The sequence below is a fragment of the Oncorhynchus tshawytscha genome, linkage group LG20 (assembly GCF_018296145.1).
Source record: "Oncorhynchus tshawytscha isolate Ot180627B linkage group LG20, Otsh_v2.0, whole genome shotgun sequence".
Taxonomy (NCBI): Eukaryota; Metazoa; Chordata; class Actinopteri; order Salmoniformes; family Salmonidae; genus Oncorhynchus; species Oncorhynchus tshawytscha.
In genome coordinates this window covers 41,215,756-41,286,888 of record NC_056448.1, presented here as the reverse complement: position 1 = coordinate 41,286,888, position 71,133 = coordinate 41,215,756, and the positions used below count along the sequence as shown (strand labels likewise).

Sequence of the window (71,133 nt, the reverse complement as noted above, 5' to 3'; positions counted from 1 at the left end):
AGGACTAGAGGCGTTGCCATCCTTCTCAGACGCTTGGCAGATAAGAATGGCATGTCATGTCTTTCAAGCAATAAAATTCCCTCTCCAGTAAGTGGCGAAACAATATCACTACAGCTAAACTGAGTCGTATTTATAAGCAACGGGTTTAATAGCACAAACGGTTATTAATGCCGCACCTACAACTAGGAAACATCATGACGTCTCATCTAGCAAAAGGTCAGTTGGTTGACTTCAGATTTATTTTCCATTCGGAGTGCGTTTATTCGGAGTTCAGTTGTTTAAAAAGCACCGAAGTCAGATTTCCGAGTGGCCTAATTGTTTTAAACCGCGGCTACTGGTTAAGTTTGAAACGTTAAATTCGGTACTCCATTATAAACATATACTCAGATGTCCTGTGGGAAGTTAGGGGTTGTGAATTGAAGGCACGACGACCAAGAAAAAGGACTGGATGGGTGTGTTGGCCATTGCACAATGGCAAGTTTAACAGGAAATGAGGAAACAGGATGAATGCCTGGGGACCGAATTTAAGCGCTCAGCTAGATTTTACAAGTGAAACATAACGCAAAGGTTTAATCGCCAATAGCGGAAACAGAATAAAAAGCCAGACAAATTATCCAAGACATTCATTATTTTGAATAAAATGGGACTTCAACCATATTTCAAATGTCTGCATGAATTAATCATGTAAATCAAATGTATTGACTAATTTTGCCTGGCACAAAATGCCATGAATATTTTATACAACATACGCACTCTTGTACATCAGTTACAACAAGCGATCCAAAACGTGGGTCAACTCAGACTGGTTAAACAAAACCACAGTTAGGTCTAAACGCAGAATCCTTACAGAAATACAACGCTTTACAGGTATTATTTGGGGACATGAGTTACTCAATAGTTCAGTTCAAAACACACTAGGGTGTAAATGGCACATTTTCAACGAGGTAAAACATTTGGGTGAAAAAGGAAAATAAGTTCAAGTGATGCGTCACAATTCAAACCACAAGAACCAGTAGCACTAATAATAGCTAGAACATGCATTTGTGAAGTTTCACCTCAAGCACACAGATTTTAACCAGTGGTTGACATTAATGGGTTTTCCCATATCCAGGACCACACACATTTCCAGAAATATCAAGCAGTGCAAAATTATTTTCTTTAAACAAAATAGCACTAAAAGAAAAGTTAAATCGAACCAAAACATGACTTGAAAACAAAAACTAAAAGAAATGTAGATGTGCATCATCACTCCCATTCGTCGTCGTCTGCGCCACTGCTCAGGGCAGCAGCTAGATGACTTGCCCCATCTCTCTGGAAAGAGCCACCCTGTGGTCAAGAGATGAACCATGTGTCAATGAGAACACTAAACATGTAGCCACTAAACGTGTTCAATGGAAAATAACAGCACTCAACCTATTCCAGAGCCATACCTTCCTGCTATCAGTAGAGGCAAAGGTTCTGCCACCTGGGTTGAACCCTGTGGTGCCATGAGCACTGAAGGCAGCTTCCTCCAGCCATTTGGGCACCTCCTGCTGGGCCTGTGAAAAGTAATTGCAGTGAGAATACATTTTTATTTTAGTTCAAAGTCAGCTTTGACTTACTTGCTAGCAAGCCTTAAAGCTGGAATCCTTAAATGGTGAAACTTCCCGTCCGTTTAGGATTTTACAACAAAGTAACTGCAAACACATTATCCCCTCTCGGACAACATTGCACGCACACTAGAACAGCAGAATATATACTTCATTTTTTCTAAAACACTTTCATCCACAAAACAATAACAAAGGTGTTGGGACGGACAGTGGCGCTGATCTATCTTTAAAGGTTGCTTTTGACCAGAGTGTGTGAAATCACTTACCCCAGACAGGACTTTGACCAGGGATCGTGCCAGGTTGCAGTCGGCCTCCGGGTCAAAGAAACACACAGCTCTCCCGGTGTTCCCACAGCGACCTGTTCTCCCGATGCGGTGGACATACTCATCAATGTTGTTGGGGAGGTCAAAGTTGACTATGTGTTGGACATCCTTGATGTCCAGTCCACGGGCAGCAACAGAGGTGGCCACCAGGACAGGACACCTTCCTGAGCGGAAGTCGCCGAGCGCCTGTTCACGCTCCCTCTGCTCACGGTCACTGATATCACAATAAATACCAAATAACACGTCATACAACTAGACAAAGACTAACAAGACATAAGGTAATCTGGGGCCCAACTAGCAATGACTATGGGGTAAATCACTTGAAGACAGTCCCTTACCCATGAATACTAGTAGTATTAACCTTCTCCTGACACAGGAACGTTGCTATAAAGTCAGCCTGCCTCTTGGTTTCCACAAAGACCATTGTGCGTTCAGACCCTGTGAAGGCAGAATATGCCCTTCAACATGAAAAGACAATTTGATGTACTGGAAAGTGGTTGAAGCATTTGCATGAGAGGTGCCGACAGTCATAACGAGGTGCTGATGGATACCTGTAGTCTTCAGGACCTCCAGTAGTTGGTCTCTTTTGGAGAACTTGGTTACCTGAACCACGACCTGCTCCACATCACTGCAGGCTCCGCCCACTACGCCCACAGCAAGGAACAGATAGTCCTTCTTCAGGAAGTCAGCAGCCAGTCTTAACACCACAGGACAACAAGGCATTAGGGGCCCACCCATCTCATTTAAAAACACACAACTACCATTTAGAAATCATGCCATGACTGGTTTCTACAGCAATTTCCTTTACATTAGCTGCACAAATATTTGAACATTAATTTTAAAAATCATTGTTTGTCTCAGTTATCTGTGGCGGAGTGTGGGAGACAGACTTTTGGATGTCCTCGGGGTAGGTAGCGCTGAACATAAGGGTCTGGCGGTGCTCTTTAGCTGGCATGCCTGGGGACCCCACCAGCTTGCGCATCGCAGGCTCAAAGCCCATGTCCAGCATCCTGTCAGCCTCGTCCAGCACCAGGTAACGCAGCTTGCTCAAGCCAATCTGGGGAAGTAGACAGAAGAGGCCGTATATCCATTTGCTAAAAAGGACTATGTTAACAGATGGCTTCACCCGGCTGTCAACTACAAGGTTTGATTAAAAAAAGTGTTTTGTTATTGAAGCACCAATTACCTTTCCTCTTCCAATAATGTCCATCAGTCTTCCTGGAGTCCCACAGAGCACATTGCAACCCTTCAGTATCTCGCGAATGGTGTGACCGGTGCTTATGCCACCGTAAACCACCACTGGACGCACACAAGTTCTACAAAAGACAGTGGGGAAAAAGTATCCAGAATCAGTGTCCATTGGATTTTCCCCCCCCTAACAATTTACCTTATAATTTGTTCTTATTATGGCAAAAGTTAATTGCATCTAGCGCCATTTCCACTATTACTATTGAAAAGTGCAGGTGGGGTGAAAGGGGTTGAACATACTGCCTTTCGAATATGCAGTGAACATAACTTCATACCCATGGGCAAACTTCCTGGCTTCCATGTAGATCTGGTTGATCAGCTCCCTGGTTGGGGCCACTATAATAACCTCTGGCTCCTGGATCTCGCTGAACTGACTAGCTGCCACGCCGTCCACCATCAGCTGCTGCAGGATGGGCAGTAGGAATGCAGCCTGGGGGACGACAACAAATGTTAAAATACTTAGTCTACCCACAGGCTTACCAGACCTGCCAACCCTGTCCAACTTTTTAGAGTACCAGACACGCACAGCAAATTGGAGATTGGCATTTTTAGAAGCATTGCCTCTATTGCTAATAACAGACATTCATTCTTCATCGCGCAGTCTTCTAAACTCCGACTCCATTTAACTTATTTGGGACTGGGGGCAGTATTGAGTAGCTTGGATAGAAAGGTGCCCAGAGTAAACTACCTGCTACTCAGGCCCAAAAGCTAGAATACGCATATAATTAGTAGATTTGGATATAAAACTCTGAAGTTTCTAAATCTGTTTGAATAATGTCCGAGTATAACGGAACTCATGGCAGGCAAAAACATCCAACCAGGAAGTGGGAAATCTGAGGTTTGTAGTTTCAAGTCATTGCCTATCAAATATAAGGTGTCTAAGGGGTCATACTGCACTTCCCAAGGCTTCCACTAGATGTCAACAGTCTTTAGAACCTTGTTTCAGACTTCGACTGTGAAGGGGGAGAGAAAGAGCCCCGTTTCAACCAGGTGTCTGGCAGAGTGCCATGAGCTGATCATGCGCGCTCCCGTGAGAGGTAGCTGCGTTCCATTGCATTTCTAAAGACAAAGGAATTCTCCGGTTGGAACATTGAAGATGTTAATAACATCCTAAATATTGACTCTATACATAGTTTGACATGTTTCTACGAACTGTAATAGAACTTTTGACATTGTCTGAACAAGTGATTGCGATTTATGCATTTGGATTACTGGGCTAAACACGAACAAAAAGGAGGTATTTGGACATAAATGGACTTTAACGAACAAAAACATTTATTGTAGAACTGGGATTCCTGGGAGTGCATTCAGATCAAGATCAAAAGGTAAGTGAATATTTATAAATGGTATTTCTGACACCTCTCCTTTGGAAAATGGCTGGATGTTGTGCGTTTTCACCGTAAGGCCATTTTGAAATCTGACACAGCGGTTGCATTAAGAAGTTTCTATATTTCCATGTTTAACACTTGTATCTTTTATCAATATTTATTATGAGTATTTCTGTAATTTGATGTGGCTCTCCACACGGTCACCAGATGTTTGTTTGAGACAACGCATTTCTGATCATAACACACCAATTTCATGCAAGGTTTTTGGACATAGATTAACCTTATCGAACACATTTGTGTAACATGAAGTCCTGTGAGTGTCATCTGATGAATATCAAAGGTTAGTGATTCATTTAATAGCTATTTCTGATTGCGAACTCTCCTTGGCTGGAAAATGGCTGTATGGTTTTCTGTGACTAGGTGCTGACCTAACAATCGTTTGATGTGCTTTCGCCGTAAAGCCTATTTGAAATCGTACACTGTGGCTGGATTTACAAGACATTTCTTTAAAAATGGTGTAAAATAATTGGAGGAATTTTAATTATGGGATTTCTGTTTTGAATTTGGTGCCCTGCAATTTCACTGGCTGTTGTCGAGGTGGGACGCTACCGTCCCACATATCCCAGAGAAGTTAATGCCAAAACGTTTATATTTAATTATACTTTGGTAATGCTCAGGTTGCGTGATCCTCGTAACATTAAGTGTAAAATAAAACTAATGGGACGCAGAATTAAATGTGTATCACATTCACAAAAAAATAACTGGTCGCATTTGTGCATTTAATTTCTTTCACTAGCAAATCTGAGTGAACTGCTGGCACTTTAGAGCCCACTGAATGGCCATCTTATGTTGGCTTGAAACAATTGTTTACCTTTCCACAACAGTCAAAGGGATTTGTTCATGTTTTTACATACAGCTGACAGTCGGCAAACTCAGCATCACAACAAACAGGAGGCGCAGACACGATGCAGCTACGTCGAATAATGATGTATTTATCTCCTTGTCCGTTGACACAAACTCTGTACATGTCTGTTGCAGCTCGAGAGTCAGGATGTTAGATATACTAAGTAGATTTGTTTATTATTATTTTATTTATTTATTCAGGCCCTATTAACTTCTGCGTAATTTTAACTCTGATCTCGTACATGGACATAGAACTGCGTAGTTGGTACACAAAATGCGTGCATGCTGGCAGGTCTGGCTTACACATGGCGGCCAACACAAGCGCTATAGATTTATACCAGAGTAGGTTAACCTGGGTGACGGAGCTCTGGTCGTATGCCCTCTCCATTTCACATGAGAGTATTTGAACTACAAGAAAAAGGCGCTTAAGACTGCTCGCTAAATAGGGAATTTCAGTTCTACAGGGGCAACTTACCGTTTTCCCAGATCCAGTCTGGGCACAGGCCATGAGGTCCCGGCCAGCAGCGATTATGGGAATGCCATGCTTCTGTACTGGGGTGGGCTTCTTATAGCCAGACTTACTGACGTTCCTGTTCAGAGATTCACACAGGGCAGCCTCTTCAAAACCCTGATGATAATAGGTTAGTCAGTCTCAAAATCACAGCAACGTTGCCATTTACCAATACAACAACCAGTATACAACAATCCATCTGTTTATTTATTTGACAATCCAGCATTTATGTTTCAAGTGCAACTCTGGGGCCATCCCAACATCTTAACCGTTTCCTTGTTCTTCCCAACAAAGCAACCAATATTGTGGAAGTCCATTCAGTTGTGAAGGTAAGGAGATTAATAAAATAACCCATTAACACTAAGAACACAGCCACCAGTAAGGCACTCACCATGATTGCCTTTGGCGGATTGCTGCCGCTGACATCGACCAAGATGTCATCGTACTTATCAAAGTTGATGCCCGACTCATAATGAGCAAAAATAGACGACTCCTTCTCACAGAGGGCTTCGGGCACATAGGTCACCTTTGGGGGACCTGGTGGTAGAGTGAGGTTATGAGAACGTGATAACCTTCTGAAGTATTTAACTAAAGAATCCACTGAAAGAACATCTCAGATGCAACTTTCTACAACTGAATGTTGTCAAAAGAAGAGCAGCAGCCTTCTTGTCGTCAATGTTGAAACGAAACCCAAGTAGTTGTAGCACCACTGAGGATGTTTAATTACATTAATAAGTTACATGGAACAAAAACAATGGTTCCCTTTAAGTATTGTTTAGAAAAACATGTAAGTTTTATTAGTCTTCTGTAAGGGATACATCAGGGTTCCCCAAATGGGGGCGCAGGCCTGGTTTTATTGCCCCCCCCCAGCTGAATCTAGTTGATGATCACTGGTATACATAGTCAAACAAAACACTTGTATAACATACAAACCTGGATTGCCACCATCTCCACCACCATCCATGGTTGAGCCTAAATAGGCGAAAATCTCACATAAGACATTTTCAAATGTAAAAATATTCAACATCAAGTCAAGGAAATTAATTAGTAACAAATGAAAACATGGAACCTTTAGAGAAAACTTCTTCATCTCGTCCACGATAACCTGGAATGATAAGACATGGGAAGTTTCACAATAAGGCTAGCTGTGACTCAATCTCGTAAATGCAAGGCCAATTACTATGGCTTTATAAAAAATCAACGCAAAAATAACACTGATGGAATAACAGAATCCAGACCAAAACAGAATGCAACAATATGAAACAAAGCAATGAACTTAATGTAATTAACTATACCAAACAAAAATAAACACAACATGTAATGTGTTGGCCCCATGTTTCATGAGCTGAAAATAAATTCAGAAATGTTCCATACACAAAATAATTTCTCTCAAATTATGCACAAACTGGTTTACATCCCTTTGCGAGCATTTCTCCCTCTGCCAAAATATGCCACACCTGTCAGATGGATGATCAACCGGCTGATTAAACAGCATAATCATTACACAGGTGCATACTGTGCTGGGGACAATAAAAAGCCACTAAAATGTGTTGTCACAACACAATGCCACAGATGTCTCAAGTTGAGGGAGTGTGCAATTGGCATACTGACTGCAGTTATGTCCACCAGAACTGTTGACAAATAATGAAATGTTCATTTCTCCACCATATGCCATCTCCATCATTTTAGAGAATTTGGCAGTAGGTCCAACCAGCCTCACAACCGCAGACCAAGTGTAACCATGTCAGCCCAGGACCTCCACATCACCATGCGGACTGTGATGTCATTTTTTTCTGTAATGAAGCCCTTAGGTAGACTAACTAATTCTGATTGCTGGGCCTGGCACCCCAGTGGCTTGTTCTGGGTCCCAAGTGGGTGGGCCGATGCCCTATGCGAAATCCATAGGTTAGGCCCAAATTAATTTCCTTAAGAAATCTAAAAATCATTGAAATTGTTTCATGTTACATAATATTTTTGGTTCAGTATAAATTTATTAAAAATGTGTTTGCTAAAGTTAGAGGAAATGAACAGAATGAGTCAGTGATTTGCATTTCCTGCAACTTTCTGAAGAAGCAACAAGAATTCCCCGTCTGTGCGGTGCACACATCTATCACCGTGTAGCCGTTAGCGATGATGCTAAAAATTATTATTATTAATTAGTCATTTGTATTGATGCTAATGAAGTCTTCTGGTAGATGGAAAGGCTTTCTTAACTACAAAGTAGCCTATGCTTACCTGGCATATGATTTTAATCAAGCCAGTGAGTTTTTATTTTGCAAACTCCATATGTGCATTACAAAAACAGTGCCTGTTGCTCGGTGCACACTGAAAAATAATCAAATTTGTCCTAGACATCCTGAAGTGGTTTAGGCATTATGGACTTAAATCAAATTTAGTAGTTTTTATATTGAAAGTGATAGAGTAAGAAAACCTGAAGAGGAAAACAGAATTTGGGGAAAATATAAATTGTATAGGGCCCTAAAATTACCTCCTCCGCCAAATCCTCCTCCATCACCACCACCTGAAACAAACCATAGTTAGCAACAACTTTCCATCAAGCCTTTCAACTGATTTAAAGTATGAAGAACAGACATGACAACCATGAATATTTTTGGAGTGCCATGTCAGCAACACCCCCACACTGCTCAAATCATAGGCAAATACACTTTTTGCCTAATGTTGGTAAAAGGCTGCCTCAGAAGGAATGGTAGGCAATACAGTTAACTTGGCTGCTCTTCAGTACCTAACTAGAAACAAGTTTAAATGTACAAACAAGGGATACGGTTGGGTAGGAGGGGAATTCCAGAGTAATCTTCTTTCTCAGGAAGTTGAAGCCGTTTTTCCCCCTGCAGCTGCCATTTCCTGAAACCGAGTCTACAATAATATCAAACAATGCAGCCAACAAATTAATCTGGTTTGATCCTAAATTAAATTGGTCAAAATCCTACAATGTACCAACTAGAAGCCCATTATATGGCTGTTTCTCACACCAGCATACTTGCACCTCAAATTGCGTGCATGGTATGCAAAATGCACACAGGTTGGCAGGTCTGAAAATATTTTTGCATTGCCATCAACTAGGCATGTTTGAATGATACTCACTGGTAAAAGACTGAGGATAGATTTCAAATCATATTTTAGAATTTCCGTAAGTGAGGTGCTGAGTTACCTGACCGGAAGCCTCCCCTGCCACCTCTGCCTCCCTGGCTACCTCCAAACCCTGAAAAGTGAAAGATTTGAGCAAAAAAGAGCCATAAAAAAACAGCATGATACATTTCATTAGCGTACCACCATTTCAATAATGAGAACTAAAACTTAGTCTAGACAACCATCCACAAAAATGTTAACATTACATATTTTAGCAGACACGTATTCAGAGCAATTAGGTTTTAAGTGCATTGCTCAAGGGTACATACATTAATTTTTTTATCCGGTCGGCTCTGGGATTTGAACCAGCAACCTTTAATTGGCCCAACGCTCTTAACTGATAATCTACCTGACCTTTTTAATCACTAATATTGGACAAGAGCATGTTCAATTTATTTGAATGCAAAAAGACATGCAGAAACACTTGGGAGGACAACGAGAACGTTCAAACTAAGCCAACCATCTAGAATAACTACATTTTCTTGCATTTAGAGAATATGAAAACCAACATACCGCCATCATTGCCATCATCCCCTGTCAAAAAGTAGATTTCACAAAACCCACGTGTAAAACATTACATCCAATAGCTAGACGGATAAGACAATATTCAAGAAACACTTCAAAATCAGGGGCATAATGTTTATTAAGACTCTGCTCATCAAGAAAAATTACAATGTGGGACATGTGAACTAGAGGATAAGAATAGCTTTTACCATTTCGGATGCCTCCTCCCCTTGATCCTCTGCCACCCCCTGTTGAGACAACAATATGAAGCATTTGGGAGACAAAAATCACAATTAAGAGTCATGCAATTACCCATCGTTCCAGAAAGTTCATTGTCCAGAAAATATTATTTTTTCTAATTTGTTTATTTCAGAAGGAACCACAAGTCTCACCTCTGCCTCTTCCCCTGAAGCCTCCATCACTGTTCCATGAGCTGTCTTTATCTGTACAGAAGTTCCAATTCAAAGAACAGCAATGTTAATACAATTCGAGGCATGATTTAATAATAAGTCATGCCGAAGACATTTGAAGACCCTCAAAATGCCAGCGGCACCAGCATAATACATTTTGGGACTGAAACGTTTCAAATACCTTGAACAGTATTATGCCTCTATTCTATTTTAGTGCCATCCCCATGAATTGATCGCAGTGACAATTTGCTCAACTGCAGTCTTGAGCTGCAATATAAGTTTTAGTCAGTCACTTACCTTCATTCCCATTCTCACCAGCTCCTGTTGACAGAGGGCAATATACTTAAAAAATTATTACCTGTAAAATAATTATTTCCAAGATGCCTTAGGCATACATCTTGAGTAAATACTCAATTTTAGACAGCAATAATTACATCAAACATAAAGTATTTTAAATAATTCTGAGACTATGCACCTGAAGAGAAACTCTTGAAGTCTCCACCACCTCCCCTGGACCCTCGGCCTGTAAGTAAAAAAAATTGCAAGAATTTCAAGTTAGTAGAGTAATAACTCAGACCAGTGATATATCCCCCCCCCCAATAACAATTTATTTTAAACAACTTGCCTCTGCCGCCACCGAAGCCACCACCTCCACTGTTCCAGGAGCTGACTTTATCAAAAGAGATCACAAATCTTAACATTGTTTCAATTCTTGTAAGTTACCTAATGGATATAAAAGGCACAATCCTACCAGTCGGTCTCCCAAAACTGGAACTTTGGCCACCACTGGTCCACGAGCTCATTCCACTTTCTACAAAAACACATTCAAGCTCAGTCATTAATCATTTGTTACATCCTGTGATTATTTTGTTTAAAGGCTTTCCCAACACCCATGAAAAATCAAGTTGCATCCAAGTGACAGGATGCACCCTGGCTATTACACAAAACATGTCCATTTTTGCCAAGGGAATCCAGCTAGTCCATATACAAATTACATGAACCTACCATTACTTGTGGTAACCTGCAAAAAATTTTTTTTATTATTATTATATGAAAATGTTGCATTCACATATGCTGATTTAAGCCAATATTACACATATTGTCACTAGCTTTGGTTCACAAATGACTCCACTAATATGTAAATGCATAACAGCTCAAATTATTGGTTTAGATTCATTTACCTCATCCCAGTTGTCCATGATCTACAAATGTGGTTCTGAAATCAAGAAAAGCCAAAAGTCAATTAACTGCACCTGGTTATTACCTAGCTTGCTACATTTTAGGATGCGTTGGTAAATTAAATTTCACAGAACTCCGAGTGTGCATAATAACTAATGAATTCACAACACCAGTTAAATATAACCGTGTGACTATCAGCAACGTTCTGGATGACATGAAAACAGCCTGCCCAGCTCTGCTAGGGTGAGTAAAATGGTCAGAGTGAAGTGTTCTCTCACTTGTGTCTGGAACTTTAGCCAGTTAACTTGGTTTCTTGACTGCAGTTGTGAGGTCAGAACGCTCGGATCAACCCCTCATCCAGAGCGTCCAGTGTGCGCTCTGAACAGTCGCTCTGAACGGTCCGAGAGCGAATCGCTCTGAACGGTCCGAGAGCGAATCGCTCTGAACGGTCCGAGAGCGAATCGCTCTGAACGGTCCGAGAGCGAATCGCTCTGAACGGTCCGAGAGCGAATCGCTCTGAACGGTCCTAGAGCGAATCGCTCTGAACGGTCCTAGAGCGAATCGCTCTGAACGGTCCTAGAGCGAATCGCTCTGAACGGTCCTAGAGCGAATCGCTCTGAACGGTCCTAGAGCGAATAGCTCTGAACGGTCCGAGAGCGAATCGCTCTGAACGGTCCGAGAGCGAATCGCTCTGAACGGTCCTAGAGCGAATCGCTCTGAACGGTCCTAGAGCGAATCGCTCTGAACGCCAAACCTCTGAACCGTCGCTCTGAACGCTCCGGGAGCCAAACCTCTGAATTTACAGACGCCCAGAGCGCACTCAGACACTCAATGTATAATTTAAACACATCTTTAGTAGTCAATGTTTCAGAACGCGTCTAGGAGGTTCTCTAGCTACTGGAGTATTTTCAATTAAAACAAGTGTGACCACTGACTGACTAGCTAACGTTAGTGTACTTTGTTGGGAAAGTAGAATCAAAGCACAGAATGACATTGCAAGAAATTAGCTAGCTAGGTTGTTACACAGCCACCAGAAAGTACTTATTTTTTTCCAATACTGTACAATGACAAAATGAGCCTCGGAAGATGAATAGTCAGTGATATCAGTAAATCAGCTCCCATCTAGGCCGCAATGAAGTAACGCTAGTTAATAACTACTTTTCATGCCATTTGTCTGCGGTCAAACTCACCAAGTTTACCCAACACGTGCAGCCATTGATTTCGAAATGTAAAGACAACATTAACTAGCTAGATAAGCATTTCTAACAAAGTTCAGTAATGTCGAGAGCTAGATAACATTTAAAGTTAATTATCCAAATAACTGACTATTTAGTTATTTTTTTTAAATGCCAGTCATGTACAATATGTAGCTAGTTGGCAAGCTAATGTTACACTAGTTAATAACTGGCTGAACAAGCAAATTAGTCTCATGCTCGCCATGTTGACTAGGTAATGTTAGCTAGATATTATTTATAAAATCTACATAATGCTATGTAAAATGTCCCAAATGGCACCAAAAATTACAATATGAATGGTTATATGTAACAAGTTGATAACTTTAACTGAAATGTTTAGTTAACACCAAAGTGGCTTCCTATGGCGCTAATTACCTAGCCAACACGAACCTAGCGGTCTTCTAGCTAACCCATAAAGATTACTAGTTAAACAGCTAATTAACTTAGAGATACGTTTTCCTTGCAATCATTACAAACATAAAAGCATTTTTATGCACTGAGGAAAAAGTAATATTTAAACCTCCGTACATTGTCGAAACGCTTTCCCGCAGCGTCTTGATGTTCTTCCACGTGGCAGAAGGTTGTGGATCGTCAAAAAGAGAGCGCGCTTGTTGGGGACGCGATAAAAACCCAGCTGGACTGCGGGAGGGAGAAGAGGATGAAAGGGGGTGTTACTTTTTATTAAAACATTTTATAAAACCACTGCTCGGGATTTATTTACTTATCATTGAAAGGTCATATCAAAATGAAATGTTGATTTACAAATATATATATTTTTAAATATAAAACTATAAAGCTTTCTATGGCAGAGTAAGTGCGGAGTTACTATTTAATGTGACCTCCCATCTTTCTCATTTACATGTGGCTCATCCATATTAGTAATTATTTCTCCCTGGTATTTTTTTATTGAAACGGAGGGACTGTGAAAATATCTTTGTTTCAACAACTCAGACAAAATGTGTAAACAAGAAGCGCTATAAAATCGATGTCATCCATGTTGTGATTGGCAATTAGGGTAATTGCTCCGGTCACGTTGTGTGTTAGGTCATGTCAATCACCTGGAGGAATGTTTTGGAACGTTCAGATAGAAAAATGTGATGTAGAACAAACATGCCTCTCTAACATGTACAATAAGGAATCATGTCGGCTCTAGTGATATAATTTATATCTGCAACATTTGAGACCATCTGGCAACTAAACATGGTTCAGAGGAAACACAATGGTCCAAAATCATCTTAATTGTTTGATTCTTGGTGATTGAGGTCATCTCTGGGCCGAGGAGAGCTTATCCTTGAATTGGGCAAATATTTTAGTGTGACCAGTTCATCAAGACACAACGTTTTGGAATGTTCTGATAGAAGTATCAATGTAGAACAATATATGCTTGTTCGACAAAAAGACCAAGAAATCATGTTGGCTCTATTCATGGAATTTCTTTCTGCAACGGTTGGCAATTGAAGGTGGCCCTGAGTTCCTATTCCCAACTATCTTTTATTCTGTACCTAACATTATTTTTCCACCAGAGGGCAGGAGCCTCATCTGACAAAAAATTCCCCGATTGTAGTCTTATAATAATAACACTACAATATAGATTCACACTGTTAGATATGATCATTTAGCCTGGTTGCCAGTCTCTGTAACATTCCACTCCTTGTACTCTGTTTCATGTGCCAAAGAACCATGAATGTGAACTATTTCATTAAAAATGAATTTTAAAGTTACAATATGTAACTTTTCAGGGACAGTACTGTCATTCTCAGTGAAAGCAAGTCTAAGAAGCAGTACATCTCATCAGTGTGCTATTCCTATAATTCCATCTCTTAAGTTTCGTTTTTTTATCTTTTACATTTCGTTTTGTACACCAAATTCAAACAGCTGAAAATACAATATTTTTGGTTATTGAAAAGTTATTTCACAGCAGTTCAGATGGTATAATGATTCTCTACACTATGCATTGCTTGTTTTGCCACATAAACTGAAATTAGGGGAACTAGAAATGTAGCAATCAGGAAATGATGAAGTGATTTTTGTATATTGTACCTTTTAATAAGCAAAGAGTGGAATAACAGGTGGCGTTTGTTTTGCTTGGCCCAGTGCCCCTGGTGGGTGAAGATTTCACTTAAAGGAATAATCCACTCAAAACCACAAATTCTTATGATTTATGTTGTTAAATAATGCAAATATGTGAGAACAATATATGCTGTGAAATGTTTTTGCATTTAATTGTTCTAATAAGGTAGGAAGCAACGTGTATCATCACTATTGGCGAGTCCAGATGGGAGGAGTCTACAGTCACATGTGGCATCCCACAGGGGTCAGTCAGTGTTGGGGCATATCCTGTTTTTAATGTACATGCTTTATCAACTTCCACTAATTTATAAAATCATCTTCCACTGCTACGCTGACGATAGGTCTACATTAACACCAAACCGGACTCCCTCTCTGCCCGGGCAAAACTCAGCAGCTGCCTAGAGGACATCAGGGCATGGATGACAGAGACCTTCCTCCAGTTGAACAGTAGCAAGACTGAGGCTATACTTATTGGGACACCCAAGCAGGTCATCAGTGCTGGAAACATCTGTCCTACAATCAACTGCCAGATCATCCACCTGTCCTCTGTCACCTCCAACCAAGGAGTCAAGTTTGATCCTTCTCTGTCCTTCGAAGCCCACATAAAACAAATATGTAAAACATAATTTTTCCATCTTATAAACATCGTCTGGGACATACCGTCACTCTAGGCGCAGAGAAACTGTGAGGATTGGATTATATTGAGCTGCGGGGCACCGGTCTGAGGCACCTGACGTGAACGGGCAAAAGCGGTGAGGGAGGAGCACCCTTCTTAAACCGAACAGTGATCTGCGGGCGCTTGGTTATGTTGTCAAAAAGGCAGTATGGAGCATCATCCAGAAACATACATCTGTTTTCCATAAAATATATGTTTGAATTTTCAAACTAGTTTTCATTGGGAATGTAGATAAAGCTTTTTATATCAAAAGCAATCACTTTTACATGTGAAAACACAGAATCCTACTCATTACTCCACATGCTAATTATGTCACTTTTGTTTCGCCGTGGGCTTTGAACGGGGCACATGGCTCACACCCGGGAGGCAGCCCAGTTTCCAAAACAAATGCAATCAACTTTCCTGGTGCAAAACACGCCTACCCGTGCTCCCGGGCCAGATTAATCAAATCCTCTCACTCATCAACTCCTTTAATCTTCTCTAGGATCAACTACGGCAAAGCGCTGTTTGGGGGCCTCCCAGCCAAATCACTACAGAGGCTCCAACTAATCCACAACAATGGGGCCAAAGTCAGACCATATCACCCCAATCCTGGCTCAACTTCATTGGCTACCAGTCATCTACAGCAGAGTTTTCCAATCTCGGACATGGGGCCCCCCCTGGGTGCACATTTTGGTTAAATCAAATGTTATTGGTCACATACACATGATTTGCAGATGTTAATGTGAGTATAGCGAAATGCTTGTGCTTCTAGTTCTGACAGTGCAGTAATATTTAACAAGTAATCTAACAATTCCCCAACAAATACCTAATACACACAAATCTAAAAGGGTGAATGAGAATATGTACATATAAATATATGGATGAGTGATGTCATAGGCAAGGTGAGGTAGATGGTATAAAATACAGTATATACATATGATAGGAAGTAATGTAAGATATGTACACATGATTGAAGTGGCATTATTTAAAGTGCCATTGTTTAAAGTGACTAGTGATCAATTTATTAAAGTGGCCAGTGATTGGGTCTCAATGTAGGCAGCAGCCTCTCTGAGTTAGTGATTGCTGTTTAGCAGTCTGATGGCCATGAGATAGAAGCTGTTTTTCAGTCCCTTGGTCCCAGCTTTGATGCACCTGTACTGACAAAGCCTTCTGGATAGTAGTGGTGTGAACAGGCTCAGTTGGTTGTTGTCCTTGATGATCTTTTTGGCCTTACTGTGACATCCGGTGCTGTATGTGTCATGGAGGGCAGGTAGTTTGCCCCCGGTGATGAGTTGTGCAGCTCTGGAGAGCCTTGCGGGACCCTGAACCCTGAACTACAGGATCAACTTCTAAATTGTTACGCTTGCCAACCAACCAGAAAAGCAAGGCGAAGCAATTCAGGCATTCTTGAAAGTCAGGCCAATCCTTGTCCTGCAAAGAAACATTATTTGTATAGTTGATTTTTTGTTGTTGTTGCAAGCAGTAGGAATTTAGAATGAAATGTGGAGTGGAGTTCATACTTACGTGATGACATCACATAGTACCTTCAATAGTATTCGGCAATCATCATTTATTTGAAAAACACAGTTTCCAACATAATTTTGTTGCAATAAGGAACGTTAAACAAAGCAACAATTCAGTGATAACTGGGGTGGCGTTAAGTGTGGAGGAAGATCAACTGTATGTAAGATTCCCAGTGTCTGTGACGCCCACTGTTAAATGCAATTTATTTATTTTATTTCACCTTTATTTAGCCAGGTAAGCTAGTTGAGAACAAGTTCTCATTTGCAACTGCGACCTGGCCAAGATAAAGCATAGTAGTTTGATACATACAACAACACAGAGTTACACATGGAATGAACAAAACATACAGTAAATAATACAGTAGAAAAAAAGAACAATGTCTATATACAGTGAGTGCAAATTAGGTAAAATAAGGGAGTTAAGGCAATAAATAGGCCATGGTGGCGAAGTAATTACAATATGGCAATTAAACACTGGAATGGTAGATGTGCAAAAGATGGATGTGCAAGTAGAGATACTGTGGTGCAAAAGGAGCAAAATAAATAAATACAGTGTGGGGATGAGGTAGATAGATGGGCTGTATACAGATGGGCTATGAACAGGTGCAGTGATCTGTGAGCTGCTCTGACAGCTGGTTCTTAAAGCTAGTGAGGGAGATGGGAATCTCCAGCTTCAGTGATTTTTGCAGTTCATTCCAGTCAGTGGCAGCAAAGAACTGGAAGGAAAGGCGACCAAAGGAGGAGTTGGCTTTGGGGGTGACCAGTGAGATATACCTGCTGGAGCGTGGAGCGTGTGCTAGCGATGATGACCCGGTGGAGAGTGTGATGAAATGGAGAGGACACTATCTGTCCTGCTGAGTTTTGATGCAGTCTTTGCTTGACAAGGTCAAGTAAGGATATGTCATTTATCCCATGAGAGCTTTTGTCCCAAACTATTATGGTGTTTTAGGTGCCAAGTTTATGGTCATGTTGCAGGAGTGTGTAGGAGGAGATTCCTTTGCACACCATGTTAGAAGTGTGCAGGAGGGCATGAGACAAAGGACTGTGTAGTATCGTTGGAAAATGTTGTGCGTGTAAGAGCAAAAAAGTAAATAAAAACAATATGAGGTTGAGGTAGGTATATTGGTATCTTTAAGTTTGTTTCAGTGTATTAAATTAAGCATACAGTTGAAGTCGGAAGTTGACATACACTTTAGCCAAATACATCTAAACTCAGTTTTTTGCAATTCCTGACATTTAATCCAAGTAAAAATTCCCTCTCTTAGGTCAGTTAGGATCACCACTTTATTTTAAGAACGTGAAATGTCAGAATAATAGGAGAATGATTTATTTCATCTTTTATTTTCTTTCATCACATTCGCAGTGGGTCAGAGCTGGTGTAACTGAGTCAGGTTTGTAGGCCTCCTTGCTCGCACACGCTTTTTCAGTTCTGCCCACAAATTTTCTATAGGATTGAGGTCAGCACTTTGTGATGGCCACTCCAATGCCTTGACTTTGGAAGTATGCTTGCAGTCATTGTCCATTTGGAAGACCCATTTGTGACCAAGCTTTAACTTCTTGACTGATGTCTTGAGATGTTGCTTCAATATATGCACATAATTTTCCACCCTCATGATGCCATCTATTTTGTGAAGTGCACCAGTCCCTCCTGCAGCAAAGCACCCCCACAACATGATTCCGCCACTCCTGTGCTTCACGGTTGGGATAATGTTCTTTGGCTTTCCTCCAAACATAACGATGGTCATTATGGCCAAACAGTTAAATTTTTTGTTTTATCAGACCAGAGGACATTTCTTCAAAAAGTACGATCTTTGTCCCCATGTGCAGTTGAAAACCGTAGTCTGGCTTTTTTATGGCGGTTTATAAGCAGTGGCTTCTTCCTTGCTTAGCGGCCTTTCAGGTTTTTTCGATATAGGACTCGTTTTACTGTGGACATAAATACTTTTGTACACGTTTCCTCCAGCATCTTCACAAGGTCCTTTGCTGTTGTTTTGGGATTGATTTGCACTTTTCGCACCAAAGTACGTTCATCTCTAGGAGACAGAATGCGTCTCCTTCCTGAGCGGTATGACAGCTTTGGGGTCCCATGGTGTTTATACTTGCGTACTATTGTTTGTACAGATGAACGTTGTACCTTCATGCATTTGGAAAATGCTCCTAAGGATGAACCAGACTTGTGGAGGTCTACAATTTTCTTTGAGGTCTTGACTGATTTATTTTTTAAATTTTCCATGATGTCAAGCAAAGAGGCACTGAGTTTGAAGGTAGGCCTTGAAATGCATCCACAGGTACACCTCCAATTGACTCGAATGATGTCAATTAGCCAATCAGAAGCTTCAAAAGCTATGACATCATTTTCTGGTATTTTCCAAGCTGTTTAAAGGCACAGTCAACTTAGTGTATGTAAACTTCTGACCCACTGGAATTGTGATACAGTGAATAGTAAGTGAAATAATCTGTCTGTAAAAAATTGTTGGAAAAGTCACTTGTGTCATACACAATGTAAATGTCCTAACCGACTTGCCAAAGCTATAGTTTGTTAACAATACATTTGTGGAGTGGTTGAAAAACGAGTTTTAATGACTCCAACCTAAGTGTATGTAAACTTCTGACTTCAACTGTATATAGCCTTGTTGATTTGATGATGTTTAAATTGATATTGTGCTGGAATAGCGGAGGCAGTGCTCCTGTTGTCTTTGTGCTGACTTGCAGTAACTCCATGGTTAAGTCAGTAGTTGTTTTAGTAAACGGTCAAAAACCTTAACTTGCTTGACCACGCTGCAGGTGATAACTGTTAGTATGCAATATTTGATTTGTGGATTTCACCAGACAGATGTTACTGATAAAACAAACATGTGTAGTTGAATTTATTCGGCCACTGTGTGACTGATGTCTTTTTGTTGTCAAGGCCTTATTGTTTATCACGGTGGTGAATGAACGAATGGGTTATAGAGCAAACAACACAATTATCACAACAGGTTATAATATAGCTTTTTTACTGGCTTGGCTTGGCTTGCTCAGTGATTTTTACCCACACACCGCAACTGGAATTTAGTACTGAAAGCATAAACTACTGCTAGCTAGCACTGCAGTGCATAACATTTGGTGAGTAGTTGACTCAAAGAGAGAGAAAGACAATAGATGATCAGTTTTTAGAAAATACAACGACTGCGTGATTGTATCTATATGACGTTAGCTAATACGGTGACAACGATGTAGGCTCTGTGCAGCAGTTAGTGTTTATGATATAAAGGTTTGGCTTGGAAAGGTTTTTAAACCTGGTCGCTGACGTGTTGTGCACTGAAGTCCACATGTGAAGGGAAAAGGTGAGAGGAGGTGCGAGAAGTAATTATACAATGCGCAAAGTGATCATGCTGTTTGTGTATGACTGCTATGAAAGTAAATTGTGTTTGCGTGTGATCGGGGATGTATTCATTCCGCTGATTCTGTTGAAAAACTTTTCTTAAACGGAAGCAAATGGAACGAAACAGGGATAAACATACTGGAATTTGTCCAATAGAAACTGTTGGACTAATGATTACACCCTGTATCAACTCGATGCAGACGAGTGTGCAAGGCGGTATTGAATGTGTCTCTGTCTGTCACCTTGATTACTCAAAATGTTCTCTCGACCTGTGCACCTATTTTGTAAACTTAATAGGCTAGTTTGTCACAACCTCATGATGGGTATAGGAAGAATGTGAGTATCATGTAGTAGCCTAAATTTATCGATGTTACATTGAGCTGGGTGAATGGAATATGAATGACAGTCATCCAATATGCTGCAATTGAAATAAGGCCATGTCCATTAAAAAAAAGAATTGTCCTTCCCGGTGCTTGACATGGACTGAAATAGGTGCCGGTACTCATTTTGGGTGCCAGTACTGTTTACATTTAGGTGCAGGAGCTCCACAATAGTTTTAAGTTAATGTTTTATAAGAGGACCTGGAGCTCAGGCAGTGGACTGGACATTTGAGTTGCTGGTACTCAGCTCTGGTGAGCTCCTGCCCAAGTCAAACTGGTCCTCCCTCATCTTAAACGTGACCGCCACTGGTTGAGGGGTAGTGTTCTGTCCTCCAAGGCCGTCGACCGGGTGTAAGATTAGATAGGGTTAAACTATTATTGACGGTTAATAGTTGGCAGGGTAATTGAACTTTTTCCTAATTTTGTATCATATTTTACCATATATAATGGATTGTACAGTAGGTGGCGGCATGCACCAAACATTTGTTTGCGGACCGCTATAAATATTATAGAAGAAGAAGAAGAAGAATGTTCATGACACGTTCGTGTTGTTTTCTTTTTCAAACTGTACGTTCGGACAAGTAGTCTTGGTGACGGGCAGACTCCGGAGGTGAGTATCAGACATTTTTATAATGTGTAGTAGATACGTTTGCAAAGCTGGACTAAAACACAACCTCGAGGTAAGAAGGTTTATTTAGCTAAATTGTTTTAGAAGCTGTTTTGTGTTCAAATAACCAGCCCCCCTGGCTCGCTACACTATCTGGCTACTAACGTTCCTGTAGCTAGCTAGCTAGGTAACATTCATATGTTTTCACTCCCCCACTTTGTTTGTTATCCCTTAGCTAGGTATGTCATAGGTGGTCAACGAGATTCTTGGTTAGGTGTCTTGAGTAAGTATGCGGTGTATGTAATATCAATTAATTGCTATTGATAACATCGCAAGCTATAGTAGCTGTTTCTCATAATGAAACCTTGCCCACTAAATGAGCTAAATTGCTCTCCGACGGAAGATGAGTGTGATGTATCTAGTATCAGATTGTTGCAGAGCGCAAGAAACACCAACATTTGTTTTTTAACCGATAGTAGAACACCGTACTTAACAGACGGGAAATTAGGCAATATACTGTTTTTAACACGCAGGTGTTTTAGGGACTGTCGTAAAATTGCAAAACCGGTGATTGCTCGTAAGCAAAAATAAAACATGGTTTTGCATTCCCATCCAGGACTGTTAGCCATATATGAAGATTACACTCTGCATAGGGTCACCAATTGCTAAATGGCCCAACATTTGATTAGTTACCTATAACTACTGTGCTATATTTGACCCATTTACAATACTTTTCAAAAGCTTCCTATCTAGGTAAAATGGAGATGTAAAACCACATAATGTGAAGTCACTGACCCCCTTCATGCATGCAACATTCATTAGAATTCCAGTTCACCGCTTCCCTGATTTTATAGGTATATTTCTTATGAAAGCTAGGCCTTTTATGTATAAATTATTTTTTATATATATTTTAAGTTTTTACCCCCTTTACTCCCCAATTTCATGGTATCCAATTGTTAGTAGCTCCTATCTTGTCTCATCGCTACAACTCCCATACGGGCTTGGGAGAGGCGAAGGTCGAAAGCCATGTGTCCTCCGAAACACAACCCAACCAAGCTGCACTGCTTCTTAACACCGTGAGCATGAGACAAGATAGTAACTACTAACAATTGGATACCATGAAATTGAGGAGAAAAGGGGGTAAAATCTTTTTTTTTTTTAAGAGAAAAAAAAGTGCATAGTATCCCCACATTGAAACCAATATAAAGTCACTTTTTGAAAACAACTGTGGGAGGAAAAAAAGCTGTACCTTGCTCTATTGAGCTGTACCTTGCTCTATTGAGCTGTACCTTGCTCTATTGAGCTGTACCTTGAAATCATCTGATTTCTAGAAATATCAACTAGGACTTAACTTTTTTTTAACAGTAGTTTATTTAGTAAATATTTTCTTAACTCTATTTCTTGAACTGCATTGTTTTTATTTATTTTTTATTTATTTAACCTGTATCTAAGTAGGCAAGTCAGTTAGATGGTCTACCAAAAGGCCTCCTGCGGGGACAGGGGCTGGGATTAAAAATTATAGACAAAACACACATCACGACAACACAACACTACATAAAGAGAGACCTAAGACCGCATGATGGCAACACAGCATGGTAGTAATACAACATGGCAGCAGCACACCGGGTACAAACATTATTGGGCACAGACAAGAGGCAAGAAGACAACAATACATCATGTAAAACTGTCAGTAAGTGTCCATGATTGAGTCTTTGAATGAAGACTGTCCAGATTGAGTGTTTGTTTGCAGCTCATTCCAGTCGCTAGCCGCAGTGACCTGAAAAGACGAGCGACCCAAGGATGTGTGTGCTTTGGGGACCTTTAACAGAATGTGACTGGCAGAACGGGTGTTGTATGTGGAGGACGAGGGCTGCAATAGATATCTCAGATAGGCCTCACTCCCTCCTAAGAGGGTTTTTATAAATAAGCATCAACCAGTGGGTCTTGCGTCTGGTATACAGAGAGGACCAGTTTACAGAGGAGTATAGAGTGCAGTGATGTGTCCTATAAGGAGCATTGGTGACAAATCTGATGACCGAATGGTAAAGAGCATCTAGCTGCTCGAGAGCACCCTTACCGCCAATCTATAAATTGCGTCTCCGTAATCTAGCATGGGTAGGATGGTCATCTGAATCAGGGTTAGTTTGGCAGCTGGGGTGAAAGAGGAGCGATTACGATAGAGGAAACCAAGTCTAGATTTAACTTTAGCCTGCAGCTTTGATATGTGCTGAGAAAAGGACAGTGTACCGCCTAGCCGTACTCCCAAGTACTTGTATGAGGTGACTACGTCAAGCTCTAAACCCTCAGAGGTATTAATCACTCCTTCTAGTCATTGAGCGAATGATTATCCGTTTAAGTCTCAGTAGAAATATGTATGTTTGTATGTGGGTCACCACCTCTAAATTAATATAGGGGGAACACTGTTGAGCTGCTTTGTAGGTCATGTTTTTTAAGTTCTTGTTGTTAGAACAGCCTTAAACAATATTTAATTTGTCCTATTGCTTAATCTGACACTGGTGATAAGATAAGATTGCTCTGTTATAAGATACAGTGTCATTTTGGTTACCTTAAGTGTGTCACTGTCACTGCCAAGCCTCGAGTACGTGTGTCTCCCTCGCTAGGAACGTAAGACAGAGCTGTGAACTGACACTTCCTGGAAGTGGCATATGTTCTGCAAGTTAGTCTACATAGTTGTACATACACGCTCTCAATATGTTTTATAACAACAGCTCTTTTCCCATGTTTAACTGGGGTACCTATTACCTTATCTTCCATGTAACCTGTAATGGTAAATTACATACTAGCTTTTACAAATTCTTCAAAAATAATAACAATGTTAAGAAATTGGTGCTATTGCAGATCACTCTGTAGATAAATTAATTGATTTGGTTGGTATTTTGTCCCACATCCTAATTTCATTAGTCGGTCATTATTGTTGATTGGTATTTTTTTTTTTAGTTCTGGATGATGATACTAAACAGATTTGAGTTAGACTAGTCTACTGTAATGCAATCTAAAATGTTATTTTTAATTGGCTAAAGGCTACAGCCGGCCTACTTGTTGTAAGTGGATTACATTTGTCCCAACCCAACGACCAATCAGTGTGATTTTAATGTAGCCAATACAGATTTGCTACAGTACCATTGGACTCTAAAGTACTCTTCTTACATGACATCATAAGACTTTGTCCACTATTTTAGTTAACAATGGAGGTAATCAATGATAGGCCAATCTAATAATCATCACTAGTTGGAGTAGTCCATGGGCCAGTGCAAAAATGTGTCCACTTCGGGGTGGCAGAGGTTTTGCTGTATTAAATTGTTCGCCACAAGCCCCTGATCAAAATGGAGAGCGGCATGCATTGTTGTTGGATTGTCCTCGCTCCAGGTTAGGTGGCATGTGAGTTCTCACCTCTGACCCCTAATGAGTCATGCAGTAGCAGGCAGCTCAGTAATGGATATTCCTGAGGAGGGCATATTAGGAGTAATTCTTTATCAATGAAAGTGTTTTGTGAAGCAACGAGAAACCAAGCTGTGTAACCACAAAGCTTTAAAGGATGTATCTAGTTTTTACAGTTGGGAGAAGTTGGTGGATGGAAGTATTAACATTTTTTTTAAATCTAAAATGTTGAGATTTTTTTTTGTTCTTCTCCACTCAGGTGAAGACTAAGGCACTGATTTAAAGCATCATGGAAGGGGACAGTAAACCACTACTGGACCCAGTGTGTAGAGGAAGCTACACAGACAAAGGCTCCACAGATTCACTGGACCGAGGGGCAAGGAGGTAGGCTATTTCATAATCTCATTTGTACTGGGTGCGCTGGAGTACCTCACAGCGGAAAATCTGACAGAATAAGCTTACACAGCTTTTTGTATGAATGTTGTATGACAAGATTATAATAATACTAGTATTTTATTGTCTGTTATTGAGCATTTGTTATCTGAAACTTACCACACAAATGGTTTGACTCAATATTTTCAAGCTTCCATCTGTAAATTCAAGTGAGATCTCTAACCTGACAGATTAATTCAAGTTAATCACTGACCGCTCATGTGCCACACAATCGGAACTAGCATTGCTTTCACATGGCACAGTGCCAAAAATGTTTTTCTAAAGCCATATAGATCCACTCTGGGAGTTATGATTGCATGTGAATCTACTGTGCACATTAGCCCAGCGACCCCCAGCATGCCAGTGAGTTGTTTACTAGCCAGGAGAAGCCCTTAACTTTTATTTAACTTGGTTAGTTCCTGGTGTAACAGTCTTGTCACAATTTATTTAAACTTTTTTTTAAACCTTTTTTATTTAACTAGGCAAGTCAGTTAAGAACAAATTCTTATTTTCAATGACTGCCTAGGAACAGTGGGTTAACTGCCTGTTCAGGGGCAGAACGACAGATTTTTACCTTGTCAGCTCGGGGATTCGATCTTGCTACCTTTCGGTTACTAGTCCGACGCTCTAACCACTAGGCTACCTGAGATGAACTGAGCCAAGCCAAGCTGGTCTGGTTACCATCCACCATTATTATCAGAGCTAGCACAGTTTGGTTTGACACAATAAAGGGGAAGGCGGTCAACCCGTACTCTGCTTCCGCAGAAGAGTAATGATCTGTCAGTGTTTGAAGTCAACAGCGTGCCCTCTGTACCCTCACTTCACCCAGGGATTGTTTCAGGCCGCATCACAACCCAGGCACCCAGTGGATTAATCCACTTTGGTATTTCACAAATTCTAACAAGGTGATAGCTTGATTTATTAGAAAGATGCAGCATTGCTTTGCTGTAGACTTATCCCAGAACCCGGAGACATTGTTTTTCACGCTGCAGCACCAACTACACCATGTGTATGGGATATTCCGTCCAATGAAATGCTTACCAGTAGGTTCCTCCTCGACACTGCAACAGCACAAAGAAATGTAGGACTGGAGAGGTCAATGTTTCTTATTTTGTCAAGTCTTTTATGAGCAATTTAACTATCAAGCTTAACTGCTTTGGACAATGCTTTTCTGATGTCAGTAGATTCTGTTTTGTGGGATGACAAAGTACACAAGTGTTTTCATCACTGCTGTCTAATGTGTACCGGTCTCTCTTTCTCTCATTATGTAAGGACGGTCATACTGTGTGTGTGTGGAATAGGACATTTGTGAGGCAAAATCCTGACCAATGCTTTAGGAAAGGTTGTGTAATTTGGTTCTGGCAATCTTAGAAAATAATCTTCTTGCTCATTTAATCAGGGCTGTTCCGTTATGGTATTGTACTGCGTGGACCTGGTTCCATCTAATACCTTTTCAAATGTTTCCTTCCTTGTTCCCTTCTTTGAGATAATCACTGATCTGTAGATGTAAGTGTGTATGGATAGGCATGGTTTCACACCCTTGCTTTCACCAATATTCACATGTTAGGTCAGTGGGTTTCTCAAGAAAATACAGCGTTTTTTAAAAGGTTTTCAAACTGGATCCATGTAACCAAAGAAGATGGATCATTTTACAGTAAACTATTTAAGTCATTTAGTTAATATGTCTCTGTTTGTGTTGTCTTCAGGCCTTTCCACGTGGAGCATCGGAATATAGTGGAGAATGAGCCCTCTGAGAGGGTGTCAGCAGAGGCCTCTGTCCTCAGCAGCAGAGTGCACTACTACAGCCGACTCACTGCCTCCTCTGACAGACTGCTGGTAGGCTACACACACACACACACACACACTGACAGACTTCTGGAACAACACACACACCACATGCTTGCACACACACACTCACCACATGCACACACATACACACCTGTTTTAAGACCAGTAGATGCATATTATTAGTAGTATTCCTATTGATCAGACTTGCTGTATATGAAGTGGTTTAAATTAGTATTCATCAACACCCAATCCATCAGCCCGTACACATGAAGCTGGGAGCTTGCACATAGGAACCTGTGTTCATGCCACTTGTATACTGTGGAGAATTGTGTGCCAATTGAGAGGACAATCATTGGGAGAGTCGATGAGCAATTGTCAATGGCTTCATTTTTCCTGCAGTGATCTGTTGAGAATGGTTTTGGTATGGCATATTACACAGTTCCGCCACTCTGGTGAATAAAAGTCTTGTTTTGTCTCTTAATAACAACAGTTGGCCGTGTCAATAACCTTAAGGCATGCTTACAAGGCGAAACAGTTCGGAAGAGTTTGAATGTGTCATGATGACTTTTTGTGACATTTTGGACTTCGGTAAAGTTTTTTTGGGCTGTTCCGGCACACACACTTTCTTTTTTCCCCTCGAGGCAAGCCGAAGTCTACGCCCCGTTCGTCTGTGATTGGTCAACAGTAGGGATTCTTCCATAAGTCATTCATTCATATTTTTTCATTGAGAAATACTGCACCAAACATCTTAGTTAGATGTAAAATTGTGCAACTAAGTTCTTCCTTAGCAAAATGTAATGATAGATTTTTTTGTTATCTTAGATTCATTCAGACTATTTTGAGGAAGTGTATACTGGCTCCAGCATCTCAAAATGGACAAAGTACTATTGCCGCTTTTTCCAAGTATTTCAAGTGAAAGTGTCTTATGTATGTAAACACACTTGATTGGTTCATCTAGGCGTCGGCCAAACTGAAGCATGCTGACGCCTTTACACCCTTCCACTTCAAATTGACCGCTTTCAGACAAGCAGTTGCTCATCCACTACCATAACCTGTGAGGTTTCACAGAGAATGGCACCATTACCTAAAGAGAGTGTAGTCCGGCATCCCATTGTGCGGGGACGCACAGCCCGACTGCGCACCTCTCCACAATTCCCAACCTACCCATCGCCGATACGCACCCTGTATTCATTTGAATGTGTTGAGAATTTGAAAAGTATGAAAGCCAACGGTCCGATATTCTAGAACACTGCTGTGCGTGTACGTTTGGTGCTCTGATAGACCCTTTGGGATAGACCCTTTAATCAATAATGCTTGGTATGTAGCTTCACTCTGCTGTGGCTGCAAAGCACAGGTCACTGGACCGTCTGTGTGTACATTTAGACTCTGAAATCCTATTGATTTGGTTAGAGCTTAGCCCCTACTAAGTGAGGTGGTTGTTGATTCAGCCCTGGATCATGTTCATTAGGCACCAAACAGAAAACTATTTTTCCCCCCCACTGTCAGAGCCCTCCAGACCATGTGATCCCCTGTCAAGAGGAGCTCTACGTGTACAGTCCTCTGGGGATGGCCTTCAAAGTGACTGGAGGGGACGGAGGGGCCAAAAACCCCAGCATCATCACGATGTAAGCGCTCAACCATCACCACTGATATTTGCTCCATAGATTAGTTGCATGGTGCTAAATGCCTGTAAAAAAATAGCACACTGTACTCATCTTACCTCTTTACATCAAGTTGACAGGTTTACATGTAGGTTTAGTATCTTACCTCTTTACATCAAGTTGACAGGTTTACATGTAGGTTTATTATCTTACCTCGCTACATCACGTTGACAGGTTTACATGTACTGTAGCTGGTCTAATTGTATGAATCCTCCAAATAACCATGAGGATTTTCTCCTCTTAGTTTTGCCATATGGAACACGATGATGGGGACATCTATACTCAGTATACCATGGGGGATAAAGCAGGTAATGCATCTATACTCAGTATACCATGGGGGATAAAGCAGGTAATGCATCTATACTCAGTATACCATGGGGGATAAAGCAGGTAATGCATCTATACTCAGTATACCATGGGGGATAAAGCAGGTAATGCATCTATACTCCGTATACCATGGGGGATAAAGCAGGTAATGCATCTATACTCAGTATACCATGGGGGGGATGAAACAGGTAATTGTGATTCATTTCTCTATCCTAACTGAATAGTCATATTGCAATTCTACCATACAACACTGTAAGTAATAGCCCACATTATCCCAGATCTGTTTGTGCTGTCTCGCCAACTACCACTACTAATTTTGTCATAGTTAACATGGTTATACAGATCTGGGACCAGGCTAAAGTGTAATGCGTAGCCAACTCCCACTGACCTGTCTCTTCTACTTGCAGGCAGGGTTCACGTTGGGCATCGTCCTTCTGATCTCTATGGGTCTGCTGACCCTCTACTGCTGTCTCAGAGTGCTCAAATCACCCAAGTCAATACGTAAGACCATCAGCAGTGACTTAAGTGTTTCCCCTACCCTTGTATATGTGGGACGGTGCCCCTCACGTGTCTTTCTTGCACTTCTGTCTGAAAGTGTTTAGATCAGGGCTGTCAAACATCTGGCCAACGGGTGGTTTTAGTGAAACAAATAATGAGATATATATATATATTTTTTTTTTTTACTAATTATTAATTGACATTGAAATGACTAAAACCATGTAGATGCTATAGAAATGATAATGGATCACATGTATAGTCTTCACTCTGTTCAGCTAGCTAACAGTCATGTAATCGAAACAAAGCTAGACAGTCAGGGAGCATCAAATTGAAGTGATGGATAAGAGGCCTTTTTTTATTTGTGCAAATTTTACGGCAAGGAAATATAATACATTTTAAGTGCGTCACTTCCGGACTTCGGTGAAGACTGAATGCTGCCCCAGGTCAAAAAGAGTTTGACACCCCTAGTTTAGAGTTCAAATTGTATTGCTTTCAATTGACAAGTCTGATGCCAGAAGGCCTGAAGGTATTTATTTCAGCAACAGTTGTGATCGTATTAAATCTGTGACAAGTTTACGTAAAAAAACAACTTTGTATAGGTAAGTGCCAGACTGTTGAGAGGTTAGTTATGTGACATGGGATGATTGACAGCCTTGTTGTCCCCTCACATTGTGTAGAGTAGCTGTTGTCTGTAGAACATTGTAGAGTAGCAGTTGTCTGCAGTTGCCCAGTGTAGATGAGGCTGCTGTCACACCAGCATGCTACTGTTAGCACCTCGGGGCATGGTGCGCTGAGTAATGTCATAGCCAGGCAGTTTAACCCTGGTCACACGTGGGACAGTACTTGTACTGTAGGCTTGTAAAACAGTAATGTTCTATAACAGTGCATGAGGAAAGTATTCAGACCCCTTGCTTTTTTCCACATTTTGTTACGTTACAGCCTTCATCTAAAATTGATACAATATTTTTTTTCCCTCATCTACACACAATACCCCATAATGACAAAACAAAAACAGGTTTTTAGAAATTTGTGCCAATTTTATAAAAAATATAAAACAGGAATACCTCATTTACATAAGTATTCAGACCCTTTGCTATGAGACTTGAAATTGAGCTGAAGTGCGTCCTTGATGTTTCTACAACTTGATTGGAGTCCACCTGTGGTAAATTCAATTGATTGGACATGATTTGGAAAGGCACACACCTGTCTATATAAGGTCCCACAATTGACAGTGGATGTCAGAACAAAAATCAAGCCATGAAGTCAAAGGAATTGTTCGTAGAGCTCCGAGACAGGATTGTGTCGAAGGCACAGATCTGGGGAAAGGTACCCAAAATTGGCTGCAGCATTGAAGGTCCCCAAGAACACAGTGGCCTCCTTCAGTCTTAAATGGAAGAAGTTTGGAACTACCAAGACTCTTCCTACAAGAGTCTGCCCAGCCTAACTGAGCAATCGAGGGAGAAGGGCCTTGGTCAGGGAGGTGACCAGGAACCCAATGGTCACTCTGAAAGAGCTCTAGAGTTCCTCTGTAGAGATGGGAGAACCTTCCAGAAGGACGACCATCTGTTCAGCCCTCCACCAATCAGGCCTTCATGGTAGAGTGGCCAGATGGAAACCACTCCTCAGTAAAAGGCACATGACAGCCTGCTTGGAGTTTGCCAAAAGGCACATAAAGGACTCTGACCATGAGAAACAAGATTCTCCGGGCCGCTGAAACCAAGATTGAACTCTTTGGCCTGACTGCTAAGCGTCACATCTGGAGGAAACCTGGCACCATCCCTACAGTGAACCATGGTGGTGGCAGCATCATGCTGTGGGGATGTTTTTCAGCGCCAGAGACTGTGAGACTAGTCAGGATCGAGGGAAAGATGAATGTGCAAAGTACAGAGAGATCTTTGAAAACCTGCTCCAGAGCACTCAGGACCTCAGACTGGGGCAAAGGTTCACCTTCCAACAGTACAATGACCTTAAGCACACAACCAAGACAACGCAGGAGTGGTTTCGGGACAAGTCCTTGAGTGGCCCAGCCAGAGCCTGGACTTGAACCCGATCGAACATCTCTGGAGAGACCTAAAATAGCTGTGCAGCGACGCTCCCCATCCACCATGACAGAGTTTGAGAGGATCTGCAGACAAGAATGGGAGAAACTTCCCAAATACAGGCGTGCCAAGCTTGTAGCGTCATACGCAAGGAGACTCGTGGCTGAAATCGCTGCTAAAGGTGCTTCAACAGAGTACTGAATGAAAGATCTGAATACTTAAGTAAATTTGATATTTCAGGTTTTTTATTTGTAATAAATTTAAAACCCCATAATGACAAAGCAAAAACAGGTTATCGTGTGTAGATTGAGGGGATTTTTTTATTCCATTTTAGAATGAGGCTGTAACAAAATGTGGAGTAAGTCAAAGGGTCTAAATAATTTCCGAATGCACTGCATGCAAGTGGTACACCACCCTGGGGTGCGTCCAGTTTGCTTCAACGTTTGCTATATTACGGGGCGGTTTTTGCTGAGCAATATTTTTCCCCAAAACAGTGCACACCTTTTCTTCAACAGCCTTTGAGGTACTTTTGGGTCCTGTGCGGTGGGTGTGGCCTGATCAATATGGGTGTGACCATTTTGAAAATCGGAAAACACGTGCAGCACACCATATGGTCACTTCCTTCTGGGTTACAATAATCACAATGTTTTTCAACTAGTCGTTCAGTACCGTTTCCGCTGAATTCGACGTTGCACACCGTACTGGACGCAACCCTGCTGCTTTTGTCTCTATAGAACTGAATGCTAAAATCACATGGTACCAGGGGACTGTTCAGGAGGGGGTGACTTTACTGAACTTTCAGATAGAAATGTATTGTGCAGATCAGGTATAAATGTTTCATGTAGAACTGTGAGCCATGTCAGCTGTACACATTACATTTCTACCTGTTGTGATTGTTTCACACCCATTGAACACCCCTGGTTACCCAGCCAGGTCAAGATGGTGAACCCCCCCCCAGAATGTGTGGGAAACCAGTAGACAGTGGCCCTCGGGGACCCTTACATTGTCCACCCCTGTTACTGACTTGAAACACACATCCTATTTGTCTGTCTCCGTTTTTGCAGCGTACATCGACACGTCAGACTGGGAGTTCCCTGACGTGTGTAAATATTACTTTGGGAAGTTTGGCCAGTGGTCCAGTCTGGTGTTTTCCATGGTGTCACTCATTGGTGCTATGGTGGTCTACTGGGTCCTAATGTCCAACTTCCTCTTCAACACGGGCAAATTCATCTACAGTAAGATCCTCTATAACTATAAACTCTATAAATTAATCGACAGTAAGTCATAACTATAAACTAAATACATTTGTGTACTGTAATTCATATTCTCAATTATACAAAATATAGGCTATAGTACAAATACTGTGATTTACAACAGAGTTTAGAGAACTATACAAACTTGATGTTATTTACGTTTTCAGAAGTAGAAAGGAACCGTCATTTAGTGTTTCACCAGTATTCACACACCAAAGGATTTCTGAAAAGTCATCTTGCTCATCTTGAACTGCTATTAATCTGTTTCCACCTTCTACAGACTATGCGCATAATGTCAGCATGTCAGATACAGAGTTTGGAACCAACGGGTCAGAAAGAGGTGAGACTCGTTCTTCATGTGTCATTTATGTCACTATCCAATCTCTGGTTCGCTCCTCTCTCTCCCATAGCCTGCTCTGGTTCGCTCCTCTCTCTCCCATAGCCTGCTCTGGTTCGCTCCTCTCTCTCCCATAGCCTGCTCTGATTCGCTCCTCTCTCTCCCATAGCCTGCTCTGGTTCGCTCCTCTCTCTCCCATAGCCTGCTCTGGTTCGCTCCTCTCTCTCCCATAGCCTGCTCTGGTTCGCTCCTCTCTCTCCCATAGCCTGCTCTGGTTCGCTCCTCTCTCTCCCATAGCCTGCTCTGGTTCGCTCCTCTCTCTCCCATAGCCTGCTCTGGTTCGCTCCTCTCTCTCCCATAGCCTGCTCTGGTTCGCTCCTCTCTCTCCCATAGCCTGCTCCGGTTCGCTCCTCTCTCTCCCATAGCCTGCTCCGGTTCGCTCCTCTCTCTCCCATAGCCTGCTCCGGTTCGCTCCTCTCTCTCCCATAGCCTGCTCCGGTTCGCTCCTCTCTCTCCCATAGCCTGCTCCGGTTCGCTCCTCTCTCTCCCATAGCCTGCTCCTGTTCGCTCCTCTCTCTCCCATAGCCTGCTCCTCTCTCTCCCATAGCCTGCTCTGGTTCGCTCCTCTCTCTCCCATAGACAGTCATGTAAATGACTGCCGCACACTGTGTATACTTGCCAAACAAACAACTTTTCACTTTCGTTTTTGAATCTCCTACGCATCTGTCTAGGTGTTCCATCACGATACGTTCAGATGTGCAAAAGTGTTTTGTTCTATAGTCACCATCCTCTAGCCTGGTCCCAGATCTGATTGTGCTTTTGCCAACCATTGGCAAAATAAACTCTGTCCTAAAGTACTGCACCCTTGTCCTGTCCTAACTGCCTTCCCCAGTGGTCTGCCTGTTCCCTAACACCCGTCTGCCTCCCCCAGTGATCTGCCCGTTCCCCGACACGGGGGACCACAGAGGGAACAGCGGCATCAGCGGCCTCTACCTGAACACCAACAACTACGGCAACGACACGTCAGACACCGCCGTGTTCGACCGCTGGTGGAGCAAGACCAACACCATCCCATTCTACCTCATCATCCTGCTGCTACCGCTGCTCAACTTCCGCTCTGCTTCCTTCTTCGCCCGCTTCACCTTCCTGGGTAAGGACTGGAGGAACAGTGTTGCCAGTGTTTCTCAATCCTGGTCCCGGGGACCCAAAGGGATGCACATTTTAGTTTCCTCCCCCTAGCACTACACACCTGACTCAAATAATCAACTCATCAAACCTTTTGAGTAGAGGAATCAGGTGTGTCACGGCAAAAACAAAGATGTCCCCGGGACAAGAATTAAGAGCTGGTCTATGCTAAGTCCCAGTTCTTTTGCACTTTCCCTTTCATGGTTTAAAAGCATTGGTTAGGTGTAAGCATTAGTTAGATTGAGTTTCCACCAAAGGAGTGTTCAACTGTACACTTTGGGAGAAAGGTATAAAATCTATGCATTTTATAAATTCATTATTTATGTTTGTGGAGCTATTATGGATTTAAGTTTTTTTTTGTTTGTTTTTGTCTCTATCGTTAATGAAAGCTCAGTTCAATGATATAACCTTTTTTTGCTATGGCTAGTGAAAGTAGTCGTTTTTGCTCATGGTTGTCAATGAGGCATGCAAACAATGGCTTGACTCTGAAAAAGCAGTCAGCTTTTTATTAAAGTGAAGTGAACGGCTTGACGCGAGTCATTGTTTGGTGTCTGTTTTCTGGCTGCCTTGTATGACTTCTATTGCCTCATTGATCTCTATTGACCCCCAACCCCCCCAGGCACCATATCTGTGGTCTACCTCATCATCCTGGTCACACTGAAGGCTATTCGTCTGGGCTTTCACCTGGAGTTCCACTGGTTAGAAACCACTCAGTTCTACGTTCCAGGTAAATTATTATGATGACTAGGATTGAATTGTTTATGAAAAAAAGGTGGCAAAGGTGATTGATGTAATTGTATACAAATGGGTGCCGATAATGATGAATCACGATGTTATTGTTTACGATGAGGCGGCCCAGTGATTTTTTTTTTTCTCTTTTTTTTCACAACTTTGACCCCAAAATACCTTGGATATTGTCTGCCCATTACACAACAATGCTATCTTAATCAGTGTTTGCAGACAGTTGGGGTGCCTTTTCCTGTTCAGTTTGAATGTCTGGGTAGATTGATACCTTAGTTTGCGGCCAGGCCTTTACAAATCAATAGGGTAACATGTCAAGTTTTTAGCTAGGACAGACCCCTCCTTATTTGCTCTTAATTTATGCAACTAACTTAGTAACGTGTGTGTGTCCACCCCCCAGAATTCAGGCTGCTGTTCCCTCAGCTGACTGGTGTTCTCACTTTGGCCTTCTTCATCCACAACTGCATCATCACCTTGATGAAGAGCAACAAGCACCAGGAGAACAACGTGAGTTAGTTGGCCACGCTAGCGGTTGTGTCTCCATTACACCAGGAGAACAACGCAAGTTAGTTGGACTGGTGCCCACATACCTTACTTACCTCCTAAACCCCAACACTACCACCTGTTCACTGTGCTCCTCTGACACTGGCCTCCTGAACCCCAACACTACCACCTGTTCACTGTGCTCCTCTGACACTGGCCTCCTCACCCTCCCTCGCACCAGGCTCCGCTCTATGGTAGACCAGGCTTTCAGCAGTGCAGCTCCCCAGCTCTGGACCTCCCTCCATCTCCATGTCAGAACCTCACGCTCCATACACATATTCTAGTCCACACTAAAGACGCACCTCTTCACCCAGGCTTACCCAGATTCTCTGTTGACTTAGATTTTATCCTCCATCTAGTTCACTTTCCTGGATAGTCTGTCATTATGTTTAGTGTTCTTTTATGTACTTATTTTTAATGGGATTTTCTAGCTTTTTATCCTGCTGATTTTCTTGTATGTAAAGTGACTTTTAGTGTCGTGAAAAGTTCTTAAAATAACTTATTATTTTACATCTATGTCTGTAAATGAAAAGTCTACAAATGCAATTTATTTCCAATGGGTGAACAAGACATGACTGTTAGCGACTATGAGCTAGTCCAATCAACTCATCAGAGTCCAAAGTTTAGCAAAATTAGCAGTGACGTGACCGCGCAGTAACCAATTGGAGGACGGATGGTCTTGCTAGATAGGCTAACAGCCAATGTGACGTTGTGCATGCTGTTTGGGAGATGCACCCACACAGAGAGCTTTGCGATGCCTTACTGCTCTGTAGCGTTTGGTCTAACTGGGCCGCTAACTACTTCTTTTCTCCAATTACATCAGTTTGAGACTGCTGGTGTTATGTATGACTAACCATTAACATTTGACCACACACATTCTTACCATTTTTGAAAAATGTTTTTGCTGAACGGGCTATTTTTTTTTACATTAGTCACACCGTGTCAGGGCTTTTTGTTCTGAGAACCACTGTTGAGACAGAAAAGAAGTGGCTTGTCAGCGTTACGGAGTAGACTAATCGTACGTCCCAAATGGGACCCTATTCCCTACTGCACTTTTGACCAGAGCCCGGTGCACTTCCCATTGTTCTATTGTTAAGTCTGGCTGTGGTCTCTGTTTCCTGTTCCTTTTTTAAATTTTTATTTTTTATTTTTTTTTACCCACAACCCCCAGTATATTCAGTCTCTAGTCTCACTACCGTTACTGTTGGAAGCAAACTTTACCTGATAAAATAGACTACAATTGTCTCTTTTGCCAAGCTTTGAACTCTGGTGAGCATGACTAAATATTAACATAACCTGGTCACCAACAGTGCTGTGAAGAATAGTCTATTTGATTATGGTTTTGTTGCCCTTGAGCATGGCACTTAACCCCTAACCTACTTTCCTCCTACGGCTGACCATGTGCTGCACCCAGCCTGTTGTGTGCGGGGGGTTGAACACTGTCAGCAGCAACAACACAAAGTTTCCCTTATATAATGAAGTAATAAAGATGTAATTCAAATGTATTTATAAAGCCCTTCTTACATCCGCTGATGTCACAAAGTGCTATAAAGAAACTCAGCCTAAAACCCCCAAACGGCAAGCAACTCAGGTGTAGAAACATATGTTCCATCTGTGGTGTCTATTGTGTTCTATCATGAAATAAACAGCGTTGTGTTGTGATTTCAGGTGCGGGACTTGTCTGTGGCCTACCTACTGGTTGGACTGACGTACCTATACGTGGGAGTGTTGATCTTTTCTGCGTTCCCCTCCCCTCCTCTGTCAAAAGACTGCATTGAACCAGTAAGGCTTTTCACTTCACTTTTGAAGAGAGGGTTTTATCATAAATAACAGGAACTGGACAACACAAGTGAAAGTTCTGAGACATGGAGGAGAGCAGAGTGGATATTATTCCCCTCTTCTTTGACTTCACCTCTAGCAGTTATGTCTTAACTCTCATGTCTATGCTATATATACAAAAGTATGTGGACACACCTTCAAATTAGTGGATTCGGCTATTTCAGCCACACCCGTTGCTGACCGGTATATAAAATCAAGCACATAGCCATGCAATCTCCATAGACAAACATTGACAGTAGAATGGCTCGTACTGAAGAGCTCAGACTTTCAACATGGTCACTGTCAATTTCTGCGCTGCTGGAGTTGCCCCGGTCAAATGTAAGTGTCTCAATGCCAAGCGTCAGCTGGACTGGTGTAAAGCTCGCTTCCATTGGACTCTGGAGCAGTGGAAATGCTTTCTCTGGAGTGAAGTATCATGCTTCCTCATCTGACAGTCTGGTGGACAAATCTGGGTTTGGCGGATGCCAGGAGAAGGCTACCTGCCCGACTACACTGTGCCAACTGTAAAGTATAATGATCTGGGGCTGTTTTTTTTTATTTTTATAGTTCGGGCTATGTCCCTTAGTTCCAGTGAAGGGATATCTTAACGCTACACCATACGACATTCTATATGATTCTGTGCTTCTAACTATGTGGAAACAATTTGGGGCCATTCACTGTTTCAGCATGACAATGCCCCCATGCACAAAGCGAGGTCCATAGAGAAATGGTTTGTCGAGATCTGTGTGTAAGAACTTGACTGGCCTGCATAGAGCCATGATCTCAACCCAATCAAACACCATTGGGATGAATTTGAACGCCGACTGTGAACCAGGCCTAATTGCCCAACATCAGTGCCTTACCTCACTAATGCTCTTGTGACTGAATGGAAGCAAGTCCCCGCAGCAATGTTCCAACATCTAGTGCAAAGCCTTCCCAGAAGAGTGGAAGCTGTTATAGCATCAAAAGGGGGACCAATTCTATATTAGTGCCCCTGATTTTGGAATGAGATGTTTGACGAGCAGGTGTCCACACACACTATATGACTACAAGTATCTGAGTTGGCTCCAGGGTGGTTTCCCGTAGGTACAGATCTAGGATCAGCTTCCCCTCCCTCAATCCTAACCATAACCATCTAGTGGGGAAAATGCAAAGCTGGCCCAAGATCAGCGTCTAGGGGCAACTTCACCCTACTCCTTTTAAGTTTGGGGTTATGAAATGACAGTTGCCACCCTTCTGACATTCTGTCTTGTCTGTTTACTACAGAACTTCCTGGATAACTTCCCCAGCAGTGACGTGCTGGTGTTTGTGGCACGGACCTGTCTGCTTTTCCAGATGACCACTGTCTACCCCCTTCTGGGCTACCTGGTGCGTGTCCAGATGATGAGCCAGGTCTTCGGCAAACACTACCCCAGGTAACAACTGCCCCCACTGGCCCTAGCCTAGTCCCACAGTGGATGAGAAACCCTAGATGACTCAAACCTGGAACCAGAGTTTAGAAACTCTAGAGAATTCAAAAAACTGTTCACCATTCTCAAGGAACACGTATTGTTTTAACACCAGAACTGCTGGGCTTCTCAGCCTCCAAGCACCTGTTAAAGATCTGGCTGTCGGGTGCAGTGTCCTTCAGCCTACGAATCAGATGAACATACTGTTTTGTTATTAGAGGTGTGACATCCTGGCTATGCTCGTGACTGTATCTGTAAACTGACAGTTGATGCTCGTATCCGTAAACTGACAGTTGATGCTCGTGATTGTATCCGTAAACTGACAGTTGATGCTCGTATCCGTAAACTGACAGTTGATGCTCGTATCCGTAAACTGACAGTTGATGCTCGTATCCGTAAACTGACAGTTGATGCTCGTATCCGTAAACTGACAGTTGATGCTCGTATCCGTAAACTGACAGTTGATGCTCGTATCCGTAAACTGACAGTTGATGCTCGTATCCGTAAACTGACAGTTGATGCTCGTATCCGTAAACTGACAGTTGATGCTCGTATCCGTAAACTGACAGTTGATGCTCGTATCCGTAAACTGACAGTTGATGCCGTATCCGTAAACTGACAGTTGATGCTCGTATCCGTAAACTGACAGTTGATGCTCGTATCCGTAAACTGACAGTTGGTGCTCGTATCCGTAAACTGACAGTTGGTGCTCGTATCCGTAAACTGACAGTTGGTGCTCGTATCCGTAAACTGACAGTTGGTGCTCGTATCCGTAAACTGACAGTTGGTGCTCGTATCCGTAAACTGACAGTTGATGCTCGTATCCGTAAACTGACAGTTGGTGCTCGTATCCGTAAACTGACAGTTGGTGCTCGTATCCGTAAACTGACAGTTGGTGCTCGTATCCGTAAACTGACAGTTGGTGCTCGTATCCGTAAACTGACAGTTGATGCTCGTATCCGTAAACTGACAGTTGATGCTCGTATCCGTAAACTGACAGTTGATGCTCGTATCCGTAAACTGACAGTTGATGCTCGTGAATGGAAAAAAAATGAAGGGTTTTATTGTGCTGATGTAGATGTTGACAAAATACCAATGTCCCTGCAGGTTTATAGAACAAAACAGCTGCAGATTAGTAGCAGCGCGCGGAGAGGTGTGTCTGTTTACTGTCTTCAGCAGGCAGACATGTTTGTGGTCAGAATGCTCATCAGCGGTTCTTCTTTCCCTACTCTCACTTTGCTTGCTAGATATTATTCACATTGATGGCTTGTTAGCAAACATCCTCACCTATGGATGTATCATAGGGGGGCGACAACATGCTGTTGGCAGCAGTAGCTGCTTTCTTTGTTCAATATCCTTCATTATTACACTATTCTAAATTCAATCACCTTCACCCGCCTCATCTTCATCATTAAGTTCATTAAAATGTAATTGTAAAGTCATGTGCACAATTACCCGTTTCTATCAGCCATTCATCTATTGACAGCATTCATTCAGTGAGGAGAGAGAGACATTCGCGTCTGGGTACCAGCACCCAGCTGCCCGTTTTGTCTTGGCACCTTAATAGGGATGTAATGGTTCATCAATATGCCTGATTTTTAATATATGACTGCATCGGTCAGAAAATCTCTTCAAACGTTATGAATCGCCGATTCACTCAAATGTTTTTTGCTGATATTACCTTAGGAAAATACCTATCTTCTGTGACGTCTTCTCCTTCAGTGATGAACTAAGCATGTAACTGTGTTGAGTCATTGATCTTCAAGTCATCTTGTGTGCTGAACAAAAACTGCTGCACTGTGCCCAGCTTCGTGCTGGCCGACGGCCTGTTCTGATCTTGAACTTCTGCACAGCACCTTCAGCTTTCGAATGCTAAAATGGCTTGTGGGATATTAGGCTTTATTAGTTGAGTGACAACCTAATGTAATTTGCTATAGGTTATTATCTATGTGCTGTTGAAAATTTGTGTTTTACCATAATAAAATTAAGTTACCGGAGACAACTCATCTGGCTATTCCTGCTGAACTGGCTTACAGTAGATTTTTATTTTGTTTCTTCAGGTTCACCATCAGTGATAGTTTTGCTTTAAACAATCAGTATTTTATGGTCATTTTTAGATATACAGGGTCAAGTTTAAAAACATGTTTTATTTATTTTAATTTTATAATGTCATAACGAAGACCGCAATCATTTTGCGAAGCGGACTGACTGCATGGCCAAAGCAGGAGGAGAAAAAATAAGAACACCTTCCTAATTTTGAGTTGCACCCTCCCTTGCCCTCAGAACAGCCTCAATTCATCGGGGCATGGACTCTACAAGGTGTTGAAAGCGTTCCACAGGGATGCTGGCCCATGTTGACTCCAATGCTTCCCACAGTTGTGTCAAGTTGGCTGGATGTCCTTTGGGTGGTGGACCATTCTTGATACACATGGAAAACTGTTGAGTGTGAAAAACAGTGTTTAATTTACTGATGTCTGGGTGGACTTTCAGCCGTTTCTGGAGTCGTCACCTTAGCTGCCTCGTTAGCTGCCTTGTCTTCTCCAGACACGCTTTTTTTCCAGATGCTCCAAATAATTGGAAAGGGGATTCATCAGAGAAAATGACTTTGCCCCAGTCCTCAGCAGTCCAATCCCCGTACCTTTTGCAGAATATCAGTCTGTCCCTGATGCTTTTCCTGGAGAGAAGTGGCTTCTTTGCTGCCCTTCTTGACACCAGGCCATCCTCCAAAAGTCTTCGCCTCACTGTGCGTGCAGATGCACTCACACCTGCCTGCTGCCATTCCTGAGCAAGCTCTGTACTGGTGGTGCCCCGATCCCGCAGCTGAATCAACTTTAGGAGACGGTCCTGGTGCTTGCTGGACTTTCTTGGGCGCCCTGAAGCCTTCTTCACAACAATTGAACCGCTCTCCTTGAAGTTCTTGATGATCTGATAAATGGTTGATTTAGGTGCAATCTTACTGGCAGCAATATGAAGCCTCTGAAGCCCTTTTTGTGCAAAGCAATGATGACGGCACGTGTTTCCGTGCAGGTAAACATGGTTGACAGAGGAAGAACAATGATTTCAAGCACCACCCTCCTTTTTGAAGCTTCCAGTCTGTTATTCAAACTCAATCAGCATGACAGAGTGATCTCCAGCCTTGTCCTCGTCAACACTCACACCTGTGTTAACGAGAGAAACACTGACATGATGTAAGCTGGTCCTTTTGTGGCAGGGCTGAAATGCAGTGGAAATGTATTTTGGGGGATTCCGTTCATTTGCATGGCAAAGAGGGACGTTTATAATTAATTGCAATTCATCTGATCACTCTTCATAACATTCTGGAGTATAAGCAAATTGCCATCGACTGTACACACATCATTTAGACACACACATTCAGCTCCAGTTCAGAGAGGCCCACCTCGTGAGCTCATCAGCAGCAGATTTGAATTTAGAATGGAAAATTAAATGTTTAAAGATGCACATTCCTACCCCTTAAGATGGGAAGAGGTGTGAGGGGGGGGCAAAGAAATGTAAATAGGCTCTAAATACTTTGCTCAGCTGTCAGAATTTTTATAACAATGTAAAATAAAACGATATATAGGAAAAGTCAGGGAAAGGAGGACATTGCTTTCAAAATCGCAGATTTATTTTAATTACAACATCTAACGGCATGGGGTATTGGCCTACGGCAGTTCTAGTGTGAAAAGGTTGTTTCTTAGTTGCAGTTTTTACCCCAGCTAATGTACCCCTCATTGGAAGGGGGGCCAGTCTTGTGTGTTGAAGCTTTTGATGGTTAAAACAAGCTTTCTACAAAATGTTACAATTCTTCATCTCTTTATCCCCTAGTTTCTTCCACGTTTTCACTCTGAACATTTTCATCGTTGGCACTGGTGTCTGCATGGCGAAGTATTACCCCAACATTGGCTCCATTATAAGGTAAGATGGCTGATGAGATAGTTAAATGAGACATTATGAAGATGTTTTTAGATAAAGAGAACCAAAAACAAGGTATTCCTTGCAAATGGTAAATAAAAATGTATTGAAATTATCCTTCAAATTTCCCCATTGACATTAATGCACGATTGACACTACATAACATTTTATTTTCACACGTTTAGCCCATAGTCTCACATTAAAGTAACACCCCCTCTTTGAATTCACCCTCTTTTGCTCAGTCCATATAGATCTGTTCTCTGTTTCTCCTCCCAGGTACTCGGGGGCGACGTGTGGCCTGGCCCTGGTCTTTGTCTTCCCTTCTCTAGTCCACATGATCTCCCAGAAGCGTAGAGGGGAGCTCAGCTGGCCCTCGGCCATCTTCCACAGCCTCCTCATTGTCCTGGGCGTGGCCAATGTGGCAGGACAGTTCTTCATGTAGTTATGCCACTACTTGGTTGGTCTGTCCCTCAATGAAGCTGGGTCGTGTTCATTAGTCACCAAACGGAAGAAAATGGACAGAAACAGGGAGGTGGGACGACTTGGACTTGTCCATTGTGGAATGCTAATTTTAGTTTTCCGATGAGTGATTACGACCCGGCATAAGCCTTTTGTATACATTGTGTACGGTTCAGAGAGATGCAGGAGACGGCATCCAACTGTCATGGTCTGGTTTGCACAGGGAGCAGTCTCTGGGGAATTCAAGCTAATATCTTTGTCTTTCTACTTTAACTGCACGTTCTCTTCTTTCAGTGGGAGTTTCATGCCCCTTTGGAAATGTACATTAGTTTTGCTCCCTCCACAAACATGCTAATCATTCTGACTTTTTATTAAGGGCATTGACTTTCACCTCAGAACTATCCTCCTTCAACATGATGGTGCAGAAATGTTTTAGGTTATTTTATGTTGATTACATTTTTTTTATATATTTTTTTGGTAGTTCAGTAGGACTGAGCTAGCCTTGCACAGCCTTGTTCACGTACTGTTCTGATAACTAATCTTTCGTTATTTCCTCCTTCAGGTTGATTTATTTTGGGGTTTCCATTGTAGTTTGAACAATTTAAGCACTGTTCTTCTCATCAGTGTAAAATACACTCATATATTTAATTTTTTTGGTTTAAATGCAATTCATATGTAGAACATAGAAAGCAACCCAATTTAATAAGTTGATTATAAATAATGTGTGTGTAGCTTGCGTCAAAGTAGACCAGTGCAATGGCAAGAAGTCTGGGAGAGTTGTCAATAGATAATCATGTGGTCTGACTTTCTGTAGCATAATTCCCCAGAGAGTGAAGCATTTGACTGACAAATGTTACTGAATGATTCCCTTAAACACGTTCCCCTCCCTCCTATTCTCCCCCTTCTGTTTGAACACTATACATTCTATATAGTTCATATTATTCTGGGGAAAATGCACAAATCATGTCCTGTATTCAGTCTTATCTTTTTGAGGGGGAGGAGGGGAAATCTGGATGGAATTATTTGACGTGTAAAAACAGGGAAGTAATTTGTGGTGACTGTTAGGCCTTTTGAACTTTCTTGGCCCCATGTGGATATTTGGGGGGAGTTCATTTGTTCCCTGGTTCTTAAAGGGAAATGCCACTCAAACTATTTTCATGTTTGTTTCATTAGTCCACTGATGCGGTCCAATAATGTTTTGCATGTCAAGCAATCAAGTTTTAAAATACAACTTTCAAAATAATTTGTATGTCTTATCGCATCATACTTTGACACTTTCTGTATTTTTGAAAGTTCTATATCTTAAACTTGATTGCTGACGTAAAACATTTTGGGACCATGTCAACAGTGAACTAATGAAACAAATGCGAACGAAAATAGTTTGAGTGGTATTTTTCCTTAAATGTATTACATTGTTATTGTAAGGTAAAGTTGCCCCGAGATGCTGATCTTGGGTCAGTTTTGTAATTTCCCCACTAGGATTTGGAAAGCTAATCCTAGTGTAAACCTCGTAATGTTCATCTGCCATTTGACAGAATGATGCCATAGTCATTTTGACGCACCAACCGTATACTTGAACAAATGGAAACTGCACCTTAATGTTATTGGATGGATAAAGGGATTGTGTACATTCACTAAAATGTTGCTTGTCATACGAAACCTGGCCTCATTCTTTGGTAAGTAAGATGATAGCCGTTAGGGTGTTTTTTAATGGCAATTCACAGGGAGTTCTGTGTGTGGTTGTCTGAAATTACAGAATGAAGAGAGCAATGATAAGTAATTCAAATACTATTCGGATATAGTAATAAACAATATTACAAGGAAGTAACAAACTGCTATTGGAATCATTTATAACCAATGATGGTTAAATGCACCATTGATTTCCAAAGGAAAACAGCAACTAAAAAGGTCCACAAGGGAGCAGACATATAGAAACAGGCCAAATAGTCTTCAGCATGAGGAATGACAACAAAGCCAGTCTTAGCATACAAGCTAGCAATTGTCTCCATATTAACATAGACGTTAGAGCTAAATAACTAGTGGAGAAATGTACAAAAGCACATGAAAATAACACCTCACTGTAAAATACTTTGCGTGTTTGTAGTTATAGCAAAGCAACTGTATACATGTGCTCTATAGAGCTCGCCAGCTTGTAGTCCTAAAGTGAGTTACCTCTGGTTCGTTTGGCCATTCCTTTCGGAATATAATAGATTTGGGATGAACACAGAAAAATAAGGTCTGAGGTTAACATTGGTTTAAGAGATCTTATATGTATTGTTCTATGAGAAGTCAGTTAACATGACCTTTATGAATTATGACGCCTCAGTGCTTTAAATTACATAAATGCTTAAAAATTCACAACGTTAGATTAGCTGATGAAGATTCTCACAGAAAAAAAGTGACCTCCTCAGCCTGTGTTTACTACAGAGTTTTATCCAAAAACCCTACAGAAATGAAATTCCCCATAGGCTTTGACCAACGAGCCATGGTGGCATTAGTGCCTACAAAAATACGCCATTACTATTGCTCTCATAGTGCATTTGGAAAGTATTCAAACCCCTTGACTTTTTACACATTGTTACATTACAGCCTTATTCTAAAATGATTCAAAACTGGTTCTCAATTTACACAGTACCCTAGAATGGCGAAGTGGAAATATGTTTAGAAATTTTAGCAACTGTATTACAAATAAACACCTTATTTACATCAGTATTCAGACCCTTTGCTATGAGACTCAATTGAGCTCCGTTGCATCCTGTTTCCATTGATCATCCTTGAGACGTTTCTATAATTTGACACAATTTGGAAAGGCGCACACACACCTGTCTATGTAAGGTCCCACAGTTGACCGTGAATGTCAGAGCATAAACCAAGCCATGAGGTCGAAGAAATTAGGAGAACCTTCCAGAAGGACAACCATCTCTGCAGCCTTCCACCACTCAGGCCTTTATGGTAGAGTGGCCAGATGGAAGCCACTCCTCAGTACAAGGCACATGACAGCCAGCTTGGATTTTGTCAAAAGGCACCTAAAGGATTAAGGCCATGAGAAACCAGATTCTCTTGTCTGATGAAACCAAGAATGAACTCTAGCCTGAATGCCAAGCATCATGTCTGGAAGAAACCCTACGGTGAAGCGTGGTGGCAGCATAATGCTGTGGGGTTGCTTTTCAGCGGCAGGGACTGGGAGACTAGTCAGGATCGAGGGAAAGATGAACGTGCAGAGATCCTTGAAAACCTGCTCCAGAGCGCTCCGACTGGGGTGAAGGTTCACCTTCCAAAAGGACAACGACTTTATTTAACCAGGTAGGCCAGTTGAGAACAAGATATCATTTAAAAACTGCGACCTGGCCAAGAAAAAAAAGCAGTGCGGCAAAAACATACGTACAGTCAACACAGAAGAAAAAAAGAAAATCTATATACAGTTTGTGCAAATGTAGAAGAGTAGGGAGGTAAGGCAATAAATAGGCAAAATAATTACAATTTAGCATTAACACTGGAGTGATAGATGTGCAAGTAGAGATACTGGGGTGCAAAAGAGCAAGAAGGTAAGTAATGTGGGGATGAGGTAGTTGGGTGTGCTATTTACAGATTGGCTGTGTACAGGTACAGTGATTGGTAAGCTGCTCTGACAGCTGATGCTTATTAAAGTTAGAGAGGGAGATAAGACTCTAGCTTCAGTGATTTTTGCAGTTCGTTCCAGTCATTGCCAGCAGAGAACTGGAAGGAAAGGCGTGAAATATACCTGCTGGAGCACGTGCTATGGGTGGGTGTTACTATGGTGACCAGTGAGCTAAGATAAGGCGGGGCTTTACCTAGCAAAGACAACTAGATGACCTGCAGCCAGTGGGTTTGGCGACCATATGTAGTGAGGACCAGCCAACGAGAGCATACAGGTCGCAGTGGTGGGTAGTATATGGGGCTTTGGTGACAACGGATGGCACTGTGATAGCAAACTGGATGTAGTCTGAGGAGAGTGTTGGAGGCTATTTTGTAAATGACATCGCCGAAGTCAAGGATCGGTAGGATACCCTCGTTAAAACTGACTATGTTCGGCAGCATGAGTGAAGGATGCCTTGTTGCAAAATAGGAAGCCGATTCTAGATTTCATTTTAGATTGGAGATGCTTAATGTGAGTCTGGAAGGAGAGTGTACAGCCTAACCACACACCTAGGTATGTAGTTGTCCACATTCTAGGTCAGAACCGTCCAGAGTAGTGATGCTAGTCGGGCGGGAGGGTGCGGGCAGCAATCGGTTGAAGAGCATGCATTTAGTTTTACTAGCATTTAAAAGCAGTTGGAGTCCATGAAAGGAGTGTTATGGCGTTGAAGCTCGTTTGGAGGTTTGTTAGCACTGTGTCCAAAGAAGGGCCAGAAGTATACAGAATGGTGTCATCTGCATAGAGGTGGATCAGAGAATCACCAGCAGCAAGCGCTACATCTTTGATATATATACAGAGAAAAGAGTCGGCCCGAGAATTGAACCCTGTGGCACCCCCATAGACTGCCAGAGGTCCGGACAACAGGCCCTCCAATTTGACACACTGAACTCTGTCTGAGAAGTAGATGGTGAACCAGGCGAGGCAGTCATTTGAGAAGCCACGGCTGTTGGGTCTGCCGATAAGAATGTGGTGATTGAAAGTCGAAAGCCTTGGCCAGGTCGATGAAGACGGCTGTACAGTACTGTCTTATCGATGGCGGTTATATCGTTTAGGACCTTGTGTGGCTGAGGTGCACCCATGACCAGCTCGGAAGCCAGATTGCATGGTGGAGAAGGTATGGTGGGATTTGAAATGATCGGTGATCTGTTTGATAACTTGGCTTTCTAAGATTTTAGAAGGGCAGGGCAGGATGGTTATAGATCTATAACAGTTTGGGTCTAGTGTCTCCCCCTTTTGAAGAGGGGGATGACTGCGGCAGCTTTCCAATCTTTGGGGATCGCCGATGATATGAAAGAGGTTGAATAGGCTAGTAATAGGGGTTGCAACAATTTCGGCAGATAATTTTAGAAAGGGAGGGTCCAGATTGTCTAGCCCAGCTGATTTGTAGGGATCCAGACTTAGCTGATGTTCTGAAAGAGCTGCAATTTGGGTGAAGGAGAGGCGGGGGTGGGGGCTGAGATATTGGCTGGGGTAGGGGAAGCCGAGTGGAAAGCATGGCCAGCCATAGAAAAATGCTTATTGAAATTATTGGTGGTGACAGTGTTTCCTATCCTCAGTGCAGTGGGCAGCTGGGAGGAGGTGCTCTTATTCTCCATGGACATTAGTGTCTCAAAACCTTTGAGTTGGTGCTACAGGAAGCAAATTTGTTAGGAAAGCAAAGGCTAGCTTTTTCTAACTGACTGGGGGCTGAAGGGGGTCTATAACAAGCCGCAAGGGCGAGTCTTGTTTCTGGAAAGGTGTATTTTTAAAAGTAAAAGCTCTAATTGTTTGGGCACAGACCAGGATAGTATGACAGAACTCTGAAGGCTAACTCCGCCCCCTTTGGCAGTTCTGTCTTGTTGGAAACTGTTAGTTAGGGATGGAAATTTCTGGATTTTTGGTGGCCTTCCTAAGCCAGGATTCAGACACGGCTAGGACGTCCGGGTTGGCGATGTGTGCTAAAGCAGTGAATAAAACAAACTTAGGGATGAGGCTTTTAATATGCATGCAACCAAGTCCTTTTTTACGGTTACAGCCGTCAACAAATGAGAGCGCCTGGGGAATGGGAGTGATGCTGGGGGCTGCAGGGCCTGGGTTAACCTCTACATCACCAGAGGAACAGAGGAGGAGTAGGATAAGGGTACGGCTAATGGCTATAAGAACTGGTCAGCTAGTGCGTTCAGAACAGAGGCGTGGAAGAATAGATTCCAGGCATAATGTACAGACTGGTATGGTAGGATGAGAGTACAGTGGAGCAAAACCTAGACATTGAGTGACGATGAGAGCGGTTTTGTCTCTGGAGGCACCAATTAAGCCAGGTGAGGTCACTGCATGTGTGGGGGGTGGAACAAAAGGGCTAGCTAAGGCATATTGAGCAGGGCTGGAGGCGCTACTGTGAAATAAGACAAATCACTAACCAAAACAGCAATCGACAAGGCATATTGACATTAGGGAGAGGCATGTGTAGCCGAGAGATCATAGGGTCCAGTGAGTAGCTAGGCGAGCGATTCAGACAGCTAGCAGATGGCACACAGCCGGGACAAGTCTCTGAATGTCTTTGAGTGGCTCAGCCAGACAACGGACTTCAATCCGAACATCTCAGGAGAGGCCTGAAAATAGCTGTGCAGCAAAGCTCCCCATCCACCCTGAAAGAGCATGAGAATCTGCAGAGAGGAATGGGAGAAACTCCCCAAATCCATGTGTGCCAAGCTTGTAGCATCATACCCAAGAAGACTCATGGCTGTAATCGCTGCCAAAGGTTCTTCAAAGTACTGAGTAAAGGGTATGAATACTTATGTAAAATGTGATTAAAAAAAATAATATATATATATATATTTGCAGAAATTTCAAACCTGTTTTTGTTTTGTCATCATGGGGTATTGTGTGTCGATTGAGGGGGGTGGGAAGCATTTGATAAATGTTAGAATAAGGCTAACGTAACAATATGGAAAAAGTCTAGGTGTCTGAATACTTTCCAAATGCACTGTATAAGCAATTACTGGGCATGATGCCATCACTTGCAAATCAATTAGCTAACAAATGGAAGAAGGGCGCTTTTGAATGGTAAGGACAAAGCAACTGACTGTAGGAGTGAAGGTGGGGGAGGTGCATCGCCGATAGCCTAAAGTTGGACACTAATGTGATTTTCCAACAGCAAGGCTCAGATCAACATGGCAGTGTTGCCATAGTTTATAAAAGGTGTTCTTTATGTCGAAATAAAGATTGTTTCAACCCCCATATAACACTCAAATTGAAATTGTGTGTACATTGTACAATCACATCAGTGAGAGCATCAAATAGTATATTTGTATATATCCACTGTTCATTCCTGTTTCAGTCATGTCTTTGGTCACACTGGTGTGGGTCAAACAAAAACACCCTAATGATTGGTTGGCAATAGAGCTTCCCACAATGCAGCTGCAGAAACAGCTGTCCACTGCAGCGGCGATACTGGATATTATGGGCTTGTTCAACATTGCAGGTGACTGCCGACTGACTGATCTACAAAGAACCTTGCATTGTAAATAAACAAGTCATTACTATTTGTAAATGTCAGTCACAATTTACATAGGATACATCAGAGTTCTGATCTTCTCGAACACAGCTAATGACAAGATACTTGTCTACACCCTCAATGGGATTTGTTGTCCACAGAGCAGAATGGTGGGCTGTCAAGCTCCTGTCTATTCCTCTTTGGATTGATGGATACATGTCGTTATTTAATGAGGGGTGTTGACGTCAACTGCCTGTATTCAATGGAGAGTAAGACGCTATGCTACACTCATGAATATGCATAGACCGTCTTGAAATTAACAGAGACAATGCCGTTAGTGTTTTTTCTCCAAGTTGCCAGGATGTCATCCTATTTTTCCAACTTAATTGAGGAAAATAAGAACAATCCGAAATGTATTATTGATACTGTCGCAAAGCTAACTAAAAAGCAGCATTCCCCAAGAGAGGATGGCTTTCACTTCAGCAGCAATAAATTCATGAACTTCTTTGAGGAAAAGATGATTATTAGAAAGCAAATTACGGACGACTCTTTAAATCTGCGTATTCCTTCAAAGCTCAGTTGTCCTGAGTCTGCACAACTCTGCCAGGACCTAGGATCAAGAGAGAAACTCAAGTGTGTTAGTACGATATCTCTTGATACAATGATGAAAATAATCATGGCCTCTAAACCTTCAAGCTGCATACTGGACCCTATTCCAACTAAACTACTGAAAGAGCTGCTTCCTGTGCTTGGCCCTCCTATGTTGAACATAATAAACGACCCTCTATCCGCCGGATGTGTACCAAACTCACTAAAAGTGGCAGTAATAAAGCCTCTCTTGAAAAAGCCAAACCTTGACCCAGAAAATATAAAAAACTATCGGCCTATATCGAATCTTCCATTCCTCTCAAAAATGTTAGAAAAGGCTGTTGCGCAGCCTTAACCATGTAGAGTACATGGTTAGTCACCTCTCTCTGTCCCAGTGTTCCTGGGTTGGAGTACACGTTAGACAATGTATACAAAATGCTTCAGTCTGGTTTTAGACCCCATCATAGCGCTGAGACTGCACTTGTGAAGGTGGTAAATGACCTTTTAATGGCATCAGACCGAGGCTTTGCATCTGTCCTCATGCTCCTAGACCTTAGTGCTGCTTTTGATTACCATCGATCACCACATTCTTTTGGAGAGATTGGAAACCCAAATTAAGATCCAGTCCCACCTCCGATTTCATTGTGTGGGACAATAATGTTTTAGCCTCCATCTGAAAATAGAAATAAGCTAAATTAAGGACAGAGCCCTCCACGCAATCTCTACAATCAGTCTTGTGAGAGAGAAAGAGCTTGGGGACAGTTTTGTTAGTAAGTTCTGTCTCCTATGACTGCTGGGTGAATCACTGAAGAAGAAAGAAGGCTACAGTAAACATGTCCCCCATGAATGATGCAGCACCTCCCTTGGGCCAATCAGTGTAATTTTATAAATGCCAGATCTCTATGACAAGAAGCACCATTCCCTCAAGTTCCGTCAAAAGGCGTGCCAGTGGTGTCCGAGATATCGCATAGGTTAGCTAGACACACATCCCTGAGCATGTGTGCCAGATTTCAGCACTCAGTCAAATAGATCAAGAGATATAAACATGTGCCAGTTATAGCGCCACCATGTGGTCGATATGAATGTTCTTACATATGTTGAGTCTTGACAGTGTTTGCAATGTGTACCAATACAAATATTCTTGACTGATTTTTATGCGTATGTGCCAGACCACACCTGCATGAATGTTTATTGGTCAATAGCAGCTATGTTGTTTTAGGTACTAGTCTTGAAAATATTGCGTTGAGACCTTTGTCCATAGACGCCACAAAGTTTTGTTCAAATCATTTCTTCAAGTGCCAGAAAAGTAGCTTTTGACACATTTCTCACAAAATTCTAATTTGTTCCTTGTGAGAGGGACCTATGTACCAAATTTCATGACTAAGTCAAAACGGACTGACTTTTTAATTATATTTTCACTTGTTATAGTACCACCATCTGGCCAATCAGTGTAATTTTGTAAACGACTGCTCTCTGTGGCAAGATGCAACATTCACCCAAGTTTGGTCAAAATCGTGCCAGTGGTGTCTGAGATATCGCGTGTGACTAAAGGACGGATGGAGACAGATACAGTCCCATCCCAAATTTCATCGTGGGGCAAAATTAAGGTTACATGCACTATGATTTGGTACTTACTGTTGCATTAACATGTACAATGTTTTATCGGTAAAGAAACAAAAAAAGGCAAGATGCGCCAGGGGGAATTGCGCTGATGCATTGAAGTTCGTTGAAGAATTATTATTCATGCTTGGCAGAGAAATGCACAAGGCGAGTAGAACAGAGACCGTGCATAAAGTAGAGATTCCCACCCATGCACACACCTTTTGCTGGCGGGAAGAACGGTCCAGAAAAGTCTCATCTGCAGCCTCTTCCTTTTTAAAAATAGTTTATTAAAATTGCTAGAGTAGAATGACTTCTTGTTTTAGGACTGTGTGGGTGATACATTTAGTAGAACCAATTAATGTATGCTGCATTCACACAGGCAGCCCAATTCTGATCTTTTGCCCATTATTGGCAAAATATCTGATCTTAATGGTCTGAAAAACAAAGTGGCAGATCGGATTTCAGCTGCCTGTGTAAACGCAGCCGTAGACTCCCCAAAGCTGAATCAGTTATTGTTTCTTTGCAGGTAATGTATTATGTTCATAATGTGCTTATAGAAAACAAAAACTGCAACATGAAATGAATCTCTTTGTCATGTGTTTTGTCAGACTCCTATAGGGGTATAATCCAAACCACGATTCATTAGTTAGCCAGCTAACTTTGATAAACAACCAGACGTAACTATTGATTTTCCGGTTCATAAAAGCGAAACCTAGATGTGTTTTTGGTTGTTGAGTCAATTACACCATGCCCATCTTTCAAAAAAAAAAATCAGAATATTTAAGCAAGTTAGCTAGCCAACTCATTAATCGTGCTTTTTGTAGTACTAGCATACTCCACAGGTCAGTGCTTTTTGTAGTACTAGCATACTCCTCAGGTCAGTGCTTTTTGTAGTACTAGCATACTCCTCAGGTCAGTGCTTTTTGTAGTACTAGCATACTCCTCAGGTCAGTGCTTTTTATAGTACTAGCATACTCCTCAGGTCAGTGCTTTTTGTAGTACTAGCATACTCCTCAGGTCAGTGCTTTTTGTAGTACTAGCATACTCCTCAGGTCAGTGCTTTTTGTAGTACTAGCATACTCCTCAGGTCAGCGCTTTTTGTAGTACTAGCATACTCCTCAGGTCAGCGCTTTTTGTAGTACTAGCATACTCCTCAGGTCAGTGCTTTTTGTAGTACTAGCATACTCCTCAGGTCAGCGCTTTTTGTAGTACTAGCATACTCCTCAGGTCAGTGCTTTTTGTAGTACTAGCATACTCCTCAGGTCAGTGCTTTTTGTAGTACTAGCATACTCCTCAGGTCAGTGCTTTTTGTAGTACTAGCATACTCCTCAGGTCAGTGCTTTTTGTAGTACTAGCATACTCCTCAGGTCAGCATTGAAACCAACTAGACAGTTGCAATACAAAGTGCAGAATTTATTCAAGTGATTCGTCCCCAAACAGGCGACTGTTGTTTGTTGTCGCTGTCAAATGTGCCTTTACAATACTGGCCGCCTGGTACTTGTCTATGAATACATTAGCAGAAATGATATTACAGGCCTGTTCATATAGGAGAGGAGGATAGAGGAGGTCTAGATAAAATAGAAAGTCAGTGGCTTGACAGTTGGCACTGGGGGGGGATAAGAGTCAACACGGATGTGAAACTTTCTGAACATTGCAGATAGAAATAGAATTACTTGAGCGGACACGATTTCCTAGTATGAAGTTAACCGAAGTTCCTCCTTGAAAAATAAAAAAAAGGTTATTCTATTATTGTTCTAGTCTACATGAGACATCGTAATCAGTTCTAAACATTACACTTCTATCTGAACATCCTGTAAATCCTCCTGAGAAAAAAAAAAGCTATGTTGGTTATCTAACCATAGCGCAAGTCTCCCGTAGAAACACTTTGTTCCACAGAGATCCGTCTCATGCCTGAAGGTTGTGTCTTAATATTCTAAAGTGGCTTCCTTCCTTGTCTATTTCCCTCCTTGACTACTGTCCATAGACTTTAAAAGCTACTGACAGGTGAAACCACTTGGTCTCGATCATTCACCTGTTGAGACCTTTCTGACCAGTGGTCATGAAGGAAGGAGATTAGGAAAGAGTCTAAAACAGACTATTGGGACATGACCCTTGCAGGGTTTCAGGTAAAGAGGTCTGCATAGTCCACACCACTAGGCCTCTGGCCACATGGCTGGAGCAGCTGCTCCCCTCCTGACATGGTGATTGGCTCCCCCTAGTGACAGAAGAAAATGCAAAGCGTCATTATTCTGCTCCACTACAACAGTTCACGTGAATACAAAACAAGGTACATTACAGTCTCAATATTGAGGAAGAGGAGAGGTGATATTCAACATACCACCCACAGAAATCCTGTATTTAAATTTTAGTCATTTAGCACACGCCTATCCAGAGCAACTTATAAGTGCATTCAACTACAGTAGGCAAAACCACCAAATATCACAACCATTGCCAGTAAAACCCTCAAAGCTACCCTAAACAATCCCCAAACACAACAACATTTTGTTTTTTAAAGCACAAAATAAGGGCTCTAGATGTGCCACTACCTCATGGAACTCCACAAGCTCTGCCAACGAGGTGAATCTGATCTGGTGTCCCAGCAGCATGTAGCAGCCCTCTGTTGCGTCAACGAGGAAGTGTTTAAACTCATCTTTGCATCGATAAGACAGGACGTATCCCAGAATCCTTTCGCTGACCCTCACCAGAAAGTGCCCGGGTTCCCCCTCGCTCAGTAAGTCCTCGGCTTCCTGCCGCGTAATGATGCCTTGGTGGTAAAAGTAACGGTGGGTCAGTTATTAAGTATTGCCAAGTCAGAATGACACCCTGATGTGACATATTAAGGATGGATAGCTGAAGACCATGTACATGTTTTACTCTCCAGAAAACTACCTGTAGCCCTGAGATACTTGTGGAGATCTGACAGGATTTAATAGGTTTAAGCAATATGACAATAGCTCCACTTGGCCTTCTGATAGGCCAAATTCTAATTCCTCCATATTGCAACCCAGTCAGAGCTACACAAGTGCATCTAGGGAGTAGGGAAAAGGAGGTGTTTCTGGACAGGGCTGTTGCTTCCGTTCAACATGAGAAACCTGTCTGGGGTGTATTCATTAGTCGCATACCGCAACGAAAACAAGAGTTTCTATTGGACACATTGAGGTCGGTCCCTCCCTGTTTCGTTCCATTTGGTTCCTAGTGAATACACCTCTGATCATGCCAGTCCTTTCAGATAAGTATTAAATATAGCAGAAGTCCCAAGGCAAGAGAGTTACTGATAAACCCGCTGTATAACAGCAGAATTTGCATAGGTGCCCAGCACCTACTATGTCAGGGGTAGCTAGGCAACCCTGGTCCTGGAGCGCCCAGCATGTACTTCACGTTTTTGGAAGACCAAGTGTGTTGAATCTAGGCAATCACCAAACAATTAGCTCAGTTGGTCAGGTCTGGTGCCTAGTTGGAATACTGCAGTACCTGCAGCACTCCAGGTTACCTACCCCTGCACTGTGTGGTTCAGTAAATTGATCAAACTTGGGTGTTCTGTGGTATAATTAAGATATTACAAACAGTAGGGGGCATCAGACCTAATTCTAACCAACTGTGCTACGTGGCATGGAGACTGATGTGGTCTCTTCACACACATACAGTAAATGACTTCCGGTCTAATGTAAACGAATTAAGATTGATTTGCATTTGTGGCTATTTGCATATGTTGTTCGTTCTAGATGGAATCCTCTTGTTCAGTTTAGAAACATTTCCGGTGCAACTTGGCCCCTTACCATGGAACCAAGACGCTATGCGACTCTGGTCCTTCTGGAAACCCGCTCGGTAAGGCAGCTGTTCCTCCTGGAACCATCTAATAATGTGCTCCCTGCTAGAGGTGGACAGTGTGCGTCGCACCCCTTGCTTCCTGTCAGGCAGCGACACAGAGAGAAAAAGTGGGTCAGGCAGTCAGGCAGTCAGCCAGCCAGTGAAAGGCATTCATGTGTTTAAGCTCGAAGGCTCAGTGTTTTTCTGCATGGCTTTGTCTGAAAGGGGAATCCCTAGACATCAGCTTTCAGTGAATGAGACAAACCATCACAAGCACGAGGATTGACATGTACTTACAGGATGACTACTGCAAAAAAATATTACCATATCAGGCTGGCGAAAACATTTGGTTCACTAACACCAGTGTGAATATAGAGTGGATTTAACCAACTATTCAATAATATAACTATTATTGAATAGTTATATTATTGACCTTCAGACCTGCAAAGTCCTAAGTGGTAGTCACTAAAGGAAGGGACTAGGGTTTTGGGCTGTGCCATAGCAGATGACTGGATACCATTGGGTTTCACTGGGGTCGAGCCTAGTCCAGGGTGTATTCAGTAATGTCAAACATCCTTAACGGTGCAGATATAAATGTAATTAATAGAGCCAACATAACTGAGGAATGATTCCCTACTCCACATAACCAACAATAGTATTTATATCGGAATGTTCTAGAATGTTGGACCCTAGACCTCCTGAACAGCAGGGTTGGGGTCAACTCCGGAAGTAAACGGACATTCCAACAAATGCACACATTTCCCCGAGAAGTATTGAGGAACATTTTCATTTCAGTTTCCATCCCGAATTTAAAAGGAATTGACCCCAACTCTGCCAAACAGGCCTTGTATTACTGTGAAGGCACAGGTCAGCTCACGGGTTAAGGGTGTCGCTGGTCACAGTAAGGTTCCTGGGTTTGGGTTTGGGCGGGAGGGCAGGTCTGTCCCCGCCGAAGGCCTTGGTGACAGCAGCCACACGGCCTCGCTCCAGAGCCTTGACCGATTGCCGCCGGTGGTCATCACGGGTCTGCTTGGCAATGGACCGGCGCCGCAGGTCAGCCGCTTTGGACTTCCGCACTGTGGAAAAACACAGAAGAATACAGAACACATACATGTAAACTCTCTCGCACACACACACAAAATCCTACCTTCGTGGTTCTTCATATATGACGTTTGTTTTTGTTAAAATTAAGTGAAATAAATGAAAAATGAGAAAGTTAGATCTGCATAAACCCATTTGAACATGGCGCCATAAGGTTCTATCTGCAATCCAATCACAAGCCTGAACGAATAAAGACGAACCAATCAGAACACATCTTTGCCATCTCCCTACAAGTATGGTCTAGGCTTAGAGGGAGATGGCAAAGGGAGACGGTCGCTTAGAGGGAGACGGTCGCGGCCGGCTGCGACAGAGCCTGGACGCGAACCCAGAATCTCTAATGGCACAGATAGGACTCGATGCAGTGCCTTAGAGCACTGCGCCACTCGGGAGGCCTGCCCCAGAAGACTAAATAAAGTAGTGCTCTTCAGAATAATGTCTTACATTGATCAAATGAATGTATTAATAATCTAGTTAACAGCGGCAAACCTGTCTGTTTCGTTTAGGGACCGGGGAGAAAACGCAATAACTCCAAAACAGTGGAAAGATTGTCACTGTGCAAAATGTCATCAGTTTGACCGGTTTTTAAATGAAAAGCTGAGAAAACGACGTAACATGTTTCTGATAAGACTTCAGTTTGTCTTGGGGGCATATTTTACATGGTTGAAATACTGTCTGCTTGCATAAGTGTCAAAAGATAACATTACATGCACATTCACATTTTCTCAAGAGATGCTGAAATCAATTTTCACTGCAAGAAATGCATAACCTAATTCTGCAGGAGTTAATAGTAGATTACTCTACATGTGAGATGTTAATGGCCTACGGTCAGTGTCCTTATTTCAGTTACTATTCCATATAACCCTTATACTTAAATGAGGAATATTCTGTTTATTAATGGTTACATGGATACTATTGAACGCGCGACAGAGATAGATAGATCTAGCCATCTCTATAGGTGCGTGTAAACAGCTTTTCCCAAATAAGACCTTAAGCGGGATATGAGCTCTTAACCGGAATACTATGCACATGTAAACATGGTCATTTATATATTTAAAAAACTTTGTCTAATTCCTTAGTGTCAGAACCTTATTGTTGAACCCAGATTGACATTTCAGAGCCATAAGGTTCTATCTACCACTGGACACACCTACTCATTCCAGGGTTTTTCTTTATTTTTTACTATTTTCTACATTGTAGAATATTAGTGAAGACATCGAAACTATGAAACAACACATATGGAATCATGTAGTAACCAAATAACTTAAACAAATCAAAATATATTTTATATTTGAGATTCTTCAAAGTAGCCAGCCTTGATAACAGCTTTGCACTCTCTTGGCATTCTCTCAACCAGCTTCATGAGGTAGACACCTGGAATGCATTTCAATTAACAAGTGTGCCTTCTTAAAAGTTAATTTGTGGAATTTCTTTCCTTCTTAATGCGTTTAAGCCAATCAGTTGTGTTGTGACAAGGTAGTGGCGGTAAACAGAAGATGGTCTTTTACCAAATAGGGCTAAGTCCACATTATGGCAAGAACAGCTCAAATAAGCAAAGAACAGTCCATCATTACTTTAAGACATGAAGGTCAGTCAATATGGAACATTTCAAGAACTTTGAAAGTTTCTTCAAATGCATTCGCAAAAACCATCAAGCGCTATGATGAAACTGGTTCTAATAAGGACCGCCACAGGAAAGGAAGACCCAGAGGCACCTCTGCTGCAGAGGATAAGTTCATTAGAGTTAACTGCAACTCAGATTGCAGCCCAAATAAATGCTTCACAGAGTTCAAGTAACAGCTAACAACTGTTCAGAGGAGACTCCGTGAGTCAGGCCTTCATGGTTGAATTGCTGCAAAGAAACCACAACTAAAGGACACCAATAAGAAGAGGCTTTCTTGGGCCAAGAAACATGAGCAATTGGCATTAGACAGGTGGAAATCTGTCCTTTCGTCCTTTCCTTTGAGATTTTTGGTTCCAACCGCCGTGTCTTTGTGAGACGCAGAGCTTCTACTCAATATCTCAGAACAGATATAACCTTACTAGTCCCAAGGTCACGATTTGTCTGGTTACCCTACTGAATGTAAACACACCGTTTCACAAGGCCAAGAAACAGTCATCTGTGTAATGATCAACTGGTGTGCCCTATATAGCTCTATCCAGAGGCCCAAGGGGGTTTCCTGCCTTCCATACATTTGATTTCAACCCATTTATGATTGGTGTTAAAGTGTTAAGTGTGAAAACAGCAGAAAGGGTTTTCACATTCAGAGAGGCAACAGTGGAAGACTGGTGTACATTTCAGACTAAGCACAAGACAAACACATGTCCACACTTTGGCAGAAAATGAATTTTTTTTAAAACATTCAAAGCAGCATGATTATTTATATTGTTAATCAGTGCAACTGAAGGTCAGCTCTAATCTTTGTCAAACAAGATGGTTAAATATTAACCTGTGTGTTGGAACTATATTCATTATACTTGGGAGTTTGCCATGGAGGAAATAATCAGCATATTTTATATGATGTACTTTTGTCCAATTTAACATTAATACAATACTTAAATTCCTATTTATACAATCTAGATGTTCAAGTCGGTGGTAAACTATAGGACTGCACGGATCCCCCAGACATGTCTTCTCCTTCACAAAATCAAAACCTTTTCCAATGAGGTCAACATATTTTTGCAGCCATTCTGAGATCATGTTGAGTGTTCTAAAATTAGCGCCAACAAAGAATAGCAAGTAACACACATCACCCCAAGCCATGCTAAGGATCTGGCCGAGGACCGAGGTTTCCAAGGATATCAGGAATCACATTCACATTCTGGGCTTGTCCAATAGATGGGTTAGCTGACAACGTCATGAAAGCGATGCTTCAAATCAGGCAGAAGTCTGTCAGTTGTTATTCTGGATGGCCAGATATTACGACCAACAATGACAAGAAACTACCATGTGGGGAATCGTAGGTGACTCGTTTCAGCTAGTTTCATCTTCTTGATACCATGGCTTGTTTTGAGGCGTTTTGACTGATTTCATGTCAATGCTAATATGGCTAGAATTCCCTAGCTAGCTAACCAACAACTGTAACGATGCAATTGAGAGACAACAAGTGCTCATTGTGCAAATGGATGTTTTCAATCAACATATTGGAGACTAAATATAGTTTACATGTTTTCAACAATCTAAGCCAACCCTGTCCGTTTTGCCCCATAGTTGCACCCGTGAAGGTTTTGTTGCTGCACAACCAACCAGTCTATAAGAAACACCGGTTTTAATGGCAATCTTCTGAGATGTGAAGCTCGACTGCAAAAATGACGACCTAGAATCCGTATGCTTCAGAGTTTCTCCAGTGTGTGTGTGTGTGTGTGTGTGTTTGTTTACATGAATCTTGCCAGTGTTGGTCATCTCTCTCCTCTCTGACCTCCCTCAAGTCCATGTAGATCTCCTGCTTTCTCTTCTGCTCCACTCTTCGCACCTCTTCCTCAGCCCTCCTCCTCTCCTCCGCCTCTCTTTTCTGAGAGAAAGAGGGGGAAGGAGAGATTGAAATGTCACCATTGAACAGTAGTGGCTAAACAAATAGTAAGACTGTGGTATTGAACCAGGGTCATGTTCATTAGAGCACACCTGGCAAAAAGTCCAAACATTTTTTTCCTCCTCCAGAGTTTTACCTGCAGTAAATCAAGTCAATTTCAAACACTGTGTAAAGACAGTTATGCTATGAGCTCAAACAAATGTATTTAATCATCGTTTTGAACTGGCCTATATAGGGAAGTATAAAACTACTGACTGTTTAGGAAGGACATTGTTCTGAAAGTTGGTCAAATGAACGATAACTGGAAAGCGATTATATGGGTTGTTTAGTTAATGTGTTATTGTCTTGAGGATGTGGGCAAACAATACCATTGATGAAACATTGAGTTGTTCCTGTAAGTTGACAAAATGAGCTTTCAACACCTATTGTGAGGCTAATTGTTTTATATCAATGCATCATCAACTTCCTTGTTTACATAACTTAAACACTCATACTGTGACAATATTATAGAATGACATTTTAATCAATGGGCTAATACTTAACCATATAACCTGTCGAACTGTACTTATGATCAAAACCCTTGATGCAATGACTGTAACCCCCCCCCAAAAAAATAGCTACCTTTCAGCTACTGGCCCAATGCTCTAACCACTAGGCTACCTACCACCCGTGTAGTCAACTGGATTTCCTATGGGTTAAGGAAGGATCACACAATTCCATCCAGGTCATCAGGAAGGAACGGCAAATGAATTAACGAGTGAGCAAACGTTCCATAAAGGCCTTGCCTTTATACCTGTGCAAACAACACACTCTAGGTGGCAGGATGTACCCTTTCAGTTTGTTTGCCAATGTAAAAGTAATACAGAAACTAAATTAACTACTTCAAAATGGAGATTGTATCTGTCCCATGGGCAGCGCCATTGAGGCAATGTCTATCCAAGTCTACAGCTGGAAGAAAAGTCTAACTCTCTAAATAAGCTGTGGCATGTGAATTAGTTCAAAATGATGGGCTAGGGGGCCTTAATGATGGGCTTGGGGGCCTTAATGATGGGCTTGGGGGCCTTAATGATGGGCTTGGGGGCCTTAATCTCCACCTCCTGTTGGCTCTGCTCCTGAGCTGCAGCCCGTCGCTCCACCTCCTGTCGCTCCACCTCCTGTCGCTCCACCTCCTGTCGCTCCACCTCCTGTCGCTCCACCTCCTCCTTCCACAACTGCAGCTCTGAGTCCATCAACACACTGGAGAACCTCTTGACCAGCTCCGCCTCCTTCTTCGCCCTACCACACACACACACACACACACACAGATTGACTGAGTGAGAACACACACACAAGCACCTGTAGATCTTTACCTGTCCACTGATTTGTAAAGCTTTCCCTAAAAATCTAAATACCTTCCACCTCTCCAAATAGTCCCATGACCCCTCCAATGACAGTCCACAATCCCCTACCTCGAGTCATGGATAGAGAAAAAGAGCTACAGATATGTCCTATCCATACAGGCACATGGCAACTACTATGAGGAAAACAGGAAAACGCTCCCAGGTGATTTTATTCTAACATTTCGACCCTTCATCAGGCATCCATGGAGGTCTTCATCAGGCATCCACAGAGCATCCACGGAGCCTGGGAGCATCCACGGAGCCTGGGAGCATCCATGGAGCATCCATGGACCCTGGGAGCATCCATGGAGCATGAGTATCCATGGACCCTGGGAGCATCCATGGAGCCTGGGAGCATGAGTATCCATGGACCCTGGGAGCATCCATGGAGCCTGGGAGCATGAGTATCCATGGACCCTGGGAGCATCCATGGAGCCTGGGATGAGTATCCATGGACCCTGGGAGCATCCATGGAGCCTGGGAGCATGAGTATCCATGGACCCTGGGAGCATCCATGGAGCCTGGGAGCATGAGTATCCATGGAGCCTGGGAGCATCCATGGAGCATGAGTATCCATGGAGCCAGGGAGCATCCATGGAGCCTGGGAGCATGAGTATCCATAGAGCCTGGGAGCATCCATGGAGCCTGGGAGCATGAGTATCCATGGAGCCTGGGAGCATGAGTATCCATGGAGCCAGGGAGCATCCATGGAGCCTGGGAGCCTGAGCAGCAGTGTGCAGCGTTCACCTTATTATTTACCATGAATTCACCTACAACTCCAGCAAAAATGACCTCAATATGTGTATGTGCTTCAGATTTTTTAACTACTATGAGGACACACTCCTAACACCACGCAGATTGACGTTTATTGGGGTGAGGCTTGTTCTGGAGGCAGAACTGAGCGATTTCAACTCGATGGGCCAGCTGCCGAGTCAAATAGGCTACATTATAAAAATGTATAAAAATAAAAATGTGCTTTTTGGTCTAGGGTTAGCAGTGTGTTTAAGGTTAAAAATCAGAATTAGAGAACTCCAAGCATCCATCAGCTAGTTACCACTGCCTCCAGAACAACATTCATGATGAATAAAAGCTAACCCGCTGAGGACTCAACAATAAAAGGTCTGAGGACCTTCTTCTGAGGAGTGGAACGTTATGACACACATCCAGATCAGGATGGTAACAGCCAACATGCAGGCACTGAGGACCAAGTCGTAATTTAAACACTTGCCTGTAACTTTATTTTACCCCCCTTTTCTCCCCAATTTTGTGGTATCCAATTAGGTGTAGTGACTCGGGAGAGACGAAGGTCGAGAGCCATGCGTCCTCCGAAACACAACCCAGCCAAGCCACACTGCTTCTTGACACAACGCACATACAACCCGGAAGCCAACCGCACCAATGTGTCGGAGGAAACACCGTACACCTAGCGACCTGGCCAGCGTGCACTGCGCCCGGCCCGCCACAGGAGTCGCTAGTGCCCGATGTGACAAGGATATCCCTGCCGGCAAAACCCTCCCTAACCCGGACCAACGCTGGGCCAATTGTGCGTCACCCCATGAGCCTCCCGGTCGCGGCCGGCTGCGGCAGAGCTTGGGCTCGAATCCAAAATCTCTGGTGGCACAGCTAGCACTGCGATGCAGTGCCTTAAACCACTGTGCCACCCGGGAGGCTGCCTCTTAACTTTTTACAGCGATTTTACAGATCTCCAGCTAGGATTTGGCCCAGAATTATCAACACATTCATTTAAAATGGAGAATGTGGATGTTAGAGAACACAATAAAACAGGATTCTGTGATAGACTGTCTAAAAAAAGTTGTTACTTTAGGTTTAAATTTAGAAACCACTTAGTAAGAGAACTCAAGTATCCACAAGTACAGAACAGTGGGGTGTGAGACAGCATGTTCTCAAATGGAATTCTATTATATAACCCATATGGGCGGTTAAGTAAGGCTTTTGTCTGACCAGCCTTAGAGAAGAATTTGAAACGTCAGAATGATGTCAATTTAGTAGAATGTTCAACAACAATGTTCGCACATACAGATGATGGAATGTGAAATTGCGAAGGGGCATGAAGACAGAGGAATTCATACAGGACATCATTGTTTTAGCACTATCCATGGTTCAATGTGACAGCAAATCATCACAATCTACTTTTGTAATTTTTTTCTCTCAAAATAGTCACCATCTTGGAGCTTTGTCGATGATACAAAAAAAAAGAGTCACGGAGAGCAATGAACAATACGGCCAACTGAGCAATAGAAAGGCATTTGTACACGGTGGCAGCCATCTTTATGCACCTTCTCCATTGGAAGAAGGGCATTTTGTAATGGCTGGAATCGAACAAATGGGAAGGTTTTAAACACATAGCGTTGCATTCATTCCATTACGACGAGCACCTCTGACTTAAAGTGACACCAGCCACCTGCTCACAGGAACTTTAATTTGTTACTTTTACTTATCACTTATTTTTTCTTAACTTATTAAAGCATTTGCTGTTTAAAGGCTTGTAAGTAAGCATGTCACTGTAAAGTCTACTACACCTGTTGTATTTGGCACTAACCAGAGGTGGAGATGGCACATTGTTTCCTGCCCACACAAGTTACCATGTCTTCTGATTGCAGGTTAATTTGGGGTTATACATACCTGTGGCTCAACCAAACAATTACAGCAGCCGGTTATCATTATCACCACCTTAACAGGGAAACATGACTAAGAGGTCATACTCCCCCACAGCGTTGAATGACTTGTTGTTGTGGGAACAACGCTATAGGCAACACTATCTTGGTTAAGTGCAGCTCACAACACAGGCAGTGCCTGACTCAATAAAAAGAGAGGTTTAGTTTAAGAAATGTTTAACTTGGGCTTCCTGGCTGGGAAGGGCGATGTCTAGATTAAACCAAACTATAGCCCTGTGGGTATTACCGACAGCCAGAGAATCTGTGCAGAGCCTCCCTTACATGTCATTTTGTGTTGGCTGGTGTGATAAGCCACAAATAGACCATAGACACACACTTTGCCTACATCAACCACTGCATCCCATTACAGGGTCTGTAAATTAAGTAAGTGTATATGCCACTGTTCAAGACAACAAGCTTAACCACCTGTCAGAAAGCGGTGTTATTGGTGGCTATGACAACCATGTCTGTCTCCATAGAAGGTGTTCTGTTTAAAGTGTTAAGAGTCAAATATGTGGCTAATGACCTGACAGTCAGGTCTCTCTCTGCTTTGACTGACATATTTAACCTTTAACATTTTTGCCAATGACAAAGGGTGTTTGGCACGACAACAACAAAGGAGAGAGATAAAGGACAAACACGTTGCACTGCTAAAAAAAAAAAGTACAGCATGTGATGATGTAATTTCCTCCCACCTGAGCTCCTCAGCCTCTCTCTGGGCCTGGCAGGCTGCCCTCTGGGCTATGATGTCGTCACAGATCTGCTCGTAGGACTGGTCGGCAGGGTGGTCCCCCATCACCCACACCCATACGTCACTATCCATCCCTGCCAGCCACTGTACACTCTTCACAGAGGCTGATGCACAAAATGCGCACATACACACACACACACACACACACACAGACGTGCACCACACACACACACAGTTAGAGAAATACTGTGCTAATTAATCCTAGCATAATATTGCTCAATTTATTTTCCACAGTGCAACACAGTTGTAAAACACAGCTGCAGTTGGACTACTTTAACAGGAGTGAATCGTACTCTCCACATCACTCCATCTGAACGCAACGTTTCAGTGGAGATCCCGATATGTCCTTTAGTCTCCAGTTTGGCATATAACTAGCTGTGTTTCTCAACACCACGGTATGTACATCTCTGTGGAGTTGGGCTGCAACGACTGTGGGCGGAGTGTTCCTCAGACTACATCAAGTCGCTGTCAGTGCATACGAGGAAACAGTCGGTGGTTTTATAAGAAAGCATGGATCTAAGCAAAGAAAGGGTTTCAGAATGTACATTTTCAAAAATACCGACCTGACAGCGGCTCGATGTAGTTGGAGTTCCAACCCGCCCCCACCACACACACACACACACTATTGATGTGATGAACATCATGGAGTTGAGAATAACTCAGCTAGCATATAGAAAAACAGAAACATCCCAGGAGCCCAACAGTAAATGTGCTTTTCACAGAGAGAGGAATGGAACATATCCAAAATGGCACCTAATTCCCCCATAGGGCTCTAGTCAAAAGTAGTGCACTATTTATTTGATCTTTATTTAACTAGGCAAGTCAGTTAAGACCAAATTCTTATTTTCAATGGCGGCCTAGGAACAGTGGATTAACTGCCTGTTCAGGAGCAGAACAACAGATTTTTACCTTGTCAGCTCGGGAATTCGATCTTGCAACCTTTCGGTTACTAGTCCAACGCTCTAACCACTAGGCTTTCTGCCACTACAGAGTAGTAGTACACTATACAGAGTAGTAGTACACTATACAGAGTAGTAGTACACTATACAGAGTAGTAGTACACTAGAAAGTGAATAGGGTGCCATGAGGGACACACACACACAACCATTCATTGTCAGTGTTGACGGCTCACTGATACCTTTCTTGGGTTTCTTCAGAGTGGCATCCTCCTTCTCTAGCCGAGCCTCTCTATCCTTCCAGCGTCGGACCTGTTCCTCACGCATCTTAATGAACAACACCTGCTTCTGCTCCTCGCTCAGCTCAGCCAGGAGCTCAGGTGATATGAACATGTCCGTCAAAATCTGCTGGAGCATCGTAAGAGCTGCAATGTCTCACCAACAGTATCCAGAGAGAACTTTAGTATTAGCAGAGAACACCTGGTGTTGGTTGGATGTTGGGAGTTTCTCCGTTGAAATAGGGAGTTGTTAATCATCTAATGAAGGCTGGTCCATGCCTGTATTCACTCTCTGAATTCCCACTGAAAGAAACAGAAATGTCCATAAGAAATGGCTGCTTTGACCATAACTGTGCATCAGAGTACCTGCTGCCTTCTCCACACATTTTCTATTGGTATAGCCAGTACAGTGCCTGATATGTTTGTTCACATCACAGGTCAGATGTTGCAACTGGTGTACACATACATAAGAGTATGTAGGAAGACAATAGTCCAGTCTCTGAACTCTAACATTCTCTGTCGACTGTGATTCGTGCTTAATAAGCATAGAAGAAACACTATACTATAACACAGCATAATGATCTCGTGGTGAGATAGCAGCCAATTTTGCTCCGTGTCGCCAACTGTATGCAAACAATTAAAAGGTGGCTGCGGGACATAGGAATTTGCCGTGCGAAATACATTTGAAATACAGTGATTGAAAACTCGTCAAATCCATTGAATTGCACGTCGACTGTGAAGACATGGCTGTCATTTTGATGTTCAAATAGTAATAGGATACAGTGGAGTTCACTACAACCTGCCCATTTAACTACCAGTATCTACTTAAGTACAGAAACGTCACTACACAGACCTACAACAGCTAGAGTCGGGACGTTAATTAAAGGAAGATACAACAACAAAAAAGTAACTTAAGTCCATAATCAACTATGACTAAGCACATTCACAATGGATGATGATCATGCTGGCAGTAAATGATAACGCCGACTTAACATCTGCAGTGTTGATATATTTGTACTATAACTGGATATTGAAATGGTAAACAAAAATACGTTACATACATTTCATTACGGAGTTCATCCAAATGTACTTACCGCTAGGGTATATATCCTGAAAGTGGAAATCACAGCCGATACGTGGAACGTGGACGCCTTAAAAAATAACTTGTTTACAAAATCTCCCATGGGAATGTTCGGCATGAGTCACACTATGGGCGGATGGTCACGCCTGCAAATGTATAGATTTTTCCTGTAGCCTACTATTTAGCGGTATTTCGCAGGTTTAACGAAAATGACAAATGTTCCGTTGTCGGTAACGTTTTCCGTAGGTTACTTATTTCCTAAATGAAGGACAAAAGTGCCAACAAGTTTCGCAAGAAAAAAACACTCCTTTATGCAAATGTTAATATTTGTCCATCCCACCCACTGTTATTGCAGGTAGACTACTGCAGCGTTCAAAACAACTGGAAACTCGGAAATCTCTGACTTCAGTGCGTTCAAGACAACTGGTAAATCGGCAAAAAAAACTAGCTCCGACTGGGAAAAGTCGTTTTGAAATGTCATCCAACTCGGAATTCCAATTCGAAAACTCGGGCATCTTTCTGGAGCTTCTACTTTCCGACGTGAGGATCACTGACGTCATGATTTGACCTAGTTTTCCCCCCCGAGTACCCAGTAGTCTTGGCTAAAACAGAACTAAAGTCTCGCGTAATTGGTCTGCAGCCAGATCTATCTAGTCTGTCCAGGAGAGAGTACAGGAGACGAATTTACTTCAGGTAAAAGTAATGCTATTCTGTAAGGGTCTAAATTGTGTGCAAATTATCAGTAGGCTAGAGACTAGTATGATATAAACAATTGTCAGTGTTATGGCACATGTAATAATGCAATGTGCTGACCAGAACAATTATTTATGGAACTATATATTTGATCAACAACTTGTTGATAAAAATAGGTGGGGAGCAGATGGACAGACAGACAAAAAGACAAACAAAAAAACAGAAAGACATTGGCAAGATAGGGGCATTTCAACCATAAAATACCTAAATAAATGTGAAATGTTTGAGTGCTTCATTTTGAGTATGATGCTTGCAGTAATAGAAGACAGGTAACTGAAGCGAGTAGGCCTATTGTTTCCTGCGAGCAGCGGTAATGTTGTCGGCCACAGTAGACGCAATGTTATCTGAACTAGAATTAGTTACGTTGTCAGTGTCACATATTTTGGACCTCATATTCAAAATACCGAAGAGTACCATGTGATATTGTACCTGGAACAGCGGTTGCTGTGGAATAACAAGTTTGCACGTTAGTGGTTATTATTATAATGGAGCTCATTGCTGTCTAGACTATATTGAGTGTCATGTGTTGCAACGTGGTCTCAGAGCATTTCAAATAATTCTGTATGTCAATCCGAGACACTCTATTTCGTATGATATGTTACGAATTCCAATTTGTTGTGGCTAACAACAAAATGCTAACAATAGCTAGCTCTAGGGGTTAGGAGTAAGGTTAAATGGTAAATTTAGGGTTGGGGCAGGGTTAGCTAAAAGGGTTAAGGTTAGGGTTATGTGAAGGGTTAGCTAACATGCTACGTGGTTGCAAAGTAGCAAAAAGAGTAGTAAATAGTTGCTAATTAGCTAAAGTTGTCTACAATGAGTCTACGTGCCCAGTGTTGAAGACAGACAGGCTAAACTATAGTTTATGACCTCCTGTCAATTTCCCATCTATCATCTATGCAGATGATTCTGCACTGTTGGTTTCCCACCCAGAGCGACGTGGTTGAGAAACACTCAGGGCTGTACATAAGATTTTTTTCATGTTATAATTTTTTATTTGGTTTATTTACTAAATATTTATTTTTAACTCTATTTCTTGAACAGCATCGTTGGTTAAGGGCTTTTAAGTAAGAATTTTACGGTAAGGTCTACTACACCTGTTGTAGTCGGCGCATGTGACAAATAAAATTTGATTTGATTTGAAGAGAAAAACCTTGTCATGTTGTTTGTACACAAGATGGCGCTCTTGTTATATCTGTCTACACTTTCAGTTGAGGCCTAAAGAACTATAATCAAATGTTTTTGGTTATACTGAATAAAGTGGGATGACCCGAGGAGGATTCAATTGTAATTCGATGTAGGATCTACTGTTATTATGTGTCAATGTTTTAATTGTATCTGTCCTTTAACATTTCAATGCAAAAATCTGCAATATAATGCTATTTAATCTTTGGTGACTGTAAACCATAGACAATTAATGTATTTATATGACTGAAATCACTACAATACCTTTAATTTAATAACCCCTCTGCAAAGCACAAATTCAGGCGTGCTAGGCAGGCTAAGCTATCGGTTATGGCCTACTGTCAATTTCCCGTCACCGTGTCTACCCACCCGTAGCACGCGCTATGGGTGGGTGCTGCTATAGTGACCAGTGAGCTGAGATAAGGTGGGGTTTTACCTAGCAAAGAATTATAAATGACCTGGAGCCAGTGGGTTTGGCGACGAATATGAAGCGAGGGCCAGCCAACGAGAGCATACAGTTTGCAGTGGTGGGTAGTATATGGGGCTTTGGTGACAAAATGGATGGCACTGTGATAGACTACGTCCAATTTGCTGAGTTGAGTGTTGGAGGCTATTTTGTAAATGACATCGCCGAAGTCAAGGATTGGTAGGATAGTCAGTTTTAACGAGGGTATGTTCGGCAGCATGAGTGAAGGAGGCTTTGTTGCGAAATAGGAAGCCTATTCTAGATTTAATTCTGGATTGGAGATGCTTAATGTGAGTCTAGAAGGAGAGTTTACAGTCTAACCAGACACCTAGGTATTTGTAGTTGCCCACATATTCTAAGTCAGAACCGCCCGAAGTAGTGATGCTGGACAGGCGGGCAGGTGTGGGCAGAAGTATACAGAATGGTGTCGTCTGCGTAGAGGTGGATCAGAGAATCACCAGCATCAAGAGCGACATCGTTGATGTATACAGAGAAAAGAGTCGGCCCGAGAATTGAACCCTGTGGTACCTCCATAGAGACTGCCAGAGGTCCGGACAACAGGCCCTCCAATTTGACACACTGAACTCTGTCTGAGAAGTAGTTGGTGAACCAGGCGAGGCAGTCATTTGAGAAACCAAGGCTGATGAGTCTACCAATAAGAATGTGGTGAGGAAAGCCTTGGCCAGGTCGATGAATACAGCTGCACAGTATTGTCTCTTATCAATGGCGGTTATGATATCGTTTAGGACATTGAGCGTGGCTGAGGTGCACCCATGACTAGCTCAGAAACCAGATTGCATAGTGGAGAAGGTATGGGGAGATTCGAAATGGTCGGTGATCTGTCTGTTAACTTGGCTTTCGAAGACCTTAAAAAGGCAGGGTAGGATAGATATAGGTCTGTAGCAGTTTGGGTCTAGAGTGTCTCCTCCTTTGAAGAGGGGGATGACCTCGGCAGCTTTCCAATCTTTGGGGATCTCATACGATACGAAAGAGTTTGAACAGGCTAGTAATAGGGGTTGCAACAATTTCAGCAGATACTTTTAGAAAGAGAGGTTCCAGATTGTCTAGCTGCGCTGATTTGTAGGGGCCCAGATTTTG

At 42.3% G+C, this 71,133-nt stretch overlaps 4 protein-coding genes across 9 annotated transcripts in view; 1 reads left to right on the top strand and 3 right to left on the bottom strand.

The window, feature by feature from the left end:
- The window catches only part of LOC112220136 (interleukin-31 receptor subunit alpha), a 12,183-nt gene extending 11,894 nt beyond the window's left edge, over positions 1 to 289 (bottom strand). For both annotated transcript variants that reach the window (XM_024381796.2, XM_024381797.2), the window contains exon 1: positions 1 to 289. This exon is cut by the window's left edge and continues 35 nt beyond it. In XM_024381796.2, the coding sequence (XP_024237564.2) occupies positions 1 to 53 (53 nt within the window). In that variant the 5' untranslated portion in view covers positions 54 to 289.
- Positions 290 to 674: 385 nt separating this feature from the next.
- ddx4 (DEAD (Asp-Glu-Ala-Asp) box polypeptide 4) lies at positions 675 to 13,046 on the bottom strand. Of its 3 annotated transcripts, none has more exons than XM_042302678.1 (24): positions 12,906 to 13,046; positions 11,145 to 11,179; positions 10,969 to 10,984; positions 10,715 to 10,774; positions 10,589 to 10,633; positions 10,439 to 10,486; positions 10,261 to 10,284; positions 9,946 to 9,996; positions 9,763 to 9,801; positions 9,563 to 9,583; positions 9,072 to 9,122; positions 8,391 to 8,423; positions 6,972 to 7,007; positions 6,836 to 6,874; positions 6,294 to 6,439; positions 5,867 to 6,019; positions 3,436 to 3,590; positions 3,099 to 3,228; positions 2,803 to 2,969; positions 2,464 to 2,609; positions 2,251 to 2,350; positions 1,856 to 2,126; positions 1,431 to 1,538; positions 675 to 1,326 (listed from the first exon to the last, which is right to left on the bottom strand). In XM_042302678.1, the coding sequence occupies exons 2-24, from the start codon at positions 11,160 to 11,162 to the stop codon at positions 1,246 to 1,248; spliced, it is 1,938 nt and encodes a 645-aa protein (XP_042158612.1). In that variant the 5' UTR covers positions 11,163 to 11,179; positions 12,906 to 13,046; the 3' UTR covers positions 675 to 1,245. The 3 variants fall into 3 exon arrangements, with proteins under 3 accessions (XP_042158612.1, XP_042158614.1, XP_042158613.1); XM_042302680.1 differs by having other exon boundaries at positions 9,946 to 9,990; XM_042302679.1 differs by lacking the exon at positions 12,906 to 13,046 and adding an exon at positions 11,421 to 11,501.
- A 5,964-nt stretch (positions 13,047 to 19,010) lies between these two features.
- Positions 19,011 to 44,643, top strand: slc38a9 (solute carrier family 38 member 9). 2 transcript variants are annotated; one of them, XM_024381801.2, is made up of 15 exons: positions 19,011 to 19,070; positions 24,638 to 24,762; positions 26,517 to 26,646; positions 28,105 to 28,223; positions 28,504 to 28,567; positions 28,994 to 29,087; positions 32,188 to 32,358; positions 32,657 to 32,716; positions 33,645 to 33,863; positions 34,518 to 34,625; positions 35,040 to 35,146; positions 36,851 to 36,964; positions 38,267 to 38,415; positions 42,274 to 42,363; positions 42,637 to 44,643. In XM_024381801.2, exons 2-15 carry the CDS (start codon positions 24,668 to 24,670, stop codon positions 42,800 to 42,802), a joined length of 1,686 nt encoding a protein of 561 aa, XP_024237569.1. In that variant the 5' UTR covers positions 19,011 to 19,070; positions 24,638 to 24,667; the 3' UTR covers positions 42,803 to 44,643. The 2 variants fall into 2 exon arrangements, with proteins under 2 accessions (XP_024237569.1, XP_024237568.1); XM_024381800.2 differs by lacking the exon at positions 19,011 to 19,070 and adding an exon at positions 20,881 to 20,982.
- An 8,888-nt stretch (positions 44,644 to 53,531) lies between these two features.
- sh2d4a (SH2 domain containing 4A) lies at positions 53,532 to 67,993 on the bottom strand. Of its 2 annotated transcripts, XM_042302677.1 has the most exons (10): positions 67,648 to 67,992; positions 66,518 to 66,856; positions 65,324 to 65,483; positions 61,771 to 61,849; positions 61,669 to 61,740; positions 60,424 to 60,556; positions 56,824 to 57,022; positions 55,916 to 56,046; positions 54,686 to 54,903; positions 53,532 to 54,354 (listed from the first exon to the last, which is right to left on the bottom strand). In XM_042302677.1, exons 2-10 carry the CDS (start codon positions 66,690 to 66,692, stop codon positions 54,262 to 54,264), a joined length of 1,260 nt encoding a protein of 419 aa, XP_042158611.1. In that variant the 5' UTR covers positions 66,693 to 66,856; positions 67,648 to 67,992; the 3' UTR covers positions 53,532 to 54,261. The 2 variants fall into 2 exon arrangements, with proteins under 2 accessions (XP_042158611.1, XP_042158610.1); XM_042302676.1 differs by having other exon boundaries at positions 61,669 to 61,849; positions 67,648 to 67,993.
- Between the last annotated feature and the right edge of the window lie 3,140 nt (positions 67,994 to 71,133).

Coding starts and splice junctions, on each gene's coding strand:
- ddx4 (XM_042302678.1), bottom strand. Junction 6,020..6,293: donor ATCCGCCAAAGGCAATCATG/GTGAGTGCCTTA, acceptor TATTATCATCAG/GGTTTTGAAGAGGCTGCCCT. Junction 2,610..2,802: donor TACCCCGAGGACATCCAAAA/GTCTGTCTCCCA, acceptor TGTGGTGTTAAG/ACTGGCTGCTGACTTCCTGA.
- slc38a9 (XM_024381801.2), top strand. CDS start 24,668: ATGGAAGGGGACAGTAAACCACTACTGGACCCAGTGTGTAGAGGAAGC. Junction 26,647..28,104: donor CCTCCTCTGACAGACTGCTG/GTAGGCTACACA, acceptor CCCCACTGTCAG/AGCCCTCCAGACCATGTGAT. Junction 42,364..42,636: donor AACATTGGCTCCATTATAAG/GTAAGATGGCTG, acceptor TTCTCCTCCCAG/GTACTCGGGGGCGACGTGTG.
- sh2d4a (XM_042302676.1), bottom strand. CDS start 66,692: ATGCTCCAGCAGATTTTGACGGACATGTTCATATCACCTGAGCTCCTG. Junction 54,904..55,915: donor CATAGCGTCTTGGTTCCATG/GTAAGGGGCCAA, acceptor TTTACCACCAAG/GCATCATTACGCGGCAGGAA. Junction 54,355..54,685: donor AGCTTGTGGAGTTCCATGAG/GTAGTGGCACAT, acceptor TTCTGTCACTAG/GGGGAGCCAATCACCATGTC.